Below are 72089 nucleotides of genomic sequence, written 5' to 3'. Positions count from 1 at the left end.
AGCGTAATCCTAACCAAACCCTAATCCTAACCCTAAGCCTCACCCTCAATCTCAGCCTAACCCAAACACTCATCCTAACCCTAAGCCTCACCCTCACCATCACCCTAACCCTAAACCTAACCCTAACCCTCACCCTAACCCTAACCCTTACCCTAAACCTAACCCTAACATTAACCACTACCCTCAACCTAAACCTAACATTAAACTTAACCCTAAACCTAACCCTCCCGCTCACCCTAACCCTCAACTTAATCCTTATCCTCATCCTCACCCTAACCCTCACAATAAACCTAACCCTCAACAAAACCCTAACACTAACACTTACCCTCCCCCTCAAGCTCACCCTCAGCCTAACCCTAACCCTCACCCTAACCCTCACCCTAAAACTAACCATAACCCTAACCCTCCCCCTCACCCTAACCCTCAACCTAAACCTTACCCTCATCCTCACCTGAACCCTCACCCTAACCCAAACACTAAGCCTCAGCCTCACTCTACACTTAACCCTCACCCTCACCCTAACCCTAACCCCCACCCTCACTCTAACCCTCACCCTAATCCTTACCTTCACCCTAAGCCTAAACCTAACCCTAACCCTAAACCTCACACTAACCCTCGCCCTAAACTTACCATAACCGTAACACTAACCCTCACCCTACACGTATCCCTAACCCTAACACTCACCCTAACCATCACCCTCACCCTCACCCACACCCTAAACCTCAGGCTCACCCTCACACTCACACTAACCCCAACACTAACCCTAACCATCACCCTAAACCTAATCCTCAACCTAACCAAAACATTAACCCTCAGCTCACCCCCACTCTAACCCTAACCCTAACACTAACCCTCAACCTAATCCTCAACCTAATCAAAACCCTAACCCTCACCCTCACCCGCACCCTAACTCTAATTCTAACACTAACCCTCACCCTAAACATCACCCTAACCCTAATGCTAACGCTAATCCTTATCCTCACCCTAACCCTAAGCCTAACCCTAATTCTCACCCTATCCCTCACCCTTACCCTAATCCTCACAATCTCCCTAGCCCTCACCCTAACTCTAACCCTAACCCTAAACGTCACACGAACCCTCACCCTCACCCTAACACTCACCTTCACCCTAAACATCACACTAACCCTAACTTTCATTCTAAATCTAACCCTCACCCTCACCCTAACCCTAACCCTCACCCTAACCCTCACCCTCATCCTAATCCTCACACAAACCCTAACCCTAACCCTTACCAACCGAAACGCTCACCCTCACGCTCACCCTCACCGTAACCCCTATCCTCACACTCAGCCTAACCATAAACCCAACCCTAGTCATAACCCTAACCCTCACTCTCTCGCTCACCCTAACCCTAACCCTCACCCTCACCCACACCCATACCCGAACTCTAACCTTAAACCCAAGCCTCCGCCTAACCCTAAACCTTACACTATCCCCAAGCCTCACCTTCACCCAAACATTAATCCTAAACCTAACCCTAAGCCTAAACCTCCCCCTCCCCCTAACCCTCACCCTAAACCTTACCCTCACCCTAAACCTAACCCTAACCCTCACACTAACCCTAAACTTCACCCTAACCTTAACCCTAAAGGAAACCCTAACCCTAACACTCACCCTTTCCCTAACCCTCACACTCACCCTCACCCTCACCCGAATCCTCACCATCACCCAAGCCCTCACACTAACCTTAACCCTAACACTAACCCTCACCCTCAGCCTATACCTAACCTAACCCTAACCCTAATCCTAACCATAACCCACACCATCACACTCACTTTAACTCTAAACCTAACCCTAACCCTCACCCTCACCCACACCCTCTCCTAACTCTATCCCTAACCCTAATCATCACCCTAAACCTAAATCTCACCCGAAATCTAACCCTCACCTTCACCCACACACTAATCCTAACTCTAACCGTAAGCCTAACACTCACACTCAACCTAACCCTACCTCTAAACTTTTCCCTCACCCTAACACTAAACCTAACACTCACACTAAACCTCACACTCACCCTACCCTATCCCTAAGCCTAAGCCTCCCCCTCAGCCTAAACCTCAGCCTAAACCTAACCCTAATACTAATCCTAACCCTAACCCTCACAATCACCCTCACCCTAAACCTAACCGTAACCATAAACTTCACCCTCACCCTCACTCTCACCCTCACCCTCACCTTCACCCTCACCCTAACCTTAAACCTAACCCTAACCCTAACCCTAACCCTCTCCCTAACACTAACTCTAACACTAATCCTAATTCTCACACTAAACCTAACCCTCACCCGAACCCTAACACTACCACTCAGCCTAACCCTAACTCTAACTCTAACCCTAATCCTCACTCTATCCCTAACTGTAACCCTAACCCTAAACCAAAATCTCACCCAAGCCATCACCCTAACCCAAACCCTAAACCTAACCCTAACCCTAAACCTAACCCTAACCCTCATACCAGCACTAACCCTAACACTAATCCTAACTCTCACCCTAACCCTAACCCTAACCTTAACCCTCACTCTAACCCTCACCCTAACCCTAAATCTAACCCTCACCTGAACCCTCACCTGAACCCTAACCCTAACCTGAAACCGCACCCTCACTCTCAGCCTAAACCTAACCCTAACCCTAATCCTAATCCTAACCCGCACCCTCACCCTCACCCTTATTCTACCCCTAACCCTAACCCTCACCCTCACCCTAACCCTAGCCCTAACCCTTAACCCAAACCCTCACCCTCACCCTCAACCTCATCCACAGTCTAATCCTAACCCTAACCCTATTCATAACCCTAATGTTCACCCTCACCCTCACCATAACTATAACCCTTACCCAACCCTAACCCTCACCCTAACTCTAACCCTCACCCAAACCTAACCCTCACACTCACATTCACCCTAACCCTAACTCTAACACTTAACCTTACCCTAACCCTAACCCTAACACTAACCCAACCCAAACTCTGGTGCTCACCATCACCCTCACCCTAAGTCTAACACTAAGCCTACCCTAATCTTAACCCTAACCCTCACCCTCACATCACCCTAACTCTAACAATAACCCAACCTTAATCCTCACCCTCACTCTAACCCTCAACGAAACCTAACCCTCTATCTCACCCTCACCCTAACCCTAACCCTAACCCTAATGCTAACACTAACCCTAACGCTAACCCTCACACTAACCCTAACCTTAAACATCACCCTCACCCTAACCCTAACCCTAAACATAACCCTCACCCTAAAACTCACCATAATACTAACGTTAACCCTAAACATCATCCTAACCATAAAACTCACCTTAACCCTTACCCTCACCCTAAGCCTAACCCTAACCCTAACACTAACCCATACACTAATCCTAACCCCAATCCTAACCCTAACACTAAACCTCACCCTAGCCCTCACCCTAAACCTAACCCTGAGCCTAACCCTTACCCTTACACAAACTCTAACAATAAACCTAACACTAACACTAAACCTCACCCTAACACTAACCCTAAACTTAACCCTGACTCTCACACCAAACCTAACCCTCACCCTAAAGCTAAGCAAACCCCTCAGCCTAACCCTAACCCTAAACCTAACCCTAACAATTACCCCAACTCTAACCCTAACCCTAACCCTAACCCTGACCCTAACATTAACCCTAACCCTAATCCTCGCATTAAACCTTACCCACACCCTAAATGTAACCTTACCCCTCAGCCTAACCCTCACACTAAACCGAACCCTAAAGCTAATCCTCACCCTATACATAACCCCAACCCTAGCCCGCACCGTTACCCTCACTGTCACCCTAACCCTAACCCTCACCCTCAACCTCACCCTAATCCTAACCCAAAACCTAATCCTAATTCTAACACAATTCCTCACCCTCAACCTAACCCTAACCCTAACACTAACCATAACCATAACCATAACCATAACTCTCACCCTAACCCTAAGCCTAACCCTAACCCTCACCCTCAACCTAGCCCTCACCCTAACCATAATCTTAAGCCTAAACCTAACCCTAACCCTGACCCTCACCCCAACACTTACCCTAACCCTAACCCTAACATTAACCCTAACCCTCACCCTAACCTTAACCTAATAATAACCCTAACCCTCACCCTAACCCTGACCCTAACACTAACCCTATAAATAAACCTCCCACTCATCCTAACCCTCAACCTAACTCTTATCCTCACCCTCACCCTAACCCTCACATTAACCCTAATCCTCACCCTAAAACTAAGACTAAACCTCACCCTCAGTTAACCCTCAATGACACCCTAACCCTCAACCTATCTTTAACCCTCACCCACACCCTACCTCTCACCCTAAACTGAAGAATCTCCCTCAACATAACCCTCAACCAAAGACTAACCCTAACACTAACACTATTCCTAAACTTAATACTCACCCTCACCCTCACCCTTACACTAACCCTAACCCTCATCCTAACCTTAAACCTCATCCTAACCCTAAGCCTAACCCTAACCCTCATGCTAAAGCTAACCCTCACCCTAACACTAACCGTAAACCTCACCCTAATCCTAACCCTAAACCTAAACCTCACCCGCAGCCTAAACCTCAACCTAAACCTAACCCTCACCCTAAACCTAACCCTAACCCTCACACTAAACCTCACCCTCACCCTCACACTAAGCCTAACCCTAACATTAATCCTAAACCTAACCCTCAACCTCACCCTCACCATAAGGCTAAAACTAACCTTAACCATAACCCTAATTCTCACCCTCATCCTAGCCCTCTCCCTAACCCTAAGCCTAACCCTATCCCACACCCTAACCCTCACCCTCACCCTTAACCTCACCCTAACCCTTACCCTCACCCTCACCCTCACCCGCACCGTAACCCTTACCCTCATCCTAATCCTAAACTAACCCTCACAGTAACCCTACATCTCATTCTAACCCTTACCCTACACGTCACCCTAACCCTAACCGTAACCCTCACACTAAACCTAAACTTCACCCTAACCCTAACAATAACACTAACCTTAATCCTAACCCTCACCTTCACCCTCATCCTCAGCCTAACCCTAACCCTAATTCTAATCCTAACCCTATCCCTCACTCTCAACCTCACTCTAACCCTAAACCTAACCCTAAACCTCAATCTCACCCTCACCTACACCCTCACCCTCAGCCTAACGCTAACCCTAACAATAACCCTAACCCTAACACTAACACTAACCCTCACCCTAAACCAAACCCTAACCCTTAAACTCACCCTAACACTAAACCTAACCCTCACTCTCACCCTAACCTTAACACCCACCCTAACCCTCACCTTAACACTTACTCTATCCCTAACCCTCATTCTCAAGCTAAACCTCACCCTAAAACTTACCCTCACCGTAACCCTCACCCTAACCCTAAACCTATCCCTTACCCTAACCCTAAACCTCAACCTAAACCTAAAAATCACCCTAACCCTAAGCCTAACACTAACCCTCACCCTCACCCTACCCCTCACCCTAAACCTAATCCTAACCCTAACCCTCACCTTAACCCTAACTCTCACACTAACCCTAACCCTCACCATAACCCTCACCCTAAGACTAACCCTAATATTAACGCTAACCCAAACCTTAAACCCTCATTCTAAACCTCACCCTAACCCTAACCCTAATCCTAACCCTCCCCCTCACTCTAACCTTCAATCTAAACCTGACCCTTACCCTAATCCTAACCCTCACACTAACCCTAACCCTATCCCTCAACCTCACCCTCAAGCTCATCCTCAGCCTAACCCTAATCCTAACCCTAGTCCTAACCCTAACCATCACCTCACCCTCACCATCAAGCTCATCCTCAGCCTAACCCTAATCCTAACCCAAATCCTTACCCTAACCCTCAACCTCACCATCACCCTCACCCTAACCCTAATCTTCAAGCTCAACCTCACCCTTACCCTCAACCTAAGCCTCAGTCTCAGCCTCACCCTCATCATAACCCTAACTCTCTCCCTCACCGTAAACCTAAAACTAAACATCACCCTCACCCTAACCCTCACCCTAACCCTAAAACTACCCCTGAGCCTAATTCTCACACTAACCCTAACCCTAACCCTAATTCTCACCCTATACCTAACCATAACCCTAACACTCACACTCACCCTAGCCCTCACCATAACTCTATCACTAACCCTAACCCTCACCCGATCCCTCAACCGAACCCTCACGCTCACCCTCACCCTAATCCTAACAATCACTTTAACCCTAACTCTTACATTAACGCAAACCCTAAACCTACCCCTACCCCTAAACCTCCTCCTCCCTTTCCCACTCACCCTGAGCCTAACCCTAACACTAATCCTAATCTTAACCCTAACCCTCACTCCCACACTGACTCTAAACCTAACCCTAACATAAACCTCACCCTCACCCTCAGCCTCACCCTCACCCTCACCATAAACCTAACAATAACCCCAACTCTAACCATAACCCTAAGCATAACCCTCAAACTAACACTAACCCTAACCCAAACATTAAACCTAACCCTTACCCTAACCATAACCCTACCCCTCAGCCTAACCCTCACACTAAACCAAACCCTAACGCTAATCCTCACCCTATCTCTAAACCATCCATAACCCTTAATCTCACCCTGACCCTCACTGTCACCCTAACCGTAACGCTCACCCTTAAACTCACCCTCATCTTAAGCCTAACCATTATCCTAATTCTAACCCTATCCCTCACCCTCACTCTCATGCTAAACCAAACCCTAACCCTAAACCTCACCCTAAACCTAACCCTAACCCTAAACCTAAATTAACCCTAACTCTAAACCTAACCCTCACCCTCACCGTAAACCTAACCTTAACCCTAACACTAACCCTCACCTTAACCCTCACCCTAACACTCACGCTAACCATAACCCTTACTCTCACCCTAAACCTCACCCGCACCCTACCACATACCCTCACCCTAAACCTAACTGTCACCCTAACACTCACACTAAACCTAACCATCACCCTAACCCTAAAACTACAACTCACACTAACCCAAAACCTAAACCAAACCCTAATCCTCAGCCTAACCCTAAGCTTAACCCTAACCCTCACCCTCACCCTAGCCCTCACCCTAACCATAATCCTTAGCGTAAACCTCACCCTAACCCTGACCCTCATTCTAACCCTAAACCACACCCTAAACCTAACCCTCACCCTAACCCTAACCCTCACCGTAACACTTACCCTAAACCTAAGCCTAACCCTCACCCTAACCTTAACTTAATATTAACCCTAACCCTCACCCTAACCCTGATCCTAACACTAACACTATAACTAAACCTCCCACTCATCCTAACCCTCAACCTAACCCTTATTCTCACCCTCACCCTAAGCCTCACATAAAAACTAAACCTCACACTAAAACAAAGACCAACCCTCACCCTCACTTAACCCTCAACATCAACCTAACCCTCCCCCTAACCATAACAATCACCCACCCCCTACCTCTCAGCCCATACTGAAAAATCGCCCTCACCCTAACCCTCACCCTAAGAAAAACCCTAACACTAACACTAAAACTAAACTTAACCCTCACCCTCACCCTAAACCTAATACTAACCCTAACCCTCACCATAACCGTAACCCTCATCCTAACACTAACTCTAACTTTAACCCTAAGCCTAAACCTAACCCTCACCCTAACCCTAACCCTAACCCTCACACTAACCCTTACCCTCACCCTCATGCTCACACTAAGCCTAACCCTAATCCTAACCCAAATCCTTACTCTAACCCTCACCCTCACCCTCACCCTCACCCTAACCGAACCCTCAAACACAACCTCACACTCACCCTCAACCTAACCCTCAGCCTCACCCTCACCCTCATCATAACCCTAACCCTAACCCTCACTCTAACCATAACCCTCACCCTAAACCTAAACCTAACTCTCTACCTCACCCTAACCCTCACCGAACCTTCACCGTAAACGTAAACGTAAACATCACTCTCACCCTAACCCTCACCCTAACCCTTACCATCACCCTAACCGTAACCCTAACACTAATCCTAACTGTAACTCTCAGACTAGACCTAACCCTCACCCTAAACCTATCCCAAAACCTTGAGCCTAACTTTCACCCTAAAACTAAACCTACCCTAATTCTCACCCTATCCCTAACCATAACCCTAATCTTCACACTCACCCTAGCCCTCACCCTAACTCTATCCCTAAACCTAACCCTCACCCGAACCCTCACCCATACCCTCACGCTCACCCTCACCCTAATCCTAATAATCACTTTAAACCTAACTCTCAACTTAACACTAACCCTAAACCTACCCCTAATCCTAACCCTCCCCCTCGCTTTCCCACTCACCCTCAGCCTAACCCTAACAATAATCCTAATCCGAAACCTAACCCTCACTCTAAACCTAACCCTAACATAAGCCTCACCCTCACCCTAACCCTAACAATAACCTCAACTCTAACCCTAACCCTAACCCTAACCCTCACCCTAACACTAACCCTAAACCTAACCCTCACACTAAACCTAACCCGAACCCTAACCCAACCCTACCCCTCAGAATAACCCTCAAACTAAACCGAACCCTAACGCTAATCCTCACCCTATCCCTATCCCATCCCTAACATTAAATCTCACCATGACCCTCACTGTCACCCTAACCCTAACATTCACCGTAAACCTCACCCTCATATTAAGCCTAAACATAATCTTAATTCGAACCCTATACCTCACCCTCACCCTCACACTAAACCTAACTCTAAACCTAAACCTCACCCTAACCCTAAACCTAACCCTTACTTTCACCCTAACCCTAACCCTAACCCTTACCCTAACACTAACCCTCACCCTAGCCCTCACGCTAACCCTAACCCTCACCCTAACACTTACCCTAACCCTAGGCCTAACATTAACGCTAACTCTCACCCTAACCCTAACCTAACCTTAACCCTAACTCTCAAACTAACCCTCACCCTAAACCTCCCACTCACCCTAACTGTAAACCTAACCCTTACCCTCACCCTAACCCTAACCCTCACATTAACCCTAAACCTCAAGGTAAACCTAAGCCAAACCCTCATCATCACCCTCATTCTCACCCTTATCCTAACCCTAACCCTAACCCTAAACCTAAACCTATCCCTCTCCCTCACTCTTACCCTAACACTAACCCTCACATTCACCCTCACCCTCACCCTAAATCTTAGCCTCAACCTCACCGTCACCCTATCCTTAACCCTAACCATAACACTCACCCTAATCCTCACCCTAAATATAACCCTCACCCTAAACCTAACCCTAACACTCACCCTCACCCTAACCCTCACCCTAACTCTTAAACTCACACTAACCCTAATCCTAAACTTAACACTCAGACTAAACTTAACCCTCACCCTAATCCTAACCATTCCCCTCAGCCTAACACTCACCCAAACCCTAAACCTAATCCTAATTCTCACGCTATCCCTAACCCTAACCCTAACCCTGACCCTCACCCTAGCCCTCACCCTAACTCTAACCGTAAACCTAAACAGCACCGGAAACCGAACCCTCAACCTAACCCTCACCCTCATCCTAAACATCACCCTAAACCTATCCCTGACCCTAACCCTAACACTAACACTCACCCTAACCCTAACCCTCACCCTCATCCTAATCCTCACCCTCACCCTAACACTAACCCTTACCTCACCGAAACCCTCACACTCACCCACAGCCTCACTCGAACCATCACTCTCACAATAGCCCACAGCCAAACATTAACCCAACCCTACCCTAACCCTCAAACTCACCCTCACCCTCAGCCTAAATATGACCGTAAACTTAATCCTAACCCTAACCCTCACCCTCACCCTAATCCTAACCCTAACCCTAACCTGAACCCTCACTCAAACCCTCACCCTAAACCTGACACTAACTCTAACCCTAACCTTCATACTAACCTATCCTTCACCCTCACCCTCACCCTAACCCTAACCCTAACCTTCACCCGATCTCTCACACTCACCCTCAACCTCACAATAATCCTAATCCTAACAATAACTTTAACCTAACTCTCACTGTAACCCTAACCCTAAACCTACACCTAACCCTAACCCTCCCCCTCCCCGTCGCACTCACCCTCAGCTTAACCCTAACCCTTATCCTAACCCTAACCCTAACACTCACTCGCACCCTCACTCTAAACCTAACCCTATCCCTAAACCTCACCCTCACCATCACCCTCAACCTCACCCTAACCCTAACCCTCACATTAAACCTTACCCTCACACTAAATGTAACCCTAACCCTCAGACTAACCCTCACACTAAACCTAACCCAAATGCTAATCCTCACCCTATCCCTAAGCCTAAACCTATCCCTAAACCTCACCATGACCCTCATTGTAAACCTAAACCTAACCCACACCCTCAACCTCACCCTAATCCTGAACCTAACCCTAATTCTAATTCTAACAATATCCCTCACCCTCAACCTCACGCTAAACCTAACCCTAACCCTAAACCTCACCCTAACCCTAACCCTAACCTAACAATAAACCTAACCCTCACCCTAACCCTAACCTAACCTTAACCCTGAACCTCACCCTAACCCTAACCCTAACACTAAACCTCCCACTCATGCTAACCCTCAACCTAACCCTTATCCTCACCCTCACCCTAAGCCTCACATTAACCCTAACCCTCACCCTAAACCTAAGCCTAACTGTCACCTTCAAACTAACCCTCACTGTCACTCTAATCCTCATCCTAACCCTAATCCTCACCCTAAATTTGAGCCTCACCCTTAACCTATCCTTTACCCTAAGACTAACACTAACCCTAACACTAATCCTAAACTTAACCCTCATCCTCACCCTCAACCTAACACTAACCCTAACCCTCACCCTAACCGTAACACTCATCCTAACCCTAACCCTAACCCTAACCCTAACACTCACCCTAATCCTAACCCTAACCCTAACCCTCACCCTCACCCTAAACATCAACCTTAACCTAACCCTCACCCTAACCCTTACCCTCACCCTCATCCTCACCCTAAGTCTAACCCTGAACCTACCACTAATCCTAAACCTAACTCTCACCCTCACCCTCACTCTATGACAAACCCTAACCCTAAACCTAACCCTAACTCTCACCCTCACCTAGCACTCTGCCCAACCCTAAGCCTAACCCTTACCCACACCGTAACCCTCACCCTAATCCTAACCCTCAAACTAACCTTAAACCTCAACCTCACCCTAACCCTCTCTCATACTAACACTAACCCTAACCCTCACATTGACCCTAGCCCTTATCCTAACCCTAACCCTACCCCTCACCCTAACCTAAATCTCACCCTCACACTAAACCTAAACTTCACCCTAAACCGAACACTAACACTCACCCTAATCCTAACCTACGCCGTCACCCTCACCCTCAGCCTAACCCTAACCCTAATTCTAATCCTAACCCTATCCCTCACTCTCACCCTCACCCTAACAATAAACCTAACCTTAAACCTCAACCTCAAACTCACCTTCACCCTCACCCTCAGCCTTACCCTAATCCTAACAATAATCCTAACCCTATCCCTAACCCTAACCCTAACCTTCACCCTAAACCTAACCCTAACACTTAACTTCACCCTAACCCTAACCCTAAACCTCACCCTAACCCTCACCCTTACCCTACCCCTCACCCTAACCCTAATCCTAACCGTAACCCTCACCCTAACCCTAACCTTCAAACTAACCCTAACCCTCACCCTAACCCTTCCCATAAGCCTAACTCTAACATTAACCCTAACCCTCACCCTAACCCTAACCCTATCCTTAAACTTAACCCTCATCCTAAGCCTCACCTTCACATTAACCCTAACCCTAACCCACACCCTCACTGTAACTTCCATCTAAACCTTACCCTTACACTCAACCTAACCCTCACACTAACCCTAACCCTGAACCTAAACCTAAAACTAACCCTCACCTTCACCCTCAAGCTCATCCTCACCCTAACTAATCCTAACCCTAATCCTTACCCTATCCCTCACAATCAACCTCACCCTCAAGCTTTCCCTCAACCTACCCCTAATTCTAACACAAATCCTTACCCTAATCCTCATCCTTACCCTCATCTTGACCCTAAACCTCGTACTCACCCTCACCCTCATCCTGACCCAAAACCTCAGCCTCACTCTCACCCTCACCCTAACCCTAAACCTCACCCTAACCCTCACCCTCAACGTAATCCTAACCCTAACCCTAACCCTAACCCTAAACCTAACCATAAACCTCACCCTCACGCTAAACCTAACCCTAACCCTAACCCTCACCCAACCCTCACCATAAACCTAACCCTAAACCTCACCCTCACCCTAAACCTCACCCTTACCCTTACCCTCACCCTAAGCCTAAACCTAACCCTAAACCTAACCGTAACCCTCAGACTAAAGCTAAACCTCACCCTAACCCTCACCCTAACCCTAACCCTAACCCTAATTCTCACCCTATCCCTAACCATAACCCTAACCCTCACACTCATCCTAGCCCTCATCCTAAATCTATCCCTAACCCTCACCCTCACCTGAACCCTCACCCTCACCCTCACCCTAATCCTAACAATAAATATAACCCTAACTCTCACCGTAACCCTAACCCTAAACCTACCCCTAAACCTATCCCTCCCCTCCCCTGCCCACTCACCTCAGCCTAACCCTAACCCTAATCATAATCCTAACACTAACCCTCTCTCCCACCCTCACTCTATACCAAACCCTATCCCTAAACCTCACCCTCACTGTCACCCTCAACCTCACCTTAACCCTAACAATAATCCCAACACTAAACTTAAACCTAACCCTAACCCTTACCCTAACACTAACCATAACTCTAACACTCACATTAAACCTTACCCTCACCCTAAACGTAACCCTACCCCTCAGCCTACCCCTCACACTAAACCGAACCCTAACACTAATCCTCACCCTATCCCTAACCCTAAACCTAACCCTAAAACTCACCCTGACCCTGACTGTCACAATAAACCTAAACCACACCCTCAACCTCACCCTAATCCTAACCCTAACCCTAATCCTAATTCTAACACTATCCCTTACCCTCATCCTCACCCTAAACCTAACCCTAACACTAAAACTAACCCTAAACCTAACCCTCACGCTAACACTCACGCTAACCCTAACCCTCACTCTCACCCTAACCCTCACCCTTACCCTAACCCTAACCCTAACCCTCACACTAAACCTAACCCTCACCCTAACGCAAAACTTCAACTCACGCCAGGCGCTGGTGGCTCACACCTGTAATCCTAGCTACTCAGGAGGCTGAGATCTGAGGATCGCGGTTCAAAGCCAGCCCGGGCAGGAGAGACCGTGAGACTCCTATCTCCAATAAAACCACCAGAAAACCGGAAGTGGCGCTGTAGCTCGTGGTAGAGCGCTCGCCTTGAGCTGTAGAGCTAAGCGACAACGCCCAGGCCCAGAGTTCAAGCCCCACGACCGACAAAAAAAAAAAAAAAAAACTTCAACTCACACTAGCCCTAACACTAACCCTAACCCTAACACTCACCCTAACCCTAAGTCTAACCCTAAACCTCACCCTCACCCTAGCCCTCACCCTAACCATAATCCTAACCCTAACCCTCATTCTAACCCTAACCCACACACTAAACCTAACCCTCACCCTAACCCTAACACTCACCCTAACACTTACCCTAACCCTAACCCTAATATTAACCCTAAATCTCACCCTGACCCTAACTTAAACTTAACCCTAACCCTCACCCTAACACTAACGCTAAGGCTAAACCTGCCACTCATACTAACCCTCAACCTAACCCTTATCCTCACCCTCACACTAAGGCTCACATTATCCCTAACCCTCACCTTAACCCTAAGTCTAACCATCACTCTCGCCCTAACCCTCACCATCACCCAGACTCTCAACCTAACTCTAACCCTCACTCACACCCTAACCCTCACCCTAAACTTAAGTCTCACCCTCACCCTAAACCTCACCCTAAGACTAACCCTAACCCTAACACTAATCCTAAACTTAACCCTCACCCTCACCCTCAACCTAACACTAACCCTAACCCTCACCCTAACCGTAACCCTCATCCTAAACATAACCCTAACCCTAACTCTCACCCTAAAACTAACCCTCACGCTCAACCTAACCCTAACCCTAAAACTCACCCTAGTCAAAACCTAACCCTAACCCTCAATCTCACCCTCACCCTCACCCTCAGTCTAACCTTAACCCTAACCTAATCCTAACTCAAACCCTCACCCTCACCCTCAACCTAACTCTAACCCTAATCCAACCATATCCCTCAGTCTAACTCTAACACTCACCCAACCATAACCCCCACCCTCAACATCTATCTAACCCTAACCTTAACCCTAACTCTCACCCTAATCCTAACCCTCACACTAACCCTTACTCTCACCCTAACCCAAGCCCTAAACCTAACCCAAACCCTCACACTAATCGTAATGCTAACCCTAAACCTAAACCTCACACTAAACCTCACTCTAAACCTAAAACTAAACCTAAGCCTCACCCTAACCCTAGCCCTAATCCTCACCCTCACCCTAACCCTCACAGTCACCTTAACACTGAAAATAAACCTAACCCTCACCCAAAACCTAAACCTCACTCTCACCATGAACCTCAACCTCACACTAAACATCACCCTAAACATAACAATCACCTTAACCCTAAGCCTCACCCTAAACCTAACCCTCACCCTCACCCTCACCCTCACTCACAGCCTAAGCCTTACCCTAAGCCTAACCCTCACCCTAACCCTAACCCTAAACCTAAACCTCAACCTAACACTAACCCTCACCCTAACCCTAATACTAACACTAAACATCAACCTAACCCTAACACTCAACCTAACCTTAACCCTATCCCTAACCAGAAACCTCACCCTCACCCTACCCTAACCCTAACCCTAACCTAACACTAATCCTAAACCTAACTCTCACTCTCATCCTTACCCCAATGCTAACCCTAACCGTAATCTGCACACTAATACTCACCCTCACCCTCACCCTAAATCTAACCCTAACCTAATCCTAACCCTTACCCCCACCCTAACCCTAACCCAAATCTTCACCCTCACCCTAACCCTCACGCTCACATTTTACCTCACCCTCACCCTAACCCTCACCCTAACCATAGCGCTAACCCTCACCCTAACATTTACCATCACCCTAATCATCAAGTCACATTAATACTCACCCTAACCCTAAACTTAAACCTTAAGCTAACCCTAAACCTCACCCTCACCCTCACCTTCACCCTCACCCTAACCCTTACCCTCACTCTAGCCCTCACCCTAACCCTAAACCTAAACCTAACGCTCACCCTAACCCTAACCCGCACCCTCATACTAATCCTCACCCTAACTCTTACTCTAACCCTAACGCTAATCCTAACCCTCAACCTCACCCTATCCCTAACCCTCACACTCACCCTAAATCTAACCCTAAACCTCACCCTCACCCTCAACCTCACGCTCAGCCTAACCCTAACCTTAAAACAAAACCTTACTGTAATCCTCACCCTTACCTTCACCTCAACCCTAACCCTCACCCTCACCCTCACACTCACCTTCATCCTAACCCTCAGCCTCACTCTCACCCTCACCCTTACCCTAACTCTAACCCTCACCCTCACCCTAACCTTAACCATAACCCTAACCCTAACCCTCAAAAAAAGCCTCACCCTAAACCTAACCCTAAACCTCACCCTCACCCTTACCCTTACCCTCACCTTAAGCTTAACCCTAACCCAAAAACTAACCGTAACCCTCAGACTAAACTTAACCCTCACCCTAACCCTAACCCTACACCTGAGCCTAACCCTCACCCTAAACCTAAACCTAACCCTAATTCTCACCCTATACCTCACCATAACCCTAAACCTCACACTCAACCTAGCCCTCACCCTAACTCTATCCCTAACACTAACCTTCACCCGAACCCTCACACTCACCGTCACCCTCACCCTAATCCTAACAATAACTTTAACCTAACTCTCATTCTAACCCTAACCTTAAACATACCCCTAAACCTAAGCCTCCCCCTCCCCTTCCCACTCACCCTCATCCTAACCCTAACCCTAATCCTAATTCTAATCCTAAGCCTCACTCCCACCATCACACTAAACCTAATCCAATCCCTAAACCTCACCCTCACCATCACCCTCACCCTCACCCTAACCCTAAAGATAACCCCAACTCTAACCCTAACCCTAACCCTCACCCTAAAACTAACCCTAACCCTAACCCTCACATTAAACATTACCCTCACCCTAAACATAACCCAACCCCTCAGCCTAACCCTCACACTGAACCTAACCATAACGCTAATCCTCACCCTATCCCTAACCATAAACCTAAGCCTAACCCTCACCCTGACCCTCACTGTAACCCTAAACCTAACCCGCACCCTGAACCTCACCCTAATCCTAAACCTAACCCGAATACTAATTCTAACAATACCCCTCACCCTCAACCTCACCGTAAACCTAACCCTAACCCTAACCCTCACCTCACCTTAACCCTAACCCTCACCCTAACCCTCAAACTAAAACTTTTACGCTATCCCTAACCCTCATTTTCAAGCTAACCCTCCCCCTAACACTTACCCTCACACTAAACCAAACCCTCACCCTCACCCTACCCCTCAAGCTAACCCTAATCCTAACCCTAAACCACACCCTAACCCTAACCCTAACCTTCACCAACCCTCATTTTAAACCTTACCCTAATCCTCACCCTCACCCTCACATTCACCCTCATCTTAACTCTAACTATAACCCTAACTCTAACCCTAAACCTAAACCTAACCATCACCCTAACACTAACCCTAATTCTAACCCTCACACTAAACATAACCCTCACCCTAACCCTAACCCTAGCCCTCAGCCTAACCCTCATACTAAACCAAAACCTCACCGTAACCCTCACCCAATCCCTAACCCTAACCCTGACCCTCACTGTCACCGTAACCCTAACACTCACAATCAACCTCACCCTCATCCTAACCCTAACCACAATCCTAATTCTAACCTTATCACTCACCCTCACCCTGACTCTAAACCTAACCCTAACCCTAAACCTCACACTAAGCCTAACCCTAACTTTCACCCTAACCTTAACCCTAACCCTCACCCTCACACTAACCCTAACCCTAACACTAACACTAACCCTCAACCTAACCCTCACCCTATCACTCACACTTACCCTAATCCTCAGTCTCACCCTAACCCTCACGCTCACCCTAACCCTTAATCTCACCCTAACCCTAACCCTAACGGTCACACTAAACCCAAACCTCACCCTGACCCTAACCCTCACCATAAACCTTTCCCTCACGCTAATCCTAACCTTAACCCTAACCCTCAAACTAAACCTAACCCTCACCCTAACCATAAATGTACCCCTCAACCTAACCCTAACACTAAACTAACCCTAACCCTCACACTAACCCTAACCCTCACCATAACCAGGACCCGACCCCTCACCCTAACCCTCATCCTAACCCTAACCCTAACCCTAACCCTCATCCTCAACCTAAGCCTAGCCCTAACCCTAACCCTCACCCTAACGCTAAAACTAAAACTCACCCTCACCCTAATCTTAACCTAACCCTAAAAATAACCCTAAGCCCAACCCTCACCCGCACCCTAACCCACAGTCTAACCCTAACCCTAAAAGTAATCCTAACCCTAACCCTCACCCTCACTCTCAACCTAAACCTAACACTAACCCTAACGCTATCCCTCACCCTTACACTCACCCAAACCCTAACCCTAACCCTAACAATAACCCTAACCCTAACCCTAATCCTAACCCTAACCCTTACCTTAACCCTAACCCTAACCCTAACCCTAACCCTAACCCTAACCCTAAACCTAACCCTAACCCTAACCCTCACCCTAACACTCAGCCTCATCCTAATTCTCACCCGAACACTAACCCTAACCCTAAACTAAACTAAACGCTCACCCTCAACCTCAACCACACACTAACACTCACCCTCACCCTAGACCTCACCCTAACCCATACCCTAACCCTAACCCTAAATCTCACCCTCACTTTCACCGTCACTCTCACCCTCAGCCTAACCCTAACCCTAATCCTCACCCGCACGCTTACCCTAAACCTAACACTAACCCTTAGCTTCACCCTCACCCTCACCCTAACCCTAACAACCCTAAACCTCACCCTAACCCTAACCCTCACCTTAACCCTCACCCTCACCCTAACACTCACCCTAACACTTACCCTCAGCATCGTCCTATCACTAAACCTAACCCTCACCCTATCCCTCACCTTAACCCTAACACTCACCCTCACCCTTACCCTCACCCTCACCCTTACCCTCAGGTTTAACCTAACCCTAATCCTAATCCTAACCCTAACCCTCACCCTAACCTGAACCTGAACCCTAACCCGAACCTGAAACCTACCTCTTACTCTCACACTCAACTTGAGCCTAAGCCTAACCCTAATCCTAAACCTAAACCTAACCCTCACTCTCATGCTCCCCCTAAACCTAATTCTAACCCTAAATCTCACCCACACCCTCACCCTCACCCTAACCCTAATCCTAATCCTAACCCTAACCCTAACGATCAAACTGACCCTAGCACTACCAGGAATTCTAACTCTAAGCCTAAACCTCACACTAAGCCTAACCCTCACCCTAACCCTAACCCTACCCCTCACCCTAACCCTCACCCTAACACTTAACCTAACCCTAATCAATACCCTCACCCTAACCCTAACCCTCACCCTCAAACTAACCCGCACTCTGACCATAACCCTCAACCTAACCCTAACCCTAAACGTAACCCTCACTCTAACCTTCATCCTAACATTAACCCTAACCCTAACCCTCACCCTACGCCTCACCCTAAACTTAACCCTAACCCTAACCCTCAGTCTCCCTAATCCTCACACTAACACTTGCCCTAACCCTAACCCTAATCCTAACCCTAACCCTCACACTCACCCTCACCCTAACTCTAACCCTAATCCAACCCTAACCCTCATTCTAACTCTAAACCTCACCCAACCCTAACCCTCATACTCAACCTCAATATAACCCTAACCTTTATCCATAACTCTCACCCTAACCCTTACCATCACCCTAACCCTTAGACTCACCCTAACTCAAACACTAACCCTAACCCTAACCTGCAAACTAATCCTAACGCTAACCCTAAACCTAACCCTTACCCTAACCCAAAAAGTAACCCTAACCCTAACCCTAAACCTAAATCTAATCCACACACTCACCCTAAACCTCACCGTCACACTAACCCTCACCCTAACCCTAACCCTCACCCAAACCTTAACGCTCACTCTCACCCTGAACTTCAACCTCACGCTAAACATCACTCTAAACATGACCCTCACCCTAAACCTAACCCTAAGCCTCACCCTAAACCTAACCCTCACCTTCACACTCAAACTCACTCACAGCCTAAGCCTAAGCCTAAACCTAACCCTCACCCTAAAACTAACCCTAACCCTAAGCCTCACCCTAACCCTAACCCTCACCCTAACCCTAAACCTGACCCTAGACATCATCCTAACCCTAACCCTCACCGTAACCCTAACACTATCCCTAACCCTAAACCTCACCCTCACCCTCACCCTAAGCCTAACCCTAAATCTAACACTAATCCTAAGCCTAACTCTCTCTCACCCTAACCCTCGCCCTAACCCTAACCTAACCTTAAACCTAACCCTCACCCTAACACTCACCCTAACACTAGCCCTAACCCTAAATCTCCCACTCACTCTAACCCTCATCCTAAACCTTAACTTCAACCTCAACCTAACCCTCAGATTAAGCCTAACCCTCACCCTAACCCTAAGCCTAACCCTCACCTTCACCCTCATTCTCACCCTCAGCCCAACCCTAACCCTAACCCTAATCCTAAACCTAACCCTAACCCAAACCCTCAAGCTTACCCTAAAACTAACCCTCACCCTCACCCTCACCCTAAACCTCAGCCTCAACCTCGCCTTCACCTTATGCTTAACCCTAATCCTAACCCTCACCCTAACCCTCACCCTAAGCCTAAGCCTCACCCGAAACCTAAACGTAACCCTCACCCTCACCCTAACCATAACCCTAATCCTAACCCGCACCCTCAACCTAACCTTCACCCTAACCATTAACCTCACACTTACCCTAACCCTATCCCTAACCCTCAGACTAAACCTAACCCTCACCCTAACCCTAACCATTCCATTCAGCCTAAACTTCACCCTAACCCCAACCCTATACCTAATTCTCACTCTATACCTAACCCTAAACCTAACCCTCACCCTCACCCTAGACCTCAACCAAACTCTAACCGTAACCGTACCCCACACCCGAACACTAACCAACACCATAACTCTCACCTTTATCTTTAACATCACCCTAAACTTATCCCTCAACCTAACCCTAACATTAACCCGCATCCTAACCCTAAGCCTCACCCTCAAAATAATCCTCACCCTAAACCTAACCCTAACCACTAAATGAAACCCACACCCTCACCCTCAACCTCACCCTAACCCTTACCCTCACAATAGCCGTCAGCCTAGCATTAACCCAACATTAACCCTAACCCTCAACCTCACACTCACCTTCAGCCTAACACTAACCCTAACCCTAATCCTAAACCTAACCCTCATTCTCACCCTAACCCTAACCCTAACCCTTACTCTAACCCTCACTCAAACCCTCACCCTAAACCTAACCCTAACCCTAACCCTAAACCTCACACTTCCCCTCAACCACACAATAATCCTAACACTAACCCTAAGCCTAACCCTCAAACTCACACTAAAACTCACCCTAAACCTTACCCTCACCCGAAACCTAACCCTAACCCTAACCCTCACACTAACTTAACACTTAACCTCTCCCTAACCCTAACCTTAACCGTAAACCTTACAGTCACAGTAACCCGACCCCCACACTAACCATAACCCTACCCCTAAACCTAACCCTCATCCTACCCCTAACCCTAACCCTCACGCTTACCCTCACCCTCACCCTAACCCTAACCCTCACCATAAACCAAGCTGTCACCCTCACACTCATCATCACCCTTAGTCTAACCCTAACCCTAACCCTAACCCTCACCCTCACCCTCACACTAACTCTAACCCTTATCCAACCCTAACCCTCACTCTATCTCTAAACCTCACCCAACCTTAACCCTCACCTTCAAACTCAATCTAACACTAATCTTAACCCTAACTCTCACACTAACCCTAACCCTCACCCTAAGCCTTACCCTCACGCTAAACCTAACCTTAACCATAACCCTCACACTAACCCTAACTCTAACCGTAACCCTAACCCTCACCCTAACCCTAAAAGTAACCCTAACATTCACCCTCACCCTAACCCTAAACCTAAGCCTTAACCTCACCCTCACCCTATACTTAAAACTAATCCTAACCCATAATATTTTCCCTCAGCCTAACCCTCACCCAGACCCTCACCCTAAACATTACCCTCACCCTAGCCCTCACCCTAACGGTAATCCTAACCGTAAACCTCATCCTAACCCTAACATTCACCCTCACCCTAAACCTCACCCTCACCCTCACCCTCACCCTAAAACTCACGGTAACTCTAAGTCTCACACTAACCCTTACACTCAACCTCAACCTAACCCTCACACTAACCCTAACCTACACCCAAACAGAACCCTAACCCTTACCCTCACCCTAACCCTCACCCACAGCCTAATTCTTACAATAACCCTAATCCTAACCCTAACCCTCACCCTCACCCTAACAGTAACCTTAACCCTCACCCTCACACTCAGCCCAACCTTAACCCTAAACCTCACCCTCACCCTAACCCTAAAGCTACCCTCACCCTAAGCCTAATGCTAAACTTAAACCTCAACCTCACCCTAACCCTTACTCTCAACTTAGCAATAACACTCATCCTAATATTTACCCTCACACTCACCCTAACACTAACCCTCACCCTAACCCTAACCCTAACCCTAAACCTCACCCTAACCCTCACTCTAACCCTAAACCTAACCCTCAATCTAACCCTAACACTAACCCTCACAATAACATTCACCCTAACCCTAACCCTAACTCTAACACTCAACCTAACCCTAACACTATCCCAAACACTCAACGTCACGGTAATCCTCACACTAAACCTAACCCTCACCCAAACACTATGCCTCACCCTCACCCTCACCCTCACCCTCACCCTCATCCTAAACATCACCCTAACACTAACCCACACCCTAAACCTAACCCTAACTTTCACCCTAAACCAAACCCTCAACCATACCCTCACCCTAACCCAAACATTAACCGTAACTTTAACCCTAACTCTAAAGCTAATCCTCACCCTCACACTCACCCTAAACCTCACCCTAACCCAGATCTCATCCTAACCATAACACTAACCCTTACCTATCAGAAACCCTCACCCTCAACTCACCCTAACGCTAAACCTACCCCTCACCCTCACCTGCACCCTCACCCTAACCCTCAACCTCAACCTAGCCCTCATTCTAAATCTCACACTCACCCTAACACTAACCCTCACACCAACACTACATCTCACCCGCACCCTCACCGTCACTCTCACCCTCAGCCTAAACGTAACCCTAACAATAACCCAAACCCTAACCCTAACCCTAAAACTCACCCTCACCCTGACCCTCACCCTAACCCTTATCTTCACCCTAACCCTCACCCTCACCCCAACCCTAAAGGAAACACTAAAGTCTCACCCTAACCCTCAAACTAACCCTAAGCCTAACCCTAACCCTCACCCTCACCTTAACCCTCACCCTAAACCTTATCCTCCCCCGAACCCTAACCCTCATCGTCAGCCTAACCCTCATCATAAACCTAACCCTAACCCTAAACCTCAACCTAACCTTACCCCTAACCCTAATCCTAACCCTCACCCTAACCCTGACCCTCACCTTCAGCCTGAAACTCCACCTCAGTATAACCCTAACCCTAACCCTAATTCAAACCCTAACGCTCACTCTCACCCTAACTCTAAACCTAACCCTAACCAAAATCCTCACCGTAAAACTAACACTATCCCTAAACCTCACCCTAACCCTAACCCTAATCCTAAACCTAACCGTCTCCCTCACTCTAACCTTTACCCTCACCATATCCCTAAGCCTAACCATCAGCCTAACTATCATTCTGAACCTAACCCTAAACCTAACCCTCACCCTAACCTTAAACCTAACCCTAACCCTAACCCTCACCAAAACCCTAATCCTCACCCTCACCCTCAACCTCACCCTCACCCTAACCCTAAAAATAACCCTAATCCTCACCTAAAACCTAACTCTGACCCTCACCCTCACTCTCACACTAAGCCTAACCCTACACCTAAGCCTAATCCTAAACCTAACTCTCACCCTCACCCTCACCCTAAACCTAAACCAACCTTAAACCTAACCCTAACCCTAGCCCTCACCCTAACCCTTACACTCACCGTCACCTTAACCCTAACCCTCACCCTAAACCTAACCCTAATCCTAACCCTTACCCTCACCCTCACACTAACCCTATCCCTAACACTAACACTAACACTAACCCTACTGCTAACCCTAACCCTCACCCTCACCCTAACCCTAAACCTAACCCTAATGTTATCCCTAAACCTCACCCTCACCCTAACCCTCATTCTAACCCTTACCTTCTCTCTAACCCTCACCCTAATTTAACCCTAAATCTAACACTAAACCTCACCCTAAACCTGGACCTAAACCTAAACCTAAACCTAACTCTTACCATAATCTAACTCTAACCATCCCCCTCATACTAAACCTAACCATCACCTTAACCCTCACTCTCAACCTAACCCTCACCCTAAACCTTATCCTGACACTAACCCTAAACCTACCCCTCAAATTACCCCTCACCCCAACCCTAACCCTCACCTACACCCTCACCCTCACCCTCACCCTAACCCTAACCTTAATCCTCACATAACCCTAACCCACACCTTAAATCTCACACTCACCATAATCCTCACCCTAACCCTATCCCTAAGGCGTTCCTAAACGAAACCCTCACCCTCACCCTAACCCTCACCCTAACCATCACCCTCCACTAGCCCTCACCCTAAAACTAAATCTAACCGTAACCCTCACCCTCAACCTAACCCCTAACTTCAGCCTAACACTAATCCTAAACCTAATCCTAACCATATCCCTATCCCGCACCCTCACCCTCACCCTCAAATTCAGCCTAACCCTCACAATAACCCTAAACTTAACCCTAACCCTAAAACTCACCCTACAACTCACCCTAACCCTAAAGGTAAATCTAAACCTCAACCTCACCCTAACCCTCAACCTAACCCTCACCCTCACCCTAACCTTATCCCCAAACCTCACCCTCATACTAACACTTATCCTTACCCTTAGCCTCACGGTAACCCTAAACCTAAACCTAACCCTAACCCTCAAACTAACACTAAGGCTCACACTAAACCTAACCCTACCTCTCAACCTAACCCTCAAACTAAACCTAACACTAACCATAAACTTCACCCTAACCCTCACCTTCATCCTCACCCTCACCCTAAGACTAACCCTAACCCTAATCCTAAACCTTAACCTCACCCTCACCCTAACACTAACCCTAACCCTCACCCTCACCCTCACCCTAACCCTAAACCTAACCCTAAACCGAAACCTCATCCTTACCCTAACCCTCGCCCTAACCATAACCCTAACCCTCAACCTCAAACTAATGCTAAACATAACCCTAACCTTAACCCTGACCCTAACCCTCACCCTAACCCTGATGATAACTGTCACCCTCACCCTCACCCTAATCCTCACTCTAACCCTTATCCTCACACTAACTCTGACTCTAAACCAAACCCTAACCCTCTCACTAAGACTAACTCTCACACTAAGCCTAACCTTAACCCTCACCCTCACCCTAAACCTAATCATCACCCTGACCCTAACCCTCAACTTAACCCTCACCCTCAACCTAATCCTCACCCTAACCCTAACCCTTACCAAAAGGAAAACCTCACCTTCACACTCACGCGCACCCTAACCCTCATCCTAAGCCTAAACCTAACCATCACCCTAGCCCTAACACTACCCCTCACACTAACCCTTGCCCTAACCCTCAGCCTCACCCTCACCCTCAACCTATCCATAACCCTAACCCTAACCCTCACCATAAACCTAACCGTACCCCTCACCCTAAACCTAACATTAACCCTAACAGTAACCCTCACACTAACCCTAACCCTCACCCTAACAATGACCCTACCCGTCAACCTAACACTCATCCGAACCCTAACCATAAGCCTAACCCTCATCCTCACACTAATCTTAACTCTAACACTAACCCTCACCCAAACCCAAACTCTCACCCTCACCCTCAGTCTAACCCTAACCATAACCCTAATGCAAACCCTAAAACTCACCCTCACACTCACCCTAACCCTAATGCTCATCCTCATCCTCACCCTCACCCTAACCCTAACGCAACCCTAACAATAACCCTAAACCTAACCCTAAACCTAACCTTAACCCTTACCCTAACCCTAACCCTAAACTTAACACTAACACCATTCCTAACCCTAACCCTCACCCTAATCCTAAACCTCACCCTTACCCTCACCCTCATCTTAATTCTCACTCTTACCCTATCCCTAACCCTAACATAACCTAAACCCTCATCCTAAACCTCAAACACACAGTAACACTCACTCTCACCCTAGCCCTCACCCTAACCCTAACCCTAAACCTCACCCTCACCTTCACACTCACTCTCACCCTCAGGCTAACCCTAAACCTAACCCTAACTCTAACCCTAACCCTCACCCTCACCCTAAACCTAACACTAACCCTAACCCTCACCCTCACCCTCACTCTAACCCTAACCCTAACCCTCACCCTTACTCTAACACTCAACCTCACACACATCATAATCCTAACCCTAACCCTATCCCTAAAACTAACTTTCACCCTACCCCTCACCCTAACCCTTCCTCTCACCCTAACACTAACCCTATTCCTAAACCTCAAACAAAGGCGATCCTTAAACCAAACCCTATCCCTCACCCTCACGCTCACCCTCAGCTTTACCCTAACCCTAATCCTAATCCTAACCCTAACCCTCACACTAACCCTAACCCTAACCCTCACCCTAAACTCACCCTAACACTCACGCTAATCCTAAACCTCACTCCCAACCTAACCTTAACCTAACCCTTACCCTCAGCCTCGTCCTATCCCTAACCCTCACCCAAACCCTCACACTAAACCTAACCCTCACCCTAAGCCTAAACCTACCCCTCACCCAAACCCTCACCCTAACCCTAACCCTAACCCTCACCCTCACCCTCACCCTAACCCTCACCGTCATCCTCACCTTCACCCTAACACAAACCCTCACACACACCCTATTCCTCACCCTTACCCGAAACCTTTCCCTCACCTTAACAATCACTCTCACACTAAACATCACCCTGAACCTAACCCTAACCCTAGCACTTACCCTAACCCTAAACCTAACACTTACCTATAGGAGACCATCACCCTCCTCTCACCCTAACTTTAACCCTAACCCTAATCCTCACACTCACCCTCACACTCACCCTAACCCTAAACCTAACGCTAACCCACACAATAACCCAAAATCTAACCCTCAACCTAACCCTAACCCGCAGATTCACCCTCACCCTAATCCTAACCCTAATCCTTACCTAACGGAAAACCTCACCCTCTCCTCTTCCTTACCCTTACCCTCACCCTAACCCTAAACCTCACCATCACCCTAACCCTCCACCTAATAACCACGCTAAACTTAACCCTCACTCTCACCCTAACCTTCACCCTAAGCCTTACTCTCATCCTAATCCTAACCCTAACCTTAACTCTAACCCTTACACTAAACCTGACACTCACACTAACCCTAACCCTAACCCTAACCCTCTACCTCACCCTAAACCTCAACCTAAACCTCACTCTCACCCTAACCCTCATCCGAACACTCACTCTAACCCTAACCCTCACTCTCAACCTAACATTCACCCTAACACTTACCCTCACCCTACTACTAACACTAACCTGAAACCTAACCCTTACACTAAACCTGACCCTCATCTAACCCTAACCCTAACCCTAACACTCACCCTGACCCTCATCCTAACCCTCACGCTCACACTACCCTCAGTCTAAACCTTACCCTCACCCTAACACTAACCCTCACATCAAACCTAACCCTCACCCTCACCGTAACCCTCACCGCACGCAAGCTATCACCCTACCCTAACCCTCACCATACACCTAACCCTAACCCTAACCCTAACCCTCACCCTAACCCTCACCCTCGCAATAGCCTTCACCCTAACCCTAATCCTAATCTTAATCCTCACCCTAACCCTAACCCTAAACCTCATGGTCACATTAACTCTCACCCTAACCCTTACACTCACCCTCACCCTAACCCTCACACTAACCCTAACCTACACCTGAACCCTAACCACAACCCTCACCCTCACATTCACCCTCACCGCAGCCTACTTCTAACAATAACCCTAATCCTAACCTTAACCCTCACCCTCATCCTAACCCTAAACCTAACCCTAAACCTCACCCTCACCCTCACCCTCAAACTCACCCTCACACTAACCCTCACTCTCACCATCACCCTAACCCTAACACTAACACTCACCATAACCCTAACCCTAACCCTAACCCTAACCTTAACTTTCACCTTCACCCTCAACCCAACTTTAACCCTCAAGCTCACAATCAACCTAACCCTCACCCTAACCCTAAAGCTACACTCATCCTAACCCTAATGCTAACGTTAAATCTCACTCTCACCCTAACCCACGCCCTAACACTTACACTCACCTTAACCCTAACCCTCAGCCTAACCCTTACCCTCACTCTCACCCTAACCCTAACCCTAACCCTAACTTTCACCCTAACCCTCACCCTAAACCTAACGGTCACGCTAACCCTAAACCTACCCCTCAGCCTAACCCTCATCCTAACCCTAAACCTAACCATCACCCTAACCCTAACACTAACCCTCACACTAACCCTCACTCTAACCCTAAACCTAACCCTAACACTCACCCTAACACTAACTCTATCCCAAACCCTCACCGTCACGGTAATCCTCACCCTAACCCTAACCCTCACCCAAACACTATAAACCTAACCCTAGCACTCACCCTAAACCTAACCGTCACCCTAACCCTCTCCCTAAGCCAAACATTAACCTTAACATTAACCCTAACCCTAACCCTTACCCTTACACTCACCCTAACCCTCACCCTAAACCTTGCCCTCACCCTAACCATAACCCTAACCCTTACCTATTGGAAACCCTCACCCTCGCCTCACCCTAAACCTAAGCCTAAACCTCACCCTCACCTGCAACCTCACCCTAAGCCTCAACCTCACCCTAGCCCTCACTCTAGCCCTTACCCTCACCCTAACACTAAACCTCACACTAACCCTAAATCTCACCCTCACCCTCACAGTCACTCTCACCATCAGCCAAACCTAACCCTAACAATAACCCTAACCCTAACCCTCAAACTCACCCTCACCCTAAACCTCACCCTAACACTTATCCTCACGCTAACCCTCACCATAACCCTACCCCTAAACCTAACACTAACCCTCAGCCTAACCCAAACCCTAAGCCTAACCCTCACCCTCACCTTAACCCTCTCCCTAACCCTTATCCTCCTCCGAACACTAACCCTCATCGTCAGCCTAACCCTCATCCTAAACCTAACCCTAACCCTAACCCTCACACTAACCTTAACCCTAACCGTAATCCTAACCCTCACCCTAACCCTAACCCTCACTTTCAGCCTCAAACTCAAGCTCAGTATAACCCTAACCCTAACCCTAATTCAAACCCTAACCCTCACACTCACCCTAACTCTAAACCTAAACCTAACCAAAACCCTCAACGTAACCCTAACCCTATTCCTAAACCTCACCCTAACCCTAACCCTAATACTAAACCTAAACCTCACCCTCAACCTAACCGTTACCCTCACCCTATTCCTAAGCCTAACCATCAGCCTAACTCTCATCGTAACCCTAACCCTAACCCTAACGCTCACCCTAACCTTAACCCTAACCCTAACCCTAACCCTCACCCAAACCCTGATCCTCACCATCATCCTCAACCTCAACATCACCCTCACCCTCACCATCACCCTAACCCTAACCATAACCCTAAACATAAACTTAAACCTAACTCTGACCCTCACCTTCACCATCACCCTAAGCCTAACCCTACACCTAAGCCTAATCCTAAACCTAACTCTCACACTCACTCTCACCTTAAACCTAAACCTCACCCTAACCCTAACCCTAACCCTATCCCTCACCCTAACGCTTACCCTCACTGTCATCTTAACCCTAACACTCACCCTAACCCTAAACCTAAACCTAACCCTCACCCTCACCCTCACTCTAAACCTAAACATAACCCTAACCCTAACCCTAATGCTAACCCTAACCCTCACCCTCACCATAACCCTAACCCTAACCCTGACACTCACCCTAACCCTAAACCTAACCCTAAAGCTATCCCTAACCCTCACCCTCACCCTTACCCTCATTCAAACACTTACCTTCACTCTAACCCTCACCCTAACCCTAACCCTTACACTAACACTAAATCTCACCATAACCCTGGCCCTAAACCTAAACCTAAACCTAACACTCACCCTAACGCTCACACTGAACCTCAACCTAACCCTAACCATCACCCTCACCATAACCTTCACACTAAACCATACCCTCACCCTAACAATATCCCTAACCGTAACTCTAACCCTCACACTCATCCTAAGCCTAAACTGAACCCTAACCCTCACCCTCACCCTAACTTTAACACTATCCCTAAACCTCACTCTCACCCAAAAACTCATCCTTACCCTTACTGTCACCATAACCCTAAATCTAACCCTAACCCTAATCCTCACCATAACCCTAACCCTCACCCTCACCCTAACCCTCACAGTCACCTTAACCCTCACTCTGTACCTAACCACCAACCACACCCTAAAACTCACCCTCACCCGAAACCTCACCCTCACCCTAGACTTAGCCTAAACTTCACCCTAACCCTAACCCTCACCCTAAACCTAACTCTAACCATCACACTCATTCTAACCCTAACCCTCACCTAAACCCTAACCCTCACCCTAATCCTAAACCTACCCCTCATATTACCCCTCACCCTCGCCCTAACCCTCACCGTCACCCTAACCCTTACCCCAACCCTAACCCTCATCTACACCCTCACCCTCACCCTCACCCTCACCCTCACCCTCACCTTAATACTCACATAACCCTAACACTCACCTTAAACCTCACCCTCACCTAATCCTCACTCTAATCCTATCCCTAAGGCTTTCCTAACCAAAACCCTCACCCTCAAACTAACCCTCACCCTAACCCTCACCCTCACCCTAGCCTTCACCCTAAAACGAACCCTAACCCTAACCCTCACCCTCAACATCACCCCCAACTTCAGCCTAACCCTAAACCTAAACCTAATCCTAAACGTGACCCTAACCCTCACCCTCACCCTAACCCTAACCCTAACCCAAACTCTAATGCTAACACTAGTCCTCACCCTCAGCCTAAACCTAACCCTAACCCTACCCCTCAGCCTAACGCTCACCCTAAACTTCACACTAACCCTAACCCTAAACCACACCCTCACCCTAACACTCACCCTAAACCTAAACCTAACCCTCACTCTAACCCTAAGCTTAACCCTAACCCTCACCCGAACACTATCCCTCAACCTTATCCTCACTCTCACCCTCAGCCTAACCCTAACCCTAACCCTCATCCTAAACCTACCCCTAACATTATCCCTCACACTAACCCTAACGCTAACCCTATCCCTCCCCCTCACCCTAAACCTCACCTCAAACCTAACCCTAAACATAACTCTAATCCTCATACTAACCCTAACCGTAAACCTAACCCTAACCTTCACCTTAACCCTCACCCTAATTCGAAACCTAACCTTAACCCTTACACTAACGCTAACCCTAACCCTAACCCACAGCCTCACCCAAACCCTCACTGTCAACCTAAAACTCAACCTAACCCTAACACTTACCCACACAGTAAACTTCACCATCACCCTCACCCTCACCCTAAATATCACCCTCACCCTAACCCTAACCCTAACCCTAATCCTCACCCTAACGCTAAACTTCAGCCTCAACCTCACCCTCACCCTAAGCCTAATCCTAACCCTAACCCTAATCCTAAACCTAACCTTCACCCTCACCCTCACCCTAAACCTAAACCTCACTCTCATCCTCAGCCTTAACCTAACCCTAAGCCTCACCCACACCCTAACCCTAACACTCACCCTAACCCTAACCCTAACCCTCAACCTCAACCTAAACCTCAACCTAACCCTAAGGCTAACCCTGATCGTCAACCTCACCTTAACCCTCACCCTAACCCTTATCCTAACACTAACCCTAACCCTCCCCCTAACCCTCACAGTAACCCTAACCCTCAACCTAACACTTACCCTACCCCTCATCCTAAACCTCAGCCTAAACCTAACCCTAACCCTAAACCACACCATAACCCTAACCCTAACCCTAATCCTCACTCTCACCCTAACACTTTCCGTCACCCTAACCCTCACTCTAAATCTAACCCTCACAGACAACCTAACCCTCACCCTCACCCGAATACTCAACGTCACTCTAACCCTCAACCTTACCCTAAATATCACAATAACCCTAACCCTCACCCTCGCCCTAAACATAACCCTCACCCTCACCCTAACCCTAATCCTGAAACTCACCCTAACCCTCACCCTCACACACACGCTAACCCTATCCCTCTCTCTCAGCCTAACCCTAAGCCTAAGCCTTACACTTACCCTAAACATAACTCTAACCCTCACACTAAACATAACCGTCACCCTATCCCTAACCCTAACCCTACCCCTCACCCTAAAACTCACCCTGAACCTAACCCTCATCCTAACCCTAACCCAAAACCTCACTCTAACCCTAGCCCTCACCATAAACCTGGTCCTAACCCTAACCCTAACCCTAACCATTACCCTAACCCTAAACTTCAAACTCACCCTCATACAAACCCTAACCCTAAACCTAACGCTCACCCTAATCCTAACCTTAAAGCAAAGCCTAACCTTCACCATCACCATAAACCTCATCCTAACCCTTACCCTTACCCTCACCCTCACTATAACCCTCACCCTAACCTTAACCCTCAACCTAACCCTACACCTAAACCTCAACCTCAACTTCACCCTAATCCTAACCCTAAACCTAACCCTCACCCTAAACCTAATCCTCACACTAACCCTAAACCTAACCATAACCCTTCCCCTCACCTTAACCCTCACCCTATTCTTAATCTTAACACTAACCCTCACCCTAACGCTAAAACTAACCCTAACCCTCAACCTAAACTTAACCCTCACCCTCACCCTAACCCTCACCCAAACCCTTACCTTCACCCTCACCCTAACCCTCACCCTAAATCTAACCCTAACACTAACCCTGACCCTCAGCCTAACCCGAATTCGAACCCTAACCCTAACCCTCACCCTAACCCTAACACTCATCTTAAACCTCACCCTTACTCTAACGCTAACCTTAACCCTCACCCTCACCCTAAACCTCACCCTAAAACTTACGCTCTCCATAACCCTAAACCGAACGCTAATCCTCACACTAAGACTCACCCTAACACTCTCCCTAAAATTAACCCTAACCCTCACATTCACCCTAAGCTCACCATCACCCTAACACTCACCCTAAAACTAACTCTCACCTACACCCTAATGCTCAACCTAACCCTCACCCTCACCCTCACCCTCAACCTAAACATCACCCTAACCCTAACCTTCAATCTAACCCTAACCCTAATCCTCACCCTAAAACTAACCCTCACCTTAAAACTCACACTCACCCTAATGCTCACCCTACCCATAACTTTAAGCCTTTCCTAAACGAAAACCTCAACCTCTGTAACCCTCACCCTCACCCTCACACTAGCCCTCACCCTAAAACTAACCCTAACACTAACCCTCAACCTCAACCTCACTACCACCCTCAGCCTAACCCTAAACCTAATTCTAATCCTAACCCTAACCCTATCCCTCACCCTCACCCTCACCCTAACCCAAACCCTCACCCTAACCCTGACCCTCACCATAACCCTAATTCTAACATTAACCCTCAACCTCACCCTAAACCTCGCCCTAACCTTTACCCTCACCTTAACCCTACCCTCTCCCTCACCCTAACCCTTAACCTCACGCAAAAGCTCACCATAACCCTAAGCCTAACCTCGCCTCACTCTCACCCAAACCCTCAACATAAACCTTAATCTCACCAGAACCCTAACCCTAACCCTCACCCTAACCGTAACCCTAACTCTAAACCTCACCCTCAACCTCAACCTCAGCCTAACCCTAACCCTAACCCTAACCCTCACCCAAACCCTAAATCTCACCCTTACACTCAACCTCACCACCACGGTCACCCTAACACTAACCCTCACCCTAAACCTAAACCTAAACCTCACCCTAACCCTAACACTAACCCTCACTCTCAGCCTAACCCTAAACCTAATGCTAACCCTCACCCTCACCCTCACCATAACACTAACCCTAACTCTAACCCTCAACCTAACCATAACCCTAACCCTAATGCTCTCCTTAACCCTCACCCTCACCCTTACCCTCACACTAAGGCTTACCCTCACCCTAACCCTCACACTAACCCTAACACTAACCCTAACATGAAACCTCACCCTAATCCTAAACCTAAACCTAACCGTCACCCTAATGCTCACCCTAACCCTCAACCTAACCCTAATCCTCACCCTCACCCTAACCCTCAACCTAAAACTTACCCTTGCCCTAACCCTTACTCGAACCCTAACTCTAACCCTCACCCTCACCCTAAGCCTAAACCGAAACCTAACCCTCAACCAAACACTCACCCTAATTCTAATGATATCCCTAAAACTCACCCTCACCCTAAACCTCATCCTAACCCTTACCCTCAACATAAACCTAACCTTAACCCTAACCCTAATCCTCACAGTAATCCTAACCCTCACCCTCACACTAACCCTCACTGTCACCTTAAACCTCACCCTAAACCTAATCATCACCCAATCCCTAAAACTCACCCTCACCCGACCCTCACCCGGACCATAATCCTACGCTAAACCTCACCATAACCCTAACACTCACACTAAATCTGACTCTAAACCTCACCCGCATACTAACCCTATCCCTAACCCTCACTTTAACCCTCAACCCTAAACCTAAGACTAACCCTAACCCTCACTCTCACCCTAACCCTCACCCCAACCCTTACCCTCACACTAACCCTAACACTAACCCTAACGCTTACATTAACCCTAACCCCAAACCTAACCCTAAACCTACCCATCACTCTATCCCTCCCCCTAACCCTAACCCTAACCCTTACCCTAAACCTAACCCTAACCCTCACGTTCAACCTAACCCTCAACCAAACCCTAAACCTCACCTAAACACTTACCCTCAACCTCAACCTCACCCTCGCACTAAACATCACCCTAAACCTAACCCTCACCCTAACCCTAACCCTAATCCTCACCCTAACCCTAACCCTCACCTTAAACCTCACCCTCAACATAACCTCACCCTAACCCGAAAACTAAGCCTTTCCTAACGGAAAACCCTCACCCTCACCCTAACCCTCACCTTAACCCTCACCCTCACCCTAGCACTCACCCTAAAACCAACCCTAACCCTAACCCTCACCCTTAACCTCACCCCCACACTCAGCCTAACCCTAATCCTAACCCTAATCCTAACCCAATCTATAACCCTCATCCTCACCCTAACCCTAACCTTAACCCTTACCCTAATGCTAACACTAGCCTTCACCCTCACCATAACCCTAACTGTAACCCAAACCCTAAACCTAACCCTAACCCATACCCTAATGCTAACCCTAAAGCTCAATCTCACACTAAACCTCACCCTAACCCTTACCCTCACCCTCAAACTCACCCTAAACCTAACCCTAATCCTAACCCAAACCCTCAAAATAGCCCTCACCCTAACCCTAATCATAACACTACCCCTCAGCCTAATCCTCACCCTATACCTAACCCTAACCCTAACGATCACCCTAACCCTCACCCTCACCATAACCCTAATGCTATCATTAACCCTCAACCTCACCCTAAACCTCGCCCTAACCCTTACCCTCACCTTAACCGTATCCTCACCCCCACTCTAACCCTCACCCTAACCCTTACCCTCACCCTAAAGCTCACCATAACCTTAAGCCTAACCATCCTCTCACCCTCAACCTAACGCTCACCCTAACCCTTATGCTCACCTGAACACTAACCCTAACCTTCACTTTAACCCTCATCCTAACCTTAACCATAACCCTAACCCTCACCCTAACGGTAACCCTAACCCTAACCCTAACCCTCACACTCAACCTAACCCTAAACCTAACCCTCACCCAAACCCTAAACTTCACCATTTACCCTCAACCTCACCAACACCTTCACCCTCACCCTAACCCTAACCCTAACCCTAACCCTCACCTTAAACCTAACCCTCAACCTCACCCTCGCCCTCACCATTACCCTCACCCCAACCCTCACCCTCACCCTCACACTAACCCTAACCCTAATCCTCACCTTAAACCAAATTCTGAGCCTCAACCTCACCCTAACCCTAGGCCTAACCCTAAAACTAAGCCTAATCCTAAACCTAACCCTCACATTCAACCTCACCCTAAACCTAATCCTCACCCAAACCCTAATCCTAACCCTAACTGTAACCCTCACCATCACCCTAAGCGTAACCCGAATCCTAACCCTCACACTAACACTCACCCAACTCTAACGCTATCCCTAAACCTCACCCTCACCCTAAACCTCATCCTAACCTTTACCCTCACCATAACCCTAACACTAACCCTAACCCTAATCCTCACCTTAATCCTAACCCTCACCCATACCCTAACCCACACCCACAACTTAACCCTTTCCCTAACCCTAACCATCACCCACACCCTAAAACTCAAACGAACCCGAACCCATAACCTCACCCTAACCCTACTCTAAACCTCACCCTTACCCTAGCCCTCACCCTAAAACTAATCCTAACCCTCATCCTCAATTTCACCCTCGCCTAACCCTAACCCTAAACCTAATCCTAAACCAAAAGCTCCCCCTCAACCTCACCCTAACACTAAACCTAAACCTAACCCTAACCCTAATGCTAACAATAGCCCTCACCCTCACTCTAACCCTAAACCTAACCCTAAACCTCAACCGAACCCTAACCCTAATGCTAACCCTAAACCTCAACGTCACCCTAACCCTAACCCTAACTCTTACACTCACCCTCAACATCACCCTAACCCTAACCCCAAACCTAACCCTAAACCTCACTCTAACTCTCACCCAAACCCTAAACCTAACCGCACCCCTCTGCCTAACCCTCACCCCAAACCTAACCCTAAACCTAATCCTCACCCTATCCCTAACCCTAACCCTAACCTTCACCCTCACCGTATCCCTAACGTTAACCCTCAATTTCACCCTAAACCTTGCCCTAAATCTTACCTTCACCTTAACCCTATCCCTCACTCTCACCCTAACCCTCACCCTAAACTTTACCCTCACCCTTACCCTCAAACTAACCCTCACCCTAACGCTAAGCCTCAGCCTAACCTTCACCCTCTCCCTAATGCTCACCCTAAACCTTACCCTCAGCCGAAATCTAAACCTAACCCTCAGCCAAAACCTCATCCTAACCTTAACCCTAACCCTAACACTCACCCTAACCTTAACCCTAACCCTCAACCTAACCCTAACCCTCACCTTCACCCTCAACCTCACCGTCATCCTAAACCTAACCCTAACACTAATCCAAACATTAAACCTCACCCTCACCGTCACCCTAATTCTAAACCTAACCATAACCAAAACGCTCAACTTAACCCTAAACCTAACACTAACCATCACCCTAACCCTAACCCTAAACCAAAACCTAACCCTCACCCTCACCCTAACCCTCACTGTCACCTTAAACCTCACCTTAACCCAAAACCTAACGTAACCCTCACCCTGACCCTGACCCTAACCCTAACCCTAACCCTCACCCTCACCCTATATCCTAAACCTAACCCTAAGCCTAACTCTAATCCTCATGCTCACCCTATACCTCACCCTAACCCTTACCCTTCCCCGAACCCTAACCATCAACCTAACCCTCATGTTAAACCTAACCCTAACCCTAAACCTCACCCTAACCTTAAGCCTAACCCTAACCCTATCCCTCACCCTCAACCTAACTCTCATGCTAACCTTAACACTCACCCTCACCCTCACCATAACCCTAACACTAACTCTCAACCTAACGCTCACCCTAACCCTAACACTAACCCTAATCCAAACCCTAAACCTCACCTCACCCTAAACCTAACCTTATACCTTACCCTAACCCTAACCCTATCCCTAACCTTCACCCTAAACCTAACCCTAATTCTAAAGCTGACACTCAACTTCACCCACAGCATAACCCTAACACTCATCCTAACCCTAACCCTAACCCTAGCCCACACCTTAACACTTACCCTACACTCACCCAAACCCTAACCCTCAACCTCACCCTAACCCTCACCCTAATCCTTACTCTCATCAGAACCCTATCTCTCACCCTCAACCTAACCCTCACCCTAACCCTTATCCTCACCCTAACCCTCACCTTAACCCTTACCCTAAACCAAACCCTAACCCTAACACTAATGCCCACACTAAATATAAACCTAACCCTATCCCTCACACTCACCCTATCCCTCACCCCAACCCTTACCCTCACCCTCACCCTCACCCTAAACCTAAACTTAACCCTCAGCCTAACCCTCATCCTAACCCAAACCCTATCCCTAACCCTCACCCTAATCCTAACAGTCACCCTAACCCTAATCCTAACTTTCACCCACACCCCAACCCTAAACTCAACCCTCACCCTTATTCTAACGCTAACCCTAATCCTCACCCTCACCCTAAACCTCACCCTACCCCTTAACCTCATCATAACCCTAACCCAAAGACTAACCCTAATCCTCGCACTAACCTTAACACTAACCCTCACCCTAACACTCACCCTAACCCTAATCCTCACCCTCACACTAACCCTCACCGTCACCATCACCCTCACCCTTACCCTAACCGTCACCAACACCTAAAACCTCACCCGAACCCGAACACTCACCCTCACCATAACCCTAAACCTAACCATCACCTTAACCCTAACCCTCACCTTAACCCTAAATCTAACCCTCAGCGTCACCCTAACCCAAACCCTAACCCTCAACATAAAACTCACCCTAAACCTAACTCTAACCCTAACCCTCACCCTCACCCTAACCCTCGCCCTAACCTTTATCCTCAACCTAACCCTAACCCTAAGCCTTTTCTAACCGAAATCCTCACCCTCTCCCTAACCCTCACACTGACTCTAGACCTCAACCTAAACCTAAAACTCACCCTCACACTTACCCCAACCATCAGCTTTACTCTAAACTTACTCTGATCCTAACACTAAACCTAACCCTCAACCTCACCCTCAACCTAACCCTAACCCTCACCATAACCCTAACCCTAATGCTAAAACTAACCCTCACCCTCAATCCAACCCTAACCCTAACCCTCACCCTAAACCTAAACCTCATTCTGACCCTATACCTCCACCTCACTCTAACCCTCAACCTAACCCTTACCATCAACCTCAACCTCACCCTAACCCTAACCCTAACCCGAACCCTCAACCTAACCCGAACCCTAACAATAACCCTAACCCTACCCCTCAGCCTAACCCTCACCCTAACCATAACCCTAACCCTAATCCTCACCCTCTCTCTAACCCTAACCCTACCCCTCACCCTACCTCTCACCCTCTCCTTAACCCTAATGCTAACATTAACCCTCAACCTCACCCTAAACCTCGCCCAACCCTTACCCTCAACATAACCCTATACCACACCCTCACCCTAACACTCACCCTAACCCTTACCCTCACCCTAACCCTAAACTTAACCCTCATCCTAACCCTCATCCTAACCCTAACCCTAACACTAACCCTCACCCTAACCTTAACCCTAACCCCAACCCTAACACTCACCATAACTCTAACCCTCACCCTCACCATCAACCTCAACCTCAGCCTAAACCTAACCCTAACCCTAATCCAAACCCTAACCCTCACCCTCACCCTCACCCTAATTCTAACCCTAACCCTAATCCTAACCCTCACTTTAACCCTCACCCTAAACCTCACCCTAACCCTAACTCTAACTCTAACACTCACTCTCATCCTGACCCTCACCCTAAACCTTATTCTCACTCTAACCCTAAACCTAAACCTAAACCACACATTAACCCTAACCCTCATCCTACCCTTAACCCTACCCCTCACCCGAACCCTCACCTGAACCCTCACCCGAACCCTCACCACAACCGTAACCGTCACCTTCACCCTAACCCTCATCGTCACCCTAAACCTCACCCTAACACAAACTCTCACCTGCAGCCTAAGCATCACCCTCACCCTCACCCTCACCCCCACCCTCAGCCTAAACCCAGCCCTACCCCTAATCCTAACCCTAATCCTAATCCTCACCCTCACCCTCACCCTAACCCTAACCCTAACCATAACCCTCACCTTAAACCTCGCCCTCACCCTAATCCTCACCCTAACCCTAACCCTAAGCCTTATCTAACTGAAACTGTCACCCTCAACCTAAGCCTCACACTGACCCTAGACCTCACCATAAACCTAACCCTCACCCTCACCGTCACCACCACAATCAGCCTAACCCTTACTCTAACTCTAATCCTAAACCTCACCCTAACCCTCACCCTCACCCTCACCGTAACCCTAACCCTTATCCTAACCTTATCCCTAACCCTCACCTTCACCCTCACCCTAACGCTATCCCTCACCATAACCCTAACCCTAATGCTTAAACTAACCCTCGCCCTCACCCTACCCTAAACCTAACCATAATGCTAACACTAAACCTCCAGCTCACTCTAACCCTAACCCTAACCGTTACCCTCACCCTCAACCTCAACCTAACCCTAACCCTAACCCTCACCTTAACCCTCACCCTAACCCTAACCCTTACCCCCACCCTCAGCTTCACCCTAACCTTAACCCTAATGGTAACCCTAACCCTTACCCTCACCCTCACCCTCACCCTAACCCTAACCCTAACCCTCACACTAACGGTAACCGTAACCCTAATGCTAAAACTAACCCTCACCCTCACTCTAACCCTAACCTTAACCCGCACCCTATCCCTAACCCTAACCCTAATGCTAAACCTAAACTTCAACCTCACCGTAACCCTCATCCAAACCCTTCCTCTCACCCTCACACTCACCCTAACACTAACCCTAACCCTAAGCCTCACCCTAACTCTCACCCTAATCCTAACCTTAATCCTACCCCTTAGTGTAACCCTAACCCTCAACCTAACCCTTTCCCTCAACCTAACCCTAAACCTATCCCTCAGCCTAACTCTCATCCTAACCCTATCCATAAACCTAAAGTAACCCTAACCCTCACCCTAAACTTAACCTAATCCTAACACTCAACCTCACACTAACCCTGACCCTAAACCTTACCCTCAACCTAACCCTAACCCTAATGCTCACCCTAAGCCTCATCCTAACCCAAACCCTCACACTAACCTTCTCCCTAAGTTTAATCCTAACCCTCAACCTCACTCTAACCCTCACGTAAACCTTACCCTCACCCTTAACCTAACGCTCACCCTCAGCCTGACCCTCATCCTAACCCTAATCCTAACACTAACCCTCACCCTAACCTTAACTCTAACCCCAACCCTAACACTCACCATAACTCTAACCCTCACCCTCACCCTCACCCTCAACCTCAGTATAACCCTAACCCTAACCCTAATCCAAACCCTAACCATCACCCTCAACCTCACCCTAATTCTAACCCTAACCCTAATCCTAACCCTCACTTTAACCGTCACCCTAAACTTCACCCTAACCCTAACGCTAACTCTAACCCTCACTCTCATCCTAACCCTCACCCTAACCCTTTTTCTCACTCTAACCCTAAACCCAAACCTAAACCACACATTAACCCTAACCCTCATCCTACCCCTCACCCTACCCCTCACCGGAACCCTCACCCGAACCCGAACCCTAACCGTAACCGTCACTTTAAGCTAACCCTCACCGTCACCCTAACCCTCACGCTAACACAAACCCTCACCTAAAGCCAAAGCGTCACCCTCATGCTCACCCTCACCCCCACCTTCAGCCTAACCCCAACCTTAACCCTAATCCTAACCCAAACCCTAATCCTCACCCTCACCCTCACCTTCACCATAACCCTAACCCTAACCCTCACCTTAAACCTCACCCTCACCCTAATCCTCACCCTAACCCTAACCCTAAGCCTTTTTAACCCAAACACTCACCCTCACTCTAACCCTCACACTGACCCTAGACCTCAACCTAAATCTAACCCTCACCCTCACTGTCACCCCCACAATCAGCCTAACTCTAACTCTAACTCTAATCCTAAACCTAACCCTAACCCTCACCCTCACCCACACCCTCACCATAACCCTAACCCTCACCCTAACCCTAACCCTCACCCTCACCCTCACCCTAACGCTAACCCTCCCAATAACCCTAACCCTAATGCTTAAACTAACCCTCACCCTCACCCTAACCCTAACTGTAACCCTCAACCTACCCCTAAACCTAACCCTAATGCTAACCCTAAACCTCCACCCCATTCTAACCCTCACCCTAACACTTATCCTCACCCTCAACCTCACCCTAACCCTAACCCTCACCCTAACAATAACCCTAAACCTACCCCTCAGCCTAACCCTCACCATAACCATAAAACTAACCCTAATCCTCACCCTCTCCCTAAACCTAACCCTACCCCTCACCTTAACCCTCACCATCACCGTAACCCTAAAGCTAACATTAACCCTCATCCTCACCCTAAACCTCGCCCTAACCCTTACCCTCACCATAAACCTATCCATCAACTTCAACCTAACCCACACCATAAATCTTACCCTCACCCTCACCCTAAACCTCACCCTAACCCTTACCCTCACCAGAACCCTCATTTTAACCCTAACCCTAACCCTCACCCTAAACCTCACCCGAACCCTAAGCCTAACCCTAACTCTCATCCTAACCCTAACCATAACCCTAAAACTCATCCTAAACTTAACCCTAAATCTAACACTTATACTCAACCTAACCCTAATGCTCACCCTCACCCTCAACCTCACCCTCAGCCTAACCCTAACCATAACCATAATATTAACCCTAACCCTAACCCTCACATTAACCCTCATCCTAACACTAATGCTAACACTAACCATCACCCTCACTCTAACCCTAACCCTAACACTAACCCTCACCCTAACCCTAATCCGAATGCTAACCCTAAACCTCAACCTCACCCTAACCCTCACACTAACACTTACCCTCACCCTCACCCTCAATCGAACCCTAAACCTCTCCCTTACCCTCTCCCTAAACCTAACCCAACCCTACACCTCAGCCTAACCCTCAACCTAACACTAACCCAAACCCTAATACTCACCCTATCCCTAATCCTAACCCTCACCCACACCCAAACCCTCACCCTTACACTAAGGCTAATGCTAACATTAACCCAAACCTCACCCTAAAACTCACCTAAATTAAAGTTTACTTTACACTCACCAAAAACCCTGTCCCTCACCATCACCCTAAACCTCACCTAAGCCTTACCCTTACACTCACTGTCACCCTAAACCTAACCCTAACCCTAACCCTCACCCTAACCCTAAGCCTAAACTTAACCCTCACCCTCACCCTAATGCTTACCCTCCCACTAACCCTAACCCTAAACCTCAGCCTAATCCTCATCCTAAACTTAACCCTAACCCTAACCCTAACCCTCACATTAACCTTAACCCTAACCCAACCCTAACACACACCCTAACCCTATCCCTCACCCTCACACTCAAACTCAATCTCAGCATAACCCTAAACCTAACCCCAATCCAAACCGTAACCCTCACCCTAAATCTAACCCTAACTCTACCTCTAACCCTATAACTAACCCTCACCCTGACCCTAACTGTAATCCTAAACCTAACCCTCACCCTCACCCTCATCATAACAATATCATTCACCCTAACCCTAATCCGAACCCTAGCCCTCACCCTAACCCTTACCCTCAACCTCACCCTAACCCTAACCCTCACCCTAACCCTAACCACGACCCTAACCCTAACCCTAACCTTAACCCTCACACTCACCCTAACCCTACCCTAACACTCACCATAACTCTAACACTACCCCTTAGCGTAACCCTAACCCTCAACGTAACCCTTACCCTCAACCTAGCCCTAAACCTAACCCTCAGCCTAACTCTCATCCTAACCCTATCCCTAACCATAAAATCACCCTAACCCTTACCCTAAACTTAGCCTAATCCTAACACTCAACCTCACCCTAACCCTGACCCTAAACCTTAACCTCAACCTAACCCTAACCATAACACTCACCCTAACCCTCATCCTAACCCTAACCCTCACCCTAACCTTCTCCCTAAGCTTAATCCTAACCCTCACCCTCACCCTAATCCTACCTTAAACCTCACCCTAATAATAAACCTTACCCGAAACCTAAATCTAACGCTCACCCTCATACTAACCCTAACACTCACCTTAACCCTCACCCTAATTCTCACCCTAACCGTAACGCTCACCCTAACCGTCAGTCTCACCCTACTCCTCACCCAAACCCTAACACTCACCCTCACCCTAACCCTAACCCTAACCCTTACCTTCACCCTATCCCTCAAGGTCACCCTAACGCTCACCCCAACCGTAACCCTCACCTGCACCCTCAACCTCACCCTCACCCTCACCTTCATCGTAACACTCACCATCACGCTAAACACCACCCTAACCCTATCCCTAACCCTAACCCTAAACTTAATCCTCACATAACACTATCCCTCACCTTAAACCTCAACCACACACTAATCCTCACCCTAAACCCAACCCTAAGCTTTTCCTAACCAAAACCCTCAACCTCACCCTAACCCTCACCCTAGACCTCACCCTAAAACTACCCCTAACCCTAACACTCACCCTCAACCCCACCGTCACCCTTAGTCTAACCCTAACCCTAATCTTAATCCTAACCCTAACTGTAGTCCTCACCCTCACCCTAACCCTAACCCTCATCTTAACCCTCACCCTCATCCTAGCCCTCACCCTAAAACTAACCCTAACCCTAAAACTCACCCTCAACCTCACCCACACCTTCAGCCTAACCCTAACCCTAAACCTAATCCTAAATCTAACCCTAAACCACACCCTCACCCTCACCCTAAACCTAACCCTATCTCTAACCCTAATGCTAACACTAATGCTCACCCCGACCCTAACCCTAATTCTAACCCTAACACTTACCCTATACATAATGCTTACCCTAATCATAAACCTCACCCTAAAACTAACCCTAACCTGAAAACTCACCCTCCACCTCAAACCCACCTTCATCCTAACGCTAACCCTAAACCTAATCCTAAATCTAAACCTAAACCTCACCTTCACCCTCACCCTAAACCTAACCCTAACTCTAGCCCTAATGCTAACACTAACACTCACACCCACCCTAACCCTAATTCTAACCTTACCTCTTACCCTATACCTTATGCTAACCCTAAACCTAAACCTCACCCTAACACTCACCCTAACCCTTTCCCTCACCCTCAACCTCAGCCTAACAATAACCATAACCCTAACCCTCACTGTAACCCTCAATCTAACCCTAACCCTAACAGTAGCCCTCAGCCTAACCGTAACACTAAACTTAACCCTAACTGTAATCCTCACCCTATCCCTAACCCTAATCCTACCCCTCACCCTAACCCTCCTCCTCACCGTAACCTTAATTGTAATATTAACCCTCAACCTCGCCCTAAACCTAGCCCTAACCCTTGCCCTCAGCTTAACCCCATCCATCACCTTCATCCTAATCTTAACCCTAACCATAACCCTAAACCTCACACAAACCCTAACCCTCACCCTAAACCTAACCGTACACATCACCCTAACGATAAGGTTAACCTTTACCCTAACCCTAACCCACACCCTAACCCTAACACTAACCCTCACCGTAAACCTCACCCTAAACCTAAGCTTAACCCAAACCCTCACATTACCCTCACCAAAACCTTACCCTCCCCCGAAAACTAACCCTAACCCTCAGCCTAACCTTAACCCTAACCCTAACCCTAATCCTCACACTAACCCTACGCCTCACCTTAAACCTAACCTTACATGTCACCCTAACCCTAACTTTAACCTAACCCTAACCCTCACCATAAACCTTACCCTAACCCTAAACCTCAAACTCACCCTAACCCTCACCGTGACCTTAACCCTCATTTTAACCCTAACCCTCAAACACACCCTAACCCGAACCCGAACACTCACCCTAACTGTCACCCTCAACCTAAACATCACCTTAAAACTAACCCTCACCCTAACACTAACCATAATCCTCACCCTCACATTAACCTTAACACTAACTCTAAACCTAAACCTAACCCTTACCCTCACGCTAATCCTAAGCCTAACCCTAACCCTCACACTAAACCTAACCCTCACCATAACAATAAAGCTAACCCTACCCCTCACCCTAACACTCACACTAACCCTAACCCTCACCCTAATCCTAACCTTATCCCTAGACCTCAGCCTCACCCTAGGCCTCACCGTAAACTAAACCAAAAACTAACCATAACCCTAACCCTAAACCTAACTCTCACCCTCACAATCAACCTCACCCTCACCCTCACCCTAACCCTTGCCATAACCTAACCCTCACACTAAACCTAACTCTGACCCTCACCCTCACCCTCACCCTAATACTAACCCTAAACCTAAGCCTAGTCCTAAACCTAAACTTCACCCTCACCCTCACCCTAAACCTAAACCTCACCCTAACACTAACCCTAACCCAAGCCCTCGCCCTAACCCTTACCCTCACTGTCACTCGAAACCTCACCCTAAACCTAATGCTAACATTAAAACTCAACCTCACCCTAAACCTCGCCCTAACAGTTACTCTCACCATAACCCTATCCCTCACCCTCACCCTAAATCCCACCCTAAACCTTACCCTCACCGTAAACCTCACCCTAACCCTAACACTAACACTCACCTTAACCCTCACCCTAACACTAACCCTAACCCTAACCCTAACCCTCACCTTAACCCTCACCCTAACCCTCACCCTAACCCTAACGCTAACATTAACCCTCACTCTCACCCTAACCCTGACCCTAACCCTTATTCTCACTCTAACGCTAAACCTAAACCTAAACAACACATTAACCCTAACCCTCATCCTAACACTAACCCTCACCCTAACCTTAACCCTAACCCCAACCCTAACACTCACCCTAACCCTAACCCTCACCCTCAAACTCAACCTGAGCCTAAACCTAACCGTAACCCTAAGCCTAACCCTAACCCTCACCCTCATCCTCACCCTAACTCTAACCCTAACCCTAACCCTAACCCTCACATTAACCCTCACTCTAACCTTCATCCTAAACCTAACGCTAACTCTAACCCTTACTCTCACCCTAACCCTCACCCTAACCCTTATTCTCACTCTAACCCTAAACCTAAACCTAAACCACATATTAACCCTAACCCTAACCCTCACCTTAAACCTCACCATCACCTTGATCCTCACCCTAACCCTAACCCTAAGCCTTTTCTAACTGAAACACTCACCCTCATTCTAACCCTCATACTGAGCCTACACCTCACCCTAAACCTCACCCTCACCCTCACCATCACCCCACCATCAGCCTAACTCTAACCCTAACTCTAATCCTAACCCTAACCCTAACCCTCGCCCTCACCCTCAACCTAACCCTCACCCCCACCCTAAGCCTAACTGTAACCCTCACCCTAACCTTAAACCTAACCCTAATGCTAACCCTAAACCTCCATCTCACTCTAACCCTCACCTTAACCCTTACACTCACCCTCAACCTCACCCTAACCCTAACCCAGCCTTCACCCTAAACCTCACCCTAACAATACCCGTAAAAGTACCCCTCAGCCTAACCCTCACCCTAACCATAAAACTAACCCTAATCCTCACCATCTCCCTAAACCTAACCCTACCACTCACCTTAACCCTCACCCTCACCATAACCCTAATGTTAACATTAACCCTCAACCTCACCATAAACCTCGCCCTCACCCTTACTCTCACCATAAACCTATACCTCACCCTCACCCTAACCCTCACCATAACCCTTACCCTCACCATAAACCTATCCCTCACCCTCACCCTAAACCTAACCCTTACCCTTACACTCACACAAACCCTAACTTTAACCTTATCCCTAACCCTCACCCTAAGCCTAAACGTAACCCTAACCCTCATCCTAACCCTAACCCTAACCCTAACCATCACCCTAAACTTAACACTAAACCTAACTCTAACCTTCAACCTAACCCTAATCCACAACCTCACGTTCAAACTGAACCTCAGCCTAATCATAGCCATAACCATAATCCTAACCCTAACCCTAACCCTCACACTAACCCTAATCCTAATCCTAATGCTAACACTAACCCTCACCCTCTCTCTAACCCTAATCGTAACACTAACACTCACACTAACCCTAATCTGAATGCTAACCCTAAACCTCAACCTCACCCTAGCCCTCATCCTAACCCTTACCCTCACCCTCACCCTCACCCTAACCCTAACACTAACACTAACCCTCACACTAACCCTCACCCTAACCCTCACCCTAACCCTAAACCTAACCCTAACCCTAAACCTCACCCTAAATCTCACCCTAACACTAAGCCTAATCCTAACCCTCACCCTAACCTTAATGCTTACCCTCACCCTAACCCTAACCCTAACCCTCAGCCTAACCCTCATCCTAACCCTAACCTTCACCTTAACCTTAACCCAAACCCCAACCCTAACACTCACATTAACCATAACACTCAAACTCACACTCAGCCTAACACTAAACCTAACCCTAACCCAAAATATAAACCTTACACCCACCCTCACCCTAACTCTAATTGTAAAAATACCCCTAACACTATCCCTAAACCTCACCTTGACCCTAACCCTAATCCTAAACCTAACCATCACCCTCACCCTCACCATAACCCTAACACTCACCCTAACCCTAACCCTAACTCTAAGGCTCACCCTAACCCTTACCCTCAACCTCACCCTAAACCTAACCCTCACACTAACCCTAACCATGACCCTAACCCTAACCCTAACCCTCACCCTCACATTCACCCTAACCCTACCCTAACCCTGACCCTCAACGTAACCCTAACCCAAACCCTAAAGCCAACCCTAAACCTCACTCTCACCTTAACCCTAAACCTAACCCCTACCCTTCCCTATCCCTAAACCTAATGCTATCCCTAACCCTCACGCTCACCCTCAACCTCAACCTCAGCCTAAACCTAACCCTAACCCTAATCCAAACCCTAACCCTCACCATCACCCTCACCCTATCTCTAACACTAACCCTAAACTTAACCCTCACCCTAACCTTAATCCTATCCCTAACCCTCACCCGAAGCCTAACCCTAATCCTAAACCTAACCCTTACCCTCACCCTCACCATAACCCTAACTCTCACCCTAACCGTAACCCTAAAACTAATGCTATCCCTAATCCTCACCCTCACCCTAACCCTCACCCTAACCTTAACCCTCACCCTCACCCTCACCCTAACCCTAACCCTACCCTTCAGCCATTCCCTCACCCTTACCCTAACACTAACCCTAATCAAAACCCTAAACCACACCCTCACCCTCAATCTATCTCTAAACCTAACACTAACCCTAACTCTCACCCTAACCCTAACCCTAACCCTAATGTTAACACTATCACTCACCCTGAACCTAAGCAGCAACCTAACTCAAACTGTAACCCACACCCTCACCCTAACCTTCACCGTAAACCTCACCCAAACCCTAGACCTCACCCTAAACCTAAACCTCAACCTAAATCTAAGTATAAACCTAACCCTAACCCTCACACCAAACCTCACTCTAACCCTAACCCTAACCCTAAACCTCAGCCTAACCCTCAAACTAACCCTAACCCGAACCCTAATCCTCACCCTATCTCTATCCCTAACCCTAACCCTCACCGAAACCCCACCCTTACCCTAAGGCTAATGCTAACATTAACCCTAAACCTCACCCTAAACCTCGACCTAACCCTTACCCTCACAAAAACCCTATCCCTCACCCTCATCCTAACCCTCACCTAAGCCTTACCCTCACCCTCACCCTCACCCTAACCCTAACACTAACCCTAACCCTCACCTTAACCCTCACCCTCACCATAAACTTAAACCTAAACCTAACCCTCCCCCAACCCTCACCCTAACCCTAAGCCTAATCCTAACCCTCACCCTCACCCTAACACTTACCCTCACCCTAACCCTCAGCCTAACCCTCGTCCTAAACCTAAACCTAACCCAAACTCTCACCTTAACCTTAACCCTAACCCCAACCCTAACACTCACCCTAACCCTCACCCTCACACTCAAACTCACCCTCAGCCTAAGCCTAAACGTCAACCTAATGAAAATCGTAACCCTCACACTCACCCTCACCCTAACTCTAACCCTAACCCTACCGCTAACCCTATCCCTAAACCTCACCCTGGCCTAACCCTAATCCTAAACGTAACCCTCAACCTCAACCTCACCATAATCCTAACACTCACCCTAACCCTAACGCTAATCCTAGACCTCAACCCTAACCCTTACCCTCAACCTTACCCTAAACCTAACCCTCACCCTAACCCTAACCAAGACCCTAAACCTAACCCTCACCCTCACCCTCACATTCACCCTAACCCTACCCTAACCCTAACCCTCAACGTAACCCTAACCGAAACCCTAATGCTAACCCTAAACCTCACCCTCACCCTAACCCTTACACTAACCCTCACCCTTCCCTATCCCTAACCCTAATGATATCCCTAATCCTCACGCTCACCCTATCCCTAACTCTAAACCTTACCCTAACCCTAACCCTATCCCTAACACTCACCCTAACCCTAACCCTAATCCTCAAGCTAACACTCAACCTCACCCACAACATAACCCTAACACTCATCCTAACCCTAACCCTAACCCTAGCCCACACCCTAACACTTACCCTACACTCACCCAAACCCTAACCCTCAACCTCACCCTAACCCTCAGCCTAATCCTTACCCTCATCAGAACCCTATCCCTCACCCTCAACCTAACCCTCACCTTAACCCTTAACCTCACCCTAACCCTCACACTAACCCTTACCGTAAACCAAACCCTAACCCTAACACTAACGGCCATACTAAAACTAACCCTAACCCTATCCCTCACAACCAACCTAAACCTCAGCATAATCCTTACCTTCACCCTCAATCTCTTGCAAACTCTAAGCCTAAGCCTAACTCTCAGCCTAACCCTGATCCTAACCCTTAAGCTAACCCTAATCCTCAACCTCACCCTAAACCTCACGCTAACCCTTAACCTCATCATAACCCTAACCCTAACCCTAACCCTAATCCTCACATTAACCCTAACCCTAACCCTCACCCTAACTCTCACCATAACCCTAATCCTCACGCTCACCCTAACCTTCACAGTCACCTTCACCCTCAGCCTAACCCTAACAGTCACCCACACCCTAAACCTCACCCTCACCCTCACCCTCACCCTAACCCTCACCCTAAACCTAAACCTAACCCTCTTAACCATAACCCTCACCTTAACCCTAATTCTAACATTCACCTTCACCGTAACCCTAACCCTAACCCTCACCATAAACCTCACCCTAAACCAAACGCTAAACCTAACCCTCATTCCCACCCTAAATTTCACCCTAAACATTATCCTCACACTAACCCTCACTTTAACACTATCCCTAACCCTCACCCTAAACCTAACCCTAATTCTAAAGCTAACACTCAACCTCACCTTCACCATAACCCTAACACTCATCCTAACCCTAACACTAACCCTAGCCCACACCCTAACACTTACCCTACACTCAACCAAAACCTAACCCTCAACCTAACCCTAACCCTCACCCTAATCGTTACCCTCATTATGACCCTAACCCTCACCCTCAACCTAACCCTCATCCTAACCCTTAAACTCACCCTAACCCTCACCCTAACCCTTAGCCTAAACCAAACTCTAACCCTCATCCTAACGCCCACACTAAACCTAATCCTAACCCTATCCCTCACACTCACTCTAACCCTCACAGTAACCCTTAACCTCACCCTTAACCTCACCCTAACCCTAAACCTAACCCTCAGCCTAACCCTCATCCTAACCCTAACCCTATCCCTAACCCTCACCCTAAACCTAACCCTCACCCTCACAATAACCCTAACCCTCACCCTCACCCTAACCCTAACCCTAAACCTCACCGTAACCCTCATGCTAACCCTAATCCTCACCCTCACCCTAAACCTCACCCTAAACCTTAACCTCATCATTACCTTAACCCTAACTCTAACCCTAATCCTAACACTAAACCTAACCCTAACCCTCACCCTAACTCTCACCATAACCCTAATCCTCACCCTCACCCTAACCCTCACAGTCACCTTCACCCTCACCCTAACCCTAACCGTCACCCACACCCTAAACCTCAACATCATCCTCACCGGAACCTTCACCCTAACCCTCACTGTAAGCCTAAACCTAGCCCTCATCTTAACCATAACCCTCAGCTTAACCCTAAATCTAACATTCACTGTCACCCTAACCCTAGCCCTAACCCTCACCATAAACCACACACTAAACATAGCGCTAACCCTAACCCTCATTCTCACCCTAAACCTCACCCTAACCCTTATCCTCACACTAACCCGAACCCTAACCTTAAATCTCACCCTAACCCTAACGCTAACCCGCATTCTCACCCTAATCCACACCTAAACCTTATCCTCACACTAACACTAACCCTAACCCTAACCCCCACATTAACCCTAAAAGTCTCCCTAAACCTAACCCTAACCCTCGTCCTAACCCTAACCCTAACATTCACCTGAACCCTAACCCTGACCGTCACACTAACCCTCACCCTAAACCTAACCCCAAGCTACAACCTCACCCTCACCATCAACCTCACCCTTACCCTAACACTCACCCTCACCCTAAACATCACCCTAACCCTAACCCTCACCCTAACCCTAACCCTAATCCTTACCCTAACCCTAATCGTCACCTTAAACCTCACCCTCACCCTAATCCTCACCCTATCCCTAACCCTAAGCCTTTCCTAAAGGAAACCCCAACCCTCACCCTAACCCTCAGCCTAACCCTCACACTCACCCTAGGCCTCACCCTAAACCTAACCCTAACCCTAACCCTCATGCTCACCATCACCCTAACCCTCACACTAAGCCTAACCCTAACCCTAATGCTAACACTAACCCTCGCCCTCACTCTAACCCTTGCCCTCATCCTCACCCTCACCACAAACCTAACCCTAAACCTAATCCTCACCCTATCACTCAACCTAACCCTCACTCTAACCCTAAACCTAACCCTAACCCTAACACTCACTTAACCCTAACATTAACCCTAGCCTTCACACTTACCCTCACCCTCAAACTCCCCTAACCCTAACCCTCACACGAACCCTAACCCTCACCCTAACCCTAACCCTAACCCTCACCCTCACACATATCCTATCCTTATCCTAACCCTAACCCTCAACCAAACCCTAACAGTTACCCTAATGCTAACCCTAAACCTCACCCTCACCATAACCCTAACACTAACCCTCACCCTAACCCTAACTCTAAACCTAATGCTATCCCTAACCCTCAACCTCACCCTAACCCTCACCCTAACCTTAACACTCACCCTCACCCTCACCCTAACCCTAACCCTACCCCTCAGCCTAACCCTCACCTAACACTAAAACTAACCCTAATCAAAACCTTAACCCTCACCCTCAACCTGACTCTAACTATTAAGCTAACCATAACCGTAACTCTCACTCTAACCCTCACCCTCTCCCTAACCCTAATGCTAACACTAACACTCACCCTCACCTTAAGCCTCACTCTAACCCTGTTACCCTCACCCTCACCCTACCCCTCCGACTAAACCTCACCATCACCCTAGCCCTCACCCTAAACCCAAACCTAACATTAACCCTAACCCTTACCTTAACCCTAACCCTAACCCTAACCCTAACACTGACCCTCACCCTAACCCTAACCCTATCCCTAACCCTCACCCTAACCCAAACCCTAACCCTATTGCTAAACCTAAACCTAAAACTCACCCTAATCCTCACCTTAACCCTTAAGCTCACCCTCACCCTCACTCTAAGGGTAACACTAACTCAAATCGAAACCTTAACCCTCACCCTCACCCTCACTCTAACTCGAACCCTACCCCAAACAGTAACCATCATCCTAACCCTAATCCTAACCCTAATCCTAATGCTTACATTAACCCTCAACCTCATCCTAACCCTCACCCTAAACCTAACCCTTATCCGCACCCTCAGCCTCACCCTAACCTTAACCCTAATGCTAACCCCGACCCTTACCCTTACCCTCGCCCTCAACCTAACCCTAACCCTAACCCTCACACTAACCGTAACCGTAACCCTAATGCTAAAACTAACCCTCACCCTCACTCTAACCCTAATTTTAACCCTCACACTATCCCTAACCCTAACCCTAATTCTAAACCTAAACTTCAACCTCACTCTAACCCTCATCCTAAACCTCCTCTCACCCTCACCCTCACCCTAATCCTAACCCTAACCCTAACCCTCACTCAAACCCTCACCCTAAACCTAACCATAACCCTACCCCTTAGCCTAACCCTAACCCTCAACGTAACCCTTATCATCACCCTAACCCTAAACCTAAACCTCAGCCTAAATCTCATCCTAACCCTATCCCTAACCCTAAAGTCACCCTAACCCTCACTCTAACCCTTAGCCTAATCCTAAACCTCAACCTCACCCTAACCCTGACCCTAAACCTTACCCTCAACCTAACCCTAACCCTAACACTCACCCTAACCCTCATCCTAACACTAACCCTCACCCTAACCTTCTCCGTAAGCTTAATCCTAACCCTCAACATCACCCTAACCCTCACCTAAACCTTACCCTCACCCTTACCCTAACCCTCACCCTCAGCCTAGTCCTCATCCTAACCCTAATCCTAACACTAACCCTCACCCTAACCTTAACCCTAACCCCAACACTAACACTCACAATAACTCTAACCCTCACCCTCACCCTCACCCTCAACCTCAGCGTAAACCTAACCCTAACCCTAATCCAAACCCTAACCATCACCCTCAAACTCACCCTAATTCTAACCCTAACCCTAATCCTAACAATCACTTCAACAGTCACCCTAAACCTCACCCTAACCCTAACACTAACTCTAACCCTCACTCTCATCCTAACCCTCACCCTAACCCTTTTTTTCACTCTAACCCTAAACCCAAACCTAAACCACACATTAACCCTAACCCTCATCCTACCCCTCACCCTACCACTCACCCAAACCCTCACCAGAAACTTCACCCTAACCGTAACCGTCACTTTAAGCTAACCCTCACCGTCACCCTAACCCTCACGCTAACACAAACCCTCACCTAAAGCCGAAGCGTCACCCTCATGCTCACCCTCACCCCCACCCTCAGCCTAACCCCAACCTTAACCCTAATCCTAACCTGAACCCTAATCCTCACCCTCACCCTCACCCTCACCATAACCCTAACCCTCACCTTAAACCTCACCCTCACCCTAATCCTCACCCTAACCCTAACCCTAAGCCTTTTTAACCCAAACACTCACCCTCACTCTAACCCTCACACTGACCCTAGACCTCAACCTAAATCTAACCCTCACCCTCACTGTCACCCCCACAATCAGCCTAACCCTAACCCTAACTCTAATCCTAAACCTAACCCTAACCCTCACCCTCACCATAACCCTCACCATAACCCTAACCCTCACCCTAACCCTAACCCTCACCCTCACCCTCACCCTAACGCTAACCGTCCCAATAACCCTAACCCTAATGCTTAAACTAACCTTCACCCTCACCCTAACCCTAACTGTAACCCTCACCCTACCCCTAAACCTAACCCTAATGCTAACCCTAAACCTCCACCCATTCTAACCCTCACCCTATCACTTATCCTCACCCTCAACCTCACCCTAACCCTAACCCTCACCCTAACAATAACCCTAAACCTACCCCTCAGCCTAACCCTCACCATAACCATAAAACTAACCCTAATCCTCACCCTCTCCCTAAACCTAGCCCTACCCCTCACCTTAACCCTCACCATCACCGTAACCCTAAAGCTAACATTAACCCTCAACCTCACCCTAAACCTCGCCCTAACCCTTACCCTCACCATAAACCTCTCCATCAACTTCAACCTAACCCTCAACATAAATCTTACCCTCACCTTCACCCTATCCCTCACCCTCACCCTAAACCTCACCCTAACCCTTACCCTCACCCTAAACCTCAATTTAACCCTAACCCTCACCCTCACCCTCAACCTCAGCCTAAACCTAACCTTAACCATAATCCTAAACCTAACCCTCACCCTCACCCTCACCATAACCCTACCATTCACCCTAACCCTAATCCTAACCCTAGCCCGCACCCTAACCCTTACCCTCAATCTCACCCTAACCCTAACCCTCACCCTAACCCTAACCATGACCCTAAACCTAACCTTAACCTTAACCCTCACACTCACCCTAACCCTACCCTAACCCTGACCCTCAACATATCCCTAACCGAAACCCTAATGCTAACCCTAAACTTCACCCTCACCCTAACTGGAACCTTCACCCTCACCCTTCCATATCCCTAACCCTAATGCTATCCCTAAACTTCACCCTCACCCTAACCCTCACCCTAACCTTTACCCTCACCATAACCTTATCCCTCACCCTCATCCTAACCCTCACCCTAACCCTTATCCTCACCCTAACCCTAACACTCAGCCTAACCCTCATCCTAATCCAAACCCTAACACTAACCCTCACCCTAACCTTAACACTAACCCCAACCTTAACACTCACCCTAACCCTAACCCTCACCCTCACCCTCAACCTCCACCTCAGCCTAAACCTAACCCTAACCCTAATGATTAAACTAACCCTCACCCTCACCCTAACCCTAACCCTACCCCTCATCCTAACCCTAACCCGAAACCTAATCCTCACCCTATCCATAACCCTAACCCTAACCCTCAACCAAACCCTTACACTTACCCTAAGGATAATGCTAACTTTAACCCTAAACCTCAATCTAAACCTTGCCCTAACACTTACCCTCACCAAAAACCCTATCCCTCACCCTCACCCTACCCCTCACCTAAGCCTTAACCTCAGCCTCACCCTAACTCTAACCCTAAACCTCACCCTAACATTAACCCTCACCCTAACTCTCACCCTTACCCTAAGCCTAATCCTAACCCACACACTCACCCTACCACTTACCCTCACCATAACCCTAACCCAACGTCTCAGCCTAATCCTCATCCTAACCCTAACCCTAACCCTAACCCTCACCTTAAACTTCAACCTAACCACAACCCAAACACTCACTCTAACCCTAACCCTCACACTCACACTCAAACTCACCCTCAGCCTATCCCTAACCTTAACCCTAATCCAAACCGTAACCCTCACCCTCACCCTCACCCTAACACTAATCTTAAACTTAACCATAACCCTATCCCTAACCCTCACACTGACCCTAACCCTAATCCTAAACCTAACAGTCACCCTCACCCTCACCATAACCCTAACACTCACCCTAACCCTAACCCTAACCCTAGCCCTCACCCTAACCCTTACCCTCAACCTCACCCTAAACCTAACCCTCAACCTAACCCTAACCATGACCCTAACGCTAAACCTAACCCTCACCGTCACCCTCACACTAACCCTACCTTAACCCTAACCCTCAACGTAACACTAACCCAAAGCCTAATGCTAACCCTAAACCTCACTCTCCCCGTAACCCTAACCCTAACCTCACCCTTCCCTATCCCTAAACCTAATGCTATCCCTAACCCTCACATTCACCCTAAACCTCATCCTAACCTTAACACTCACCCTCACCCTCAGCATAACCCTAACCCTACCCCTCAGCCTAACCCACAAACTAACCCTAATCCTACGCTAATCCAAACCCTAAACCTCACCCTCACCATCAACCTAACTCTAACCCTAACCCTAACCCTAACCCTCACCCTAACCGTAACACTATCATTAACCCTCACCCTAAGCCTAACCCGAATACTAAACCTAACCCTTACTCTCACACTCACCATAACCCTAACACTCACCCTAAATCTAACCCTCACATTAACCCTAACACTCACACTAACCCTAACCCTAACCCTCACCCTCACCCTCACCCTAACCCTAACCCTCACCCTAAACCCAATGCTAAACCTCACCCTCACCCTAACCCTCACCCAAATCCTAACCCTAACCCTCACCGTAACCCTAACACTCACGCTAACCCTTAACCACAACCTAATCCTCACCCTAAAAATAACCCTCACCCTTACTTAACAGAAAACCTCACCTTCACCTTCACCCTAACCTAAACCTCACCCTAACCCTAACCCTCATCCTAACCCTCACCGTATCCCTAACGCTAACCCTAACCCTCACACTAACCCTAACCCTGACCGTAACCATAACCCTCACACTAACCCTAAACCTAACCCTCACCCTCACCCTCACCCTAACCCTCGCCCTCACGCTCACTCTAGTCCTAAACCTAACCCTAACTGTAATCCACACCCTCAACCTAATCCTCACCCTAACCATAACCCTAACCCATACCTAACCGAAAACCTCAACCTCAACCTGATGCTCACCCTAACCCTAACCCTAACCCTCACCCTAACGCTAATCCTAACCCTTACCCTCACCCTAACCCTTATCCGAACACTAACCCAAACCCTAACACTAACCCTCACCCTAACCATATCCGGACACCTCACCCTAACTCTCCCACTAAACCTAACCCTAACCCTAACACTCACCCTAAACCTAACCCTAAATTTAAACCTCACCCTCACCCTGACACTCACCATCACCCTAATCCTCACACTAAACGTATCCCTGAAGCACACCCTAACTCTCACACTCACCTGAACCCGAACCCTCACCGAACACTAACACTCACTCTAACCTCACACTCACAATAATCATCACCCTTACCCTCACACTCACCCTAACACTAACCCTAACACTCACCCTAAACCTAACCCTCAAACTAACCCTAACCCTCACCCTGACCCTCAACCTAAACCTAACACTCACCCTCAACCTGAACCTCACCCTCAACATAACACTAACTCCCATTCTTCCCCTAACCCTAAAGCTAATGCTAATATTATACCTCACCCTCACCCTAACCCTCACCCTAACCCTTATCCTCACCCTATCCCTAACCATAATCCTAACCCTAAACCTCACACTATCCCTATCCTTAACCCTAACCCTCACACTCACCCTCACCCTAATGCTAAACCTTCACTCAACCTCATCCTAATCCTCACCCTAAAACTTACCCTCACGCTAAACCTAACCCTAAACCTAACCCTCACCCTAATCCTCACCCTAACCCTAACCGAAAAACTCAACCTAACCCTCACCCTAACCCTAACCCTCACACTCACCCTAATCCTCACCCTGAAATTTACCCTCAAACTAACCCAAACCCTAACCCTAAACCTAACACTCACACTAACGCTAATCCTAACTCTAAACCTAACCCTAACCCTAAATGTAACCCTCACCGTCACGCTAACCCTAACATTAACCCTAACCCTAACCCTCACCGTAACCCTAACCCTAACCCTAACCCTCACACAAACCCTAACCCTAACCCTCAACCTAACCCTCATCCTAAACCTAAACCTCACCCTAACCCTCACCGTCACCCTCACCATAAAACTTACCCTCAACCTAACGCAATCCCTAAACCTAAACCTAACCCTAAATCTCACACGAACACTAACCCTCACCCTAAATCTCACCCTCACATTAAAGATCACCCTAACCCTAACCATCACCCTATCCCTAACCCTAACCCTCACCCTAAACCTAACCCTCACATTAACCCTAACACTCACACTAACCCTAACCCTAACCCTCACCCTCACCCTCACCCTCACCCTAATCCTAACCCTAACATTCATCCTAACACTAACTCTCACCCTCACCCTCACACTCACCCTCACCCTCACCCTCACCCTAACCCTAACCCTAACCCTTACCTAACAGAAAACCTCACCTTCAACCTCAACCTCACCCTAAACTTAACCCTCACCCAAGCCCTAACCCTAACTCTAACCCTCACCCTAACCCTAACCCTAAAACTCATCCTCAACCTCACCCTAACCCTAAACCTAAACCTCACCCTCATCCTAACACTAACGCTAAACCTAATGCTAACCCTAAAACTCACACTCACCCTAAACCTCACCCTAAACCTTACCGTCACCCTAATCCTAACCCTAACCCTCAAACTAAACCTAACCCTCAAACTAACTCTAACCCGACCTCTCAGCCTAACCCTCACCCTAAACCTATCCCAACCCAAATCCTCATCCTATCCTTGAAACCTAATGTTAACCGTAACACTCACACTCACCCAAGCCCTCAACCTAACACTTACCCTCACCCTAAACCTAACCCTCACCCTCAAACTAACCCTCACCCTAACACTTACCCACACCCTAAACCTCATCCTAACCCTAACCCTAACCTTAACCCACACACTAACAATAAACCTAACCCTCATCCTAGCCCTCATCCTAACCATTACCCTAAACCTAACCCTCACCCTAACACTAACCCTAACCCTAACCCGAACCCTCACTGTAACCCTAACCCTCACCCTCATTCTCCCCATCACCCTCAGTATGAACCTAATCCTAACTCTCACCCTCAAACTCACCCTAACTCTAACCATAAACTTAACCCTAACACTCACCCTCACCCTCACCCTCATCCTCACCCTAACACTCACCCTCACACTAACCCTCAACCTCACCCTAAACATCACCCTAACCCTAACCCTTACGCTAACCATAATCCTAAAACTCACCCTAAAGCTAAACCTCACCCTAAACCTCAGCCTAAACCTAACAATAACACTAACCCTCACCCTCACCCTAACACTCATTTTAACCCTTATTCTCACACTAACCCTAACCCTAACACTAACCCTCACACTAAACCTAACCCTAACACTCAACCTCAGCCTCAACCCCACCCTCACCCTAACCCTAACCCTCATCCTAACCCTAACCCTAAACCTAATGCTAACCATAAACCTCACCTTCACCCTAACCCTCACAGTAAACCTAAACCTCACCATAATGCTAACCCTAAACCTCACACTAAACTTAATACTCACCCTAAACCTAACCCTACCCTTCAGCCTAAACCTCACCCTAAAAATAACCCGCACCCTAATCCTCACACTATCCCTAAACTTAACCCTCACCTAACCCTCACTCTTTCCTTATCCCTAAAGCAACACAAACCCTCATGCTCACCCTAACCCTCAACCTAAACCTTGCCCTCACCCTAAGCCTAACCCTCACGCTCACCCTAACACTCACCCTAACACTTACCAACACCCTAACCCTAAACCTAACCCTCACCCTAAACCTCACCCTAACCCTAACTATAACCCTATGCCTAACCCTAACCCTAAGCCTCACCTAAACCCTAAACCTCACACTAACTCTAAACCTCACCCGAAACTTTACCCTCAACCTAACCCTAACCCTCACCCTAAACCTAACACTCACACTAACACTTAACCTAACCCTCAGCCTAACCCTTATCCTAACCCTAAACCTAACCCTAACCCTCACCATAAACCTTTACCTAACCCTAACCCTAACCCTCACACTAACCCTAACCCTAACCCTCAGCCTAAACCTCATCCTAACCCTAATGCTAACCCTAACTCTCACCCTCACCCTAACTCTAACACTAACCCTAATCCTCAGCCTAAACCTAACTCTCACCCTCACCCTAACACTCACTCTAAACCTTACCCTCAACATAACCCTCTCCCTAACCCTAAAACTAACCCTAACTCTCACATGAACACTCAACCTCACCCTAACCCTCACACTCACACCAAAAATCACCCTAACCCTAACCCTCACCCTAACCCTAACCCTAACCTTCACCGTAACCCTAATCCTCACACTAACCCTAACCCTCACCCTCACCCAAACCCTAAACCTAACCCTAACACACACCCTCATCCTATTCCTCACCCTAACCCTAACACTAACCCTTACCTAAGCAAAAACCTCACTGTCATCCTCAACCTCACCCTATCCCTCAACCTCACACTAGCCCTCACCCTAACTCTAACCCTCACCCCAGCCCTAACACTAACCCTCACCCTCACCCTCACCTTAACCCTAATCCTAAACCTAACCCTCATCCTAACACTAACCCTAAACCTAATGCTAACCCTAAAACTCACACTCACCCTAACCCTCACCCTAACCACAACCCTCACAGTCATCCTAAAAGTAACCCTAAACCTTTCCCTCACCCTAATCCTAACCCTAACCCTAATCCGAACCCTCACACTAACCCTAACCCTCACCCTAACCCTAACCATAAACCTCAGCCAAACCCTCTTCCTAACCCTAAACCTAACCCTCAACCTAACCCTAACCCTAACCCTCAACCTAACCCTAACCGACAACCTAACCCTAACCCTAACATTAAACCTAACCCTAAACCTCACCCTCACCCTCAGCCTAACCCTAACCATAACCCTAATCCTTAACCTAAAGCTCACACTCACCCTCATCCTATCTCTAACCCTAACCTTAACCCTGACCCTCTCTCTAACTCCAAACCTATCCCTAACGCTCAACCTAACAATAACTCTCACCCTTACGCTAACAATAACCCTCACACTAACCCAAACACTAATGCTATCCCTAACCCTCACCCTGACCCAACCCTAACACTTACACTAAACCTCACCCTAACCCTCACCCTAACCCTAAACCGAAACCTAACCCTCATCCTAATGCTCAACCTAACCCTCAACTTAACCCTAAACCTCACCCTAACCCTAACCCTCACCCTAAACCTAACCCTCACCCTAACCCTAACCCTAACCCTAACTCTAACCCTCACCCTCACCCTGTGCCTAACCTGAACTTTAACCATAACCCTAACCCTCACCCTAACTCCAATGCTGTCCCTAAACCTCAACCTCACCCTAAACCTCATTCTAATCCTTACCCTCAACATAACTCTAAACCTAACCCTAAACCTAATCCTCACCGCAACCTTAACCCTCACACTCACCCTAACCCTCACCGTCACCTTAACACTCATGGTAACCCTAACCTTCACCCACACCCTGAAACTCACCCGAACCCGAACCTGAACCCTCACCATAATCTTACCCTAAACCTCACCCTACACCTAACCCTCAACCTAAACCTAACTCTAACCCTCACCACATACTAACCCTTACCCTCACCTTAAACAACACCCTAACCCGCACCCAAACCCTAACACTAAACCTAAACCTCAATCTCCTTCTTACCCTCACCCTAACCCTCACATTAACCCTAACCCTCACACTAACCCTAACCCTACCTTTCACCCTACCCCTCACCCTAATCCTAAACCTAACTTTCAGCCTCACCCTAACCCAAACCCTCACCTACACCCTCACCCTCACCATCACCCTCACCCTCAGCCTAACACTCACACTCACCCTAAACATCACCCTAACCCTAAACCTCACCTTAACCCTGACCCACACGCTAGTTCTCACTGTGAAACTAACCCTAACCTTAACCCTCACCCTCAACCTCACCCCCACCCTCAACCTAACCCTAAACCTAACCCTAACATTCACCCTAACCGTAACCCTAATGCTAACCCTAAACCTCAACCTCAGACTATCCCTCACCCTAAACCTTACCCTAACCCTAATATTCTCCCTATACCTAAGCCTAACCCTCACCCTAACCCTCACCCTCACCAAAATCTAATATTAACATTAACACTCAACCTCACCCTAAATCTCGACTTAATCCTAACTGTCACCTTAACCCTATCCCTCACCCTCACCCTAACCCTCGCCTTAACACTTACCCTCATACTATGGCTCAACCTCACCCTAAACCTCACCCTAACCCTTACACTCTCCCGAACCCTAAACCTAACTTTCAGCCTATACCTCATCGTAAACCTAACCCTAACCCTAACCCAAACCCTCACCCTAACCTTAACCCTAAACCTAAATCTAATCCTCACCCTAACCCAAACCCTCACCCTCAGCCTCAACCTCAACCTCAACCTCTGCCTAACCCTAACCCTAACCCTAATTCAAACCCTAACCCTCACCCTCACCCTAAATCTAAACCCTCACGCTAAACCTAACCCTATCCCTAACCCTCACCCTAACCCTAAACCTAATCCTAAACCTAACCCTCACCCTCACCCTAATCCTTACCCACACCCTAATCCTAAGCCTAACCCTCAGCCTAACCCTCATATTAACCCTAACTCTAATTCTAACCCTCACTCTAACGTTAAACCTAACTCTAAGCCTAACCCTAACGCTAAACCCAACACTAACCCTCACCCTCACCCTCAACCTCAACATCAACCTCACCCTAACCCTCACCCTATACCTTACCCTCACCCTAACCCTAACCCTAACCCTAACTCTAACCCTCACCCTCACCCTAAGCCTAACCCGAACCCTAACCCTCAACCAAACCGTCACCCTAACTCTAATGATATCCTTAAAATTCACCCTCACCCTAAACCTCATCCTAACCCTTACACTCAACATAACCCTCACCCTAATTCTAACCCTAATCCTCACCGTAATTGTAACCCTCACCCTCCCCCAACCCTCACTGTCACCTTAACCCGCACACTAAACCTAACCATCACCCTCTCCCTAAAACTCACCCTCACCCGAACCCTCACCCTGACAATAACCCTACCCTAAACCTCACCGTAACCCTAACACTCACCCTAAACATAACTCTAAACCTCACCCTCATACTAACCCTAACTGTAACCGCAACCCTAACCCTAACCTTAACCCTAATCCTAAGCCTAACCCTCACCCAAACCCTAACCCTCACCCACAAGCTCAACCTCACCATCACCCTCACCAGAACCCTCACCCTCACACTCACCTTAACTTTCACCATAACACTAACCATCACCCTAAACCTAACGCTCAACCTCACCCTCACCATCACCCTCACCCTAACTCTCACCCTCACCCTCACCCTAACCCTAACCATAACCCTAACCCTCACCCTAAACCTAACTCTGAACCTCAACCTAACCCAAACCTCATCCTAACCCTAACCTTAAAGCTAGCCCTCACTTAAACTTTAATCTCACCACAACACTAACCCTAACCCTCAACCTAAACCTAACCCTCACCCTAATCCTAACCCTAAACCTCACCCTCACCCTAACCCTAACCATAACCATAAACCTATACCTCACCCTAACCCTAACCCTAACCCTAATGCTAACACTAAACCTCAGTCTCACCCTAACCCTAACCCTCACCCTAACCTTAACCCTAACACTAATGCTAGCCCTAACCCTCACCCTCAACCTAAACATCACTCTAACCCTTACCCTCACCCTAAACCTCACGCTAACCCTAACCCTAGCACTAACACTAAAGCTCACTCTAACCCTACCCCTAACCCTCAACGGAAACCTAATCCTCACCCTAATGCTCACCCAACCCTCAACCTAACCCCAATACTCACCCTCACCCTCACCCTAAACATTACCTTCAACATAACCCTAACCCTAATCCCAAAAAGCAGCAAAACCCTCTTCCTAACCCTAACCCTACCACTCAAACAAACCCAAACCCTAACCCTAAACCTAACCCTCACCGTAAACCTAACCCTCACCGTAAACCTCAGCCAACCCCTAACCCTAACCCTAATCTTAACCCTAACCCTCACCATCACCCTAACTCTAAACCTAACACTAACCCTAACCCTCCTCCAACCCTCACCCTAACCCTAACCCTAACACTAAACTTTAACCTAACGCTCACCCTAAACGTAACCCTAACCCTATTCCTCACCCTATACCTAACCCTAACCCTCACCCTAACCTTCACCCTCACCATAAATCTAATGCTAACATTAACCCTCAAAATCACCTTAAACCTCGCCCTAACCCTTACCCTCACTTTAACCCTATTCCTCACCCCCACCCTAACCCTCACGTTAATGCTGACCCTCACCCTAAACCTCACCCTCACCCTAACACTCACCCTAACACTCACCCTAACCCTTACCCTCACCCAAACCCTAACCCTAACCGTCAGCCTAACCCTCAACCTAAACCTATCCCTAACTCTAACCCTCACCATAACCTTAACCCTTACCCTAACCCTAATCCTCACCCTAACCCTAAAACTCACCCTCACCCTCACGCTAACCCTAAACTGAACCCTCACCCTAACCCTAAACGTCACCCACACCCTAAAACTCACCTCACCCGAACCCACACCCTCACCATAACATTACACTAAATCTCACCCTATACCTAATCCTCACCCTAAACCTAACTCTAACCCTCACCCTCATACTAACCCTAAACCTCATCTTTAAACTCACCCTAACCCTCCCCCTAACCCTCACCCTCAGCCTCAACCTCAACCTCAACCTAACCCTAACACTAACTCCAATTCAAACCCTAACCCTCACCCTCACCCTAACTCTAAACCTAACCCTAACCAAAACCCTCACTCTAAGTCTAACCTTATCCCAAACCCTCAACCTAAACCTAAACCTAGTCTTAAATCTAACCCTCACCCTGACCCTAACCCTTACCCTCACCCTAACTCTAAGGCTAACCCTCAGCCTAACCCTCATACTAACACTAACCCTAACCCTAACCCTCACCCAAACCTTAACCCGAACCCTAACCCTAACACTCACCCAAACCCTAAGCATCAACCTCACCCTCAACCTCACCATAAACCTGACCCTGTCCCTCACACTCACCCTCATCCTAATCCTAACCATAACTCTAACCCTCACCCTAAACCTAACCATCACCCTCACGCTCACCATGACCCTCACCCTAACCCTCACCCTCACCCTCACCCTCATCCTAACCATAACCCTAACCCTCAACGTAAAACTAACTCTGACCCTCACCCTCACCTTCACCCTAAGCCTAACCTACATCTAAACCTCACACAAACCCTAACCCTCACCCTGAACCTCACCGTCACCCTCACCCTAACCCTAACCATAATCCTAACCCTCACCCTAAACCTAACCATCAACCTCACCCTCACCATGACCCTCACCCTAATCCTCACCCTAACCCTAACCATAACCCTAACGCTCACCCTAAACCTAACTGTGAATCTCATCCTCACCTTCAACCTAAGCCTAACCCTACACCTAAGCCTAATCCTAAACCTAACCCTCACCCTCACCCTCACCCAAACCTAAAACTCAGCCTAACCCTAAGCCTAAACTTAGCCCTCATCCTAACCCTTACCCTCACCATCACCCTAACCCTAATCCTCAACCTAAACCTAACCCTCACCCTAACCCTAACCCTAACCCTCAAGCTCAACCTCACCCTAACCCTATCCCTATCCCTCACCCTCACCCCAACACTAATCCTAACCCTATCCCTAATACTAACCCTAATCCTCACCCTCACCCTCACCTTAACCCTAACCCTAAGTCTAACCCTCATCTTAACCCTAAACGTATTGCTATCCATAACCTTCATCCTCACCCTAACCCTAAAACTAACCCTAACACTAAACCTCACCCTTAACCTCACGCTAAACCTAAACCTAAACCTAACCGGTACCCTAAAGCTGACCCTAACCCTCAACCTAACCCTAACCCTCACCCTCACCCTAACCCTCACACTAAAACTTACTCTCACCCTAACCATAACCGTAACCCTAACTCTAACCCTCACCCTCAAGCTAAGCCTAGCCTGAACCCTAACACTCACCCTAACTCTAACGCTATCCCTAAATCTCGCTCTCACCTTAAACCACATTATAACCCTTACCAACACCATAACCCTAAACCTAAACCTAACCCTAATCCTCACTCTCACCCTAGCCTTAACCCGAAACCTAACCCTAACCCTCACCCAAACCCTAAGCCTCAACCTCAACGTCAACCTCACCATCAACCTGACTCTGTCTCTCACACTCACCCTCACCCTAATCCTAACCACAAACTTAACCCTCACCCTAAACCTAACCATCACCCTCACGCTCACCATGACCCTCACCCTAACCCTCACCCTCACCCTCAACCTCATCCTAAGCATAACCCTAACCCTCAACGTAAAACTTACTCTGACCCTCACCCTCACCTTCACCCTAAGCCTAACATACATCTAAACCTCAGCCAAACCCTAACCCTCACCCTGAACCTCACCGTTACCCTCACCCTAACCCTCACACTCACCCTCACCCTAACCCTAACCATAACCCGAACCCTCACCCTAAACCTAACCATCAACCTCACCCTCACCATGACCCTCAGCCTAATCCTCACCCTCTTCCTCACCCTAACCTAACCATAACCCTAACGCTCACCCTAAACCTAACTGTGACCCTCATCCTCACCTTCACCCTAAGCCTAACCTTACACCTAAGCCTAATCCTAAAACTAACCCTCACCCTCACCCTCACCCAAACCTAAAACTCAGCCTAACCCTAAGCCTAAACCTAGCCCTCACCCTAACCCTTACCCTCACCATCACCCTAACCCTAATCCTCAACCTAAACCTAACCTTCACCCTAACCCTAACCCTAACACTCAAGCTCAACCTCAACCTCACCCTAACCCTATCCCTATCCCTCACCCTCACCCCAATGCTAAACCTAACCCTATCCCTAATACTAACCCTAACCCTCACCCTCACCCTCAACTTAACCCTAACCCTAAGGTTAACCCTCACCCTAACCCTAAACCTATTGCTATCCATAAAATTCATCCTCACCCTTACCCTAAAACTAACCCTAACACTAAACCTCACCCTTACACTCACCCTCACCCTAAACCTAAACCTAACCCTTAGCCTAACGCTGACCCTAACCCTCAACCTAACCCTAACCCTCACCCTCACCCTACCCTCACCCTAAACGTTACTCTCACCCTAACCATAACCGTAACTCTAACTCTAACCCTCACCCTCACCCTAAGCATAGCCTGAACCCTAACGCTCACTCTAACTCTAACGCTATCCCTAAATCTCACCCTCAAACCTAAACCACATTATAACCCTTACCAACACCATAATTCTAAACCTAAATCTAACCCTAATCCTCACCCTCACCCTAACACTCACCCTCACCCTAACACTCACCGTCACCTTAACCCTCACTCTAAACCTAACCGCCACCCACACACTAAAATTCACCCTCACCCTCACCCGCATCCTCACCCTAAACCTACCCTAAACCTCGCCCTAACCCTAACCCTCACCCTAAACCTAACTCTAACCCTCACCCTCATACTAACCCTAACACTCACCTTAATCCTCACCCTAACCCTCACCCTAACACTAACGCTAACCCTAACCTTCACTCTCACACTAACCCTCACCAAAACCCTTATCCTCACACTAACCCTAACCCTAACCCTAACCCTCACATTAACCCTAACCCTCACCCTAACCCTAACCCTACCCCTCACCCTACCAAACACCCTAACACAAACTCTAACCCTCACCCTAACCCTAACATTAACCCTCACATTTACCCTAACCCTCACCGTAACCCTAACCCTCACCTCAACCCTAACCATCACCTACACCCTCACTCTCACCGTCTCCCACACCTAACACTCACCCTCACCCTAAACATCACCCTACCCCTAATCCTCACCCTAACCCTAACCTTAATCCACACATAACGCTAACACTCACGTTAAATATAACCCTCACCCTAATCCTCATCTTAATCCTAACCATAAACCTTTCTTAACTGAAACCCTCACTCTCACCCTAACTCTCACCCACACCCTAGCCCTCACCCTAAAACTAACCCTAACCCTAAATCTCACCCTCAACCTCAACCCACCTTCAGTCTAACCCTAACCATAAACCTAATCCAACCCGAAACCTAACCCTCACCCTCACCCTCACACTAACCCTAACCCTAAACATAACCCTAATGCTAACTCTAGCCCTCACCCTCACCCTAACCGTCACCCTAACCCGAACCTGAACACTAACCATAATCCAAAGGCTGACCCTAAATCTCAACCTCACCCTAACACTCACCGTAAACATTACCCTCACCCTCAACCTCACCCTGACCCTAAACCTAATCCTAAACCTAACCCTCACCCTAACCCTCAAAATAACCCTAACCCTAACCCTACCCCTCAGCCTAACCCTCACCCTAAACCTAACCCTAACACTAATCCTCAACCTATCCCTAACCCTAACCCTCACCCTAACCCTCACCCTCACCGTAAACCTAATGCAAAATTTAACCCTCAACCATATCCTAAACTTCGCCCTAACCCTTCCCTCACTTAACCCTATCCCTCACCCTCACCATAAGCCTCACCCTAATCGTTACCCTCAGCCTAACCCTCAACCTAACCTTAACCCTAACCCTAACACTAACCCTCACCTGAATCCTAAGCCTAAACCTAACCCTAACCCTAACCCTCAACCTAACACTTTCACTCACCTGAACCCTAACCCTAACCCTCAGCCTAATCCTCATCCTAACCCTAACCCTAACCTTCACCCTAACCTTAACGCAAACCCTAACCCTAACCCTCACCCTAAACCTAACACTCACCCTCAGCCTCAACCTCACACTCACCCTAACTCTAAACCTAACCCTAACGAAAACACACACCCTAATCCTAACCTATCCCTAAGACTCACCCTAATCTTAACCCTAATCTTAATCCTAACCCTCAAACTAAACCTTACCCTCACCCTAACCCTAATGCTAACCCTCAGCCTAACCCTCACCCTAACACTAATCCTATCCCTAACACTCACCCTAACCTTAACCCTAACCGTAAAACTAACCCTCATCCAAACACTAACCCTCAACCTAACCCTCACCCTCACCCTCACCCTCACCCTCACCCTCACCCTAACCCTAACCATAACCCTAACCGTCACCCTAAATCTAACCCTCACCCTCACCCTCACCCTCACCATCAACCTCACCCTAACCCTCACCCTCACCCTCAGCTAACCCTAAGCATAACCCTAACCCTCACCCTAAACCTAACTCTGACCCTCATCCTCAACTTCACCCTTAGCCTAACCCTACACCTAAGCTTAATCCTAAACCTAACACTCACCCTCACCCTAATCCTAAAACTCACTCTAAAACTAACCCTAACCCTAACCCTCACCATAACCCTAACACTAACCCTCACCCTAAACCTAATCCTAACTCTCACCCTCACCCTAACACTAAACCTAATGCTAACCCTAACCCTAACCATCACCCTAAAACTCACTCTAACCCTTACCCTCACCCTAACCCTCACCCTAACGCTAACCCTAACCCTAACACTAAACCTCACCCTAACCCTCACCATAAACCAAAACCTAAACCTAAACCTCACCCTAACGCTCACCCTAACCCTCAACCTCATCCTATCCCTCACCCTCACCGTAACCCTCACACTAAACCTTACCCTTCACCTTAACCCTAACCCTATCCCGAACTCTAACCCTCACCCTCACCCTAAGCAAAAGCCGAACCCTAACCCTCACCCAAACTCTCACCCTAACTCTAACTATATCGCTAAAACTCACCCTCACTCTAAACCTCATCCTAACCCTTACACTCAACATAAGCCTAAGCCTAACCCTAACCTTAATCCTCACCATAATCCTAACCCTCACCCTCATCCAAACCCTCACCGTCACCTTAACTCTCACCCTAACCCTACCCATCACCCACTCCCTAAAACTCACCCTCAACCGAACCCTAACCATCACACTGACCCTATCCTATACCTCAAGCTAACCCTAACCCTCACCCTAACCCTAACTCTAACCGTCACCCTCATACTAATCCTAACCCTAACCCTGATCTTAATCTTCACCTTATCCTCACCCTAACCCTAAGACTAACCCTCACCATCACTCTCACCCTAACCCTCACCCTAACCCTTATCCTCACACTAACCCTAACCCTAACACTAATCCTCACATTAACCCTAACCCCCAACCTAACACAAAACCGACCCCTACCCCTCCCCCTTCCCCTAACCCTAACCCACACCTTCACCCTAACACTTAACTTCACCCTAACCCTCACCCTAACCCTAAACCTCACCTAAACCCTAACCCTGACCCTCAACCTCACCCTCATCCAAAAAATCACCCTAACCCTAACACTCACCCAAAGCCTAACTCTAATCCTCACCTTAACCATAACCCTGAACCTCACCTTAAGCATCACCCTCACCCTAATCCTCACCCTAAACTTAAACTTAAGCCTTTCCTAACCGAAACCCTGACCCTGAACTTAACCCTAGCCCAAACCCTCACCCTAACTTAACCCTAACCGTAATGCTAGCCCTAAACCTCAACCCCACCCTAAAACTCACCCTAACCCTTACCCTCACCCTCAAACTCACCCTAACCCTAACACTAACCCTAACCCTAACCCTCAATCTAACCCTCACCCTAACCCTAAACCTAACCCTACCA

This window comes from Dipodomys merriami, unplaced genomic scaffold, assembly GCF_024711535.1.
Source record: "Dipodomys merriami isolate MVZ:Mamm:240054 unplaced genomic scaffold, mDipMer1.0.p SCAF_83, whole genome shotgun sequence".
Lineage (NCBI taxonomy): Eukaryota > Metazoa > Chordata > Mammalia > Rodentia > Heteromyidae > Dipodomys > Dipodomys merriami.
Note: the sequence above shows the minus strand (reverse complement) of the source record.